This window comes from Typha angustifolia, chromosome 11 (genome assembly GCF_048772165.1).
Source record: "Typha angustifolia cultivar Huaian chromosome 11, ASM4877216v1, whole genome shotgun sequence".
In the NCBI taxonomy this organism is placed as follows: domain Eukaryota; kingdom Viridiplantae; phylum Streptophyta; class Magnoliopsida; order Poales; family Typhaceae; genus Typha; species Typha angustifolia.
In genome coordinates this window covers 6,930,537-7,000,095 of record NC_133249.1, presented here as the reverse complement: position 1 = coordinate 7,000,095, position 69,559 = coordinate 6,930,537, and the positions used below count along the sequence as shown (strand labels likewise).

At 39.9% G+C, this 69,559-nt stretch overlaps 8 protein-coding genes across 8 annotated transcripts; all 8 read right to left on the bottom strand.

Moving 5' to 3' along the window:
- Positions 1 to 5,744: 5,744 nt before the first annotated feature.
- LOC140769884 (agmatine coumaroyltransferase-2-like) lies at positions 5,745 to 7,136 on the bottom strand. The gene has a single exon (XM_073110772.1). The coding sequence runs from the start codon at positions 7,134 to 7,136 to the stop codon at positions 5,745 to 5,747; it is 1,392 nt and encodes a 463-aa protein (XP_072966873.1).
- Positions 7,137 to 20,574: 13,438 nt separating this feature from the next.
- LOC140769882 (agmatine coumaroyltransferase-2-like) lies at positions 20,575 to 21,966 on the bottom strand. Its single transcript, XM_073110771.1, has one exon. It carries the CDS (start codon positions 21,964 to 21,966, stop codon positions 20,575 to 20,577), a length of 1,392 nt encoding a protein of 463 aa, XP_072966872.1.
- Positions 21,967 to 28,971: 7,005 nt separating this feature from the next.
- LOC140769881 (agmatine coumaroyltransferase-2-like) lies at positions 28,972 to 30,363 on the bottom strand. The gene has a single exon (XM_073110770.1). It carries the CDS (start codon positions 30,361 to 30,363, stop codon positions 28,972 to 28,974), a length of 1,392 nt encoding a protein of 463 aa, XP_072966871.1.
- A 5,875-nt stretch (positions 30,364 to 36,238) lies between these two features.
- Positions 36,239 to 37,630, bottom strand: LOC140769880 (agmatine coumaroyltransferase-2-like). The gene has a single exon (XM_073110769.1). It carries the CDS (start codon positions 37,628 to 37,630, stop codon positions 36,239 to 36,241), a length of 1,392 nt encoding a protein of 463 aa, XP_072966870.1.
- Positions 37,631 to 46,114: 8,484 nt separating this feature from the next.
- On the bottom strand, positions 46,115 to 47,506 carry LOC140769879 (agmatine coumaroyltransferase-2-like). Its single transcript, XM_073110768.1, has one exon. It carries the CDS (start codon positions 47,504 to 47,506, stop codon positions 46,115 to 46,117), a length of 1,392 nt encoding a protein of 463 aa, XP_072966869.1.
- Positions 47,507 to 53,228: 5,722 nt separating this feature from the next.
- Positions 53,229 to 54,620, bottom strand: LOC140769878 (agmatine coumaroyltransferase-2-like). The gene has a single exon (XM_073110767.1). It carries the CDS (start codon positions 54,618 to 54,620, stop codon positions 53,229 to 53,231), a length of 1,392 nt encoding a protein of 463 aa, XP_072966868.1.
- Positions 54,621 to 57,251: 2,631 nt separating this feature from the next.
- On the bottom strand, positions 57,252 to 58,643 carry LOC140769877 (agmatine coumaroyltransferase-2-like). Its single transcript, XM_073110766.1, has one exon. The coding sequence runs from the start codon at positions 58,641 to 58,643 to the stop codon at positions 57,252 to 57,254; it is 1,392 nt and encodes a 463-aa protein (XP_072966867.1).
- Positions 58,644 to 65,316: 6,673 nt separating this feature from the next.
- Positions 65,317 to 66,708, bottom strand: LOC140769876 (agmatine coumaroyltransferase-2-like). The gene has a single exon (XM_073110765.1). The coding sequence runs from the start codon at positions 66,706 to 66,708 to the stop codon at positions 65,317 to 65,319; it is 1,392 nt and encodes a 463-aa protein (XP_072966866.1).
- Between the last annotated feature and the right edge of the window lie 2,851 nt (positions 66,709 to 69,559).

Here is a 69,559-nt window from a genome sequence, read left to right as displayed (position 1 = left end):
GCATGGAAATTTGGATGCCTCTTTTGCTTTTGGATTAAAAAAGGAGGCCTAATACTAGTTAGAATGTTATTTCCAAGATATTCCATAGTGCATGCATGCCATAGTGGGAACTACGATGGCATCTTTGGTGGAGGATCCTTTTACCCCACTCTACGACTTCGAACCGCCGCTTCCAACACTACGCTCGATATAAAGTACTAACATCTTTAATCTTTAAGTTGTTGAGTTTGAATTGAAAACAGTAAGTGGGCATCTTCCTTTCCTTTATATATTTCTTTTGAGGAGAAGGTGGCAACTTTGCTGCTATTTCCTGGAACTTTCGGTATTGTAGTTATTAATATAATGATGTAATAATAATGTAATTAATCTCAGTAATCACAGAGAGTGGAGAGTGATTAAGTGAAAGGTAAAAGGAAAGCTTCTTATCCAGATTCTTCCACTAGGTAGGAAAGATTACTATTAATTGTTAGTGTATTTTTTTCTTCTTTTTCCATCCCCCCTAAATGGCCAAATAAATACAGGAAGTGCCTCGAAGTTTGAAGTAGGAAGTATATAGGTAAATGCTCCTCTACCAATGTTGCCAATCTTAGAATATTATATAGGAAAATTATGTTTCAACTCAATCGTATGAAACACAGTTCAATTTAATTAAGCACTTAAGATCCGAATTAGAGTGCAACAGTTAATCTGTTATTGTTAACAGGAAAGTGAAATGATAATTAATTTTGCCTATATATATATATATTAAGTAACGGTTAAAAAGTATTTTTCATTTGACAGAAGAATACTTTTAGTATATAAATATAATTTTTTATAGGAAAAACTGGTCAATAATTGGCACATCAAATATGATGAAAAATATTACAATTGCACTTTCGTCACATAAATATGATCTTTTACAAACAAATTATGCAAGCAAGTAGTTAAGTTAAAAATTAACGATCTTTCGTGCAAATGAGCTAAATCAAATAGTGTAGATTGCCAATTTTTCCTAGAATGTTCTGTTCCTTTCTTCCTCCCACTCGGACAATACTATTTTGGGTGGCTGTGAAATGATTATTTACTGATCTAGTGGTCCATCATAACATTTCCATACCATATTTTGTGCTGATATTTGTGAACCATGTCCACAACGTTTGAATGTTCTACTATGTTATTTGCTTTGCAGACTAAGGAAGTAGCTGAATTACTAAGGAGTGTTTAGTATAGAAAGTAGAAAAAGAAAGTGTTAACTCTCTATGAAAATCTAGTACTATGTAGCATTTCTTACTCTTTCAAAACCATCTAATTTATGCGATTTTGGCTCATTCCACTTCCACCTTTAAAAGAAGAGAGTAGTATTTTCTGACCTTTTGTATATTTCATGTGATATTTAATTGTCATAATTATTAACTTTCACCGAAACACTTTACTCAAAAATTTTATTTCTTAGAACTATTAATCTTTATCCTCGCCTTCTTATTACGGTTGTGTTGAGGACCATTACTATGATGGTAAAGCTTGCCCTTTACTTCTTAAAGATCTAAGTCTTGAAGTCTTAGAAACAACCTTATGATCTCCACTTCACTTTAGAAGAAAAAATAGGGGGAAAAAAGAAATCCATCAGCTGCTACTTACTTGCCTTCCAAAAGGCAAAATTAACGTTGAGGAATCATTAAGAACAAAGAAGAACAGATGAGAACACACCCATCTCAAAGAGAGGAGAAAACTACAAGACTACTGTGGTATATTAATACCACTCATAAGTCATAAGCCGAAACTAAAAGCTATGGGAGGCATCTAGAACAAAACTTGATCCTCATTCTTGTGGTTTACATACGGTGATCAGTTGAGGAGAGAGAGGCTTTGCCATGAACGTAGGCTTCTCATCTCCTGCCATTATGACAACAATCTTGGGCTCCATGTCCAAAGGAACTATGGCAGGCTCTTCAAGCGAGAGAGGAGACATGGAGGATTCATCCGAGGAGGACTTGCGGTGGAAACAAATCATGAGCACTATGAGTGCGAAGGCAATAAGACCCATCATGGCTGCTAAGCCTCCAAAGAGATATGGAATTGGAGATCTCCAGAGTTGGAACTTCGTTGAAGTAGATAGGTTTCCAGGCCTCATGATCGATCTCTGTGGATTGGATGATGCACTGCTATGGCAAAGTCTTAAGATGTATTGGTATTTATGGACGGAAAGAGGAGGATAAAACAACCTCCTGGGGCAACATAGCTTAACGAGTTACTCTAAGAAAAAAAGAAGGGAAAATTTTCAAATAATACCCTATTTTTTGTTGATTAACATTCCATCATATAATTTTTATGTGACATCCTACTGTTACTATAACTAATTTTAAATATGCTTTATTTAACCTGAGAATAATGCTCTTGAATAAATTTAGGTTTTATAATAGTATTCTAGACGTGAGTATTTTAGAAGTAATTAAATAAAAGTTATTTTAGAAGTAATTAAATAAAAGAGAAAATAGAAGACAATGGCATTTTTGGTATTTTTAGAATATAAACTTAATATCTCTAACATATTACTCCTATTTAGATACTATTTTATTATAATTAGTTTAAGTCAACCCAGTGTTTGAAGAAAGGATGGATTGGATTATAAATAGCTCAAACACAAAGAGTTAATCACAAATAAGTAAAGTACAGCGTGCTATTTGAAAATATTCTAACAAAAAAAAAGAAAAAAAAAAGAAAAACAACTGCAACATTTAAAGTGAGTAATATATTAGAGCATTTTGCAACTTTCTAAAAGAGTATCAAAGAAAATCTTGAAGCTGATGGTCCTGAGCATCTTGTTAATGTATATTGTTGCTTTTGTATATATATACATTGATACTACGCTAATTGATGGCATATCTGCCTAAATTAATTAGTATTCTCAGTATATTTTGTACTGTTGTGCACCAAAGATATGATTCCTAATTCTTTTTTGCATATTGACATACAATTTGTCATTGCTATGGTAATTGTTGACGATTTGGCTTATATCAAGAGTTTTAAGCTTCATGTGTCGGGGCATTCGAATACCAAAGCCTAAGAGGATTTGCACTTTGCAGGTATTCAAACAGCCTCATATGCGTTTCAAACACCGTACTGCATTCCAGAATAGCTTTCTGGGTGTTCAAATGGGTCCATGGGAGTTTGAACGGCCCGCAGGTTTTCTTCAGCATAAGTTAGCTCTATAAATACATAAGTCGGGATTTTAAGATTATGTTGCAAAAGATAAAACATAAGAGAGTTAGCCACCATTTTATTGAAGGAGATTAGAGTTGAGAATACTCTTTGTACTTAGATTTGTATAGTGGATTGAAGATTGCTTCGCCTTACAGATGTAATCATATCGCCGACGTAAATCTTGTCTCTCTCCTTTTAGTCTTTTTATACTTTGTGGTTATTTGCAATAGCGGTTTTAACACTTGTTTGGAAGTATATGATTGCTATTCCTATACCATTAGCATCATATTTGAGTTTTTCCCAAATTGGTTACTTTTGTCCATTACTATCCTATTGAAGAGTTTGAGGGTGTTGGGTTTGCTTCTGTTACCTTCCACCCATTTGGTTTTAAGCACAATAGACTAGTATCAGAGCTTCAAAGTTTTAAACCAAGGCTATTGGATTTGAAAATAGTTTTTTAGATTTGGAAAATTATTCTTGGAAAATGTCGGAATCATCCAAATTGAGGAAAATTGTGTCAAATGCAAAATTTGAGGTAGAGAAATTTGATAGCAGAAATAACTTTAGAATGTGGCGATGTGAAGTGATGAACATCTTGTTTAAACAAAAACTAGACATTACCTTAGAAGAGAAGCTTGAATAAGTCATAAACAAAGAATTGGAGAAAATGAACCGACAAGTATATATGTAGCACCATCCAACTTTGTTTAATAAATGATTAACAATACTTTGTGATGAAGGAGAATTCAACAAAGAACTTATGGGAGAAATTGGAGGATAAATTCATAACAAAGAGTATTAAGAATCGACTCTATTTGAAAAAGTTCTTTCGGTTTCAGTACAAGATTAGAACACCTAGAGTGAGTATTTGAACTTTTTCAACAAACTACTTGCTGATTTACAAAACTTAGAGTGGAGATCTCGAATAAAGACAAAGCATTGGTAAATTCATTGCAAGATACCTATGACTACTTTACTACTATTTTGCTATATGGAATGACTCTATACATTATGATGAAGTTGAAGAGGCACTTATTAACAATGAGTATCGAAAATTGAATAAATAAGCTACTCATAAGTTATCATCGAATGATTTGACAATGAGGAGTAGATTAGAGAACAAGAAATTTGTGAAGAGAGGTAAATCCTTTTTGAAGTCAAGAGGTGCGTCTTTAGACAGAAAATTAATTGTAAAAGACCAATGCTCTTATTGTCGAAATAAAAGGTATTGGAAGAAACCTCAAAAGGTAAATATGGCATATTCGGACGCTGAGGATTTAGATAATGCACTAATAAGCTAGACTCTTGCTTGTGACAAGGATGAGTGGATATTAGATTCTAGGTGCAATACTATATGAGTCACAACTAAAATTGGTTTTCTACTTTTAATAAAATCTTAGGTGGAGTTGTATTCATGAGTTACGATAGTCCATGTAGTTAGCACCATTTGCCTAAAGCTTTATGATAGGTCCGTAAAAGAGTTAATAGAAGTCTATTACATACCATAATTGAAAAAGAATCCCATTTCACTTGATATCTTAGAATCAAAGAGTTTCACGATTACATTGAGAGGTAGAGTATTAAAGGTCTCTTTGAAAACTCTGGTTGTAACGAAGGATATAAGAAGAACAAATCTATAGTTCTTGCATAGTTCTAAGGATATTGGTAGTGTATACTTGGCTTCAAGCAATTTAGTTAATACGGCTAATGCTACTAGATTATGACACATAAGGTTAAGGTATCCGGGAAAGAAAGCATTTGGCTTTAAGTACAATATTTATTAATTCACAAATAATTATGATAACTTATTCCTTCTAAAGATTCTTTTGGGTTGTAGTGAGATGAGGAAGACGATAAAGTATACCTCGTTTACCGATCAAATTCAACTAAAAATTCTATGGGTTTCATGTTGTCAGGATGACTTGGAGAACATTGGAAAGTTGCTTGCAAACTGTGGTTTCATAGTTCGGAGCATATTCTCAAGATATTCTCTGAAGTCAATTAAAACTCCAAGCAATAGTGGCGGCTATGATGGCAAATGCTTCCGTTCAAATGGATGGATGATGCGGGAACAACGTAATTTCCTTCTTTCTTTAACCACTGGCTATGGTGTCGAACGACCCCAACCGAATGAAATTATTTTTTTCAATTGCTCGATTAAATAGTAGTAAGTTATGATGAAATTATTTATTACAATTGTTCAACGTAATTTCCTTCGCGTCAGGTGATTGCTTTCAATTGTTCAATTATATTAATTTGTTCATTTATTTTTTCCAATATCTTCCATATCTGGATAAATTGTAGTTATTTATGATGACGATATTTAAACATGTTAATTCAAATAATTTTCATTCATGAATTTATTTAATAGAAAAGATTTCTATTACAGTACTACAGAATACAACAAAACAAATTTTTTTTTTTCATTTTCTCAGACATATATCTCAAGCTAGTAAGGTTTGCCATTAACAGGGATAAAAAAAAAACACAACTATTCTATTCAAAAAAATTAATCATTCTTATTGCATTAGCACTTGACGTCCTCTCACTTGGCTTGTTCATGTTCAACTAGTACTAGTCATCAGGGCAGCAACTGGTTTCTCCAAACTGCAGCTGTTAGCATAAGTCTGGGTCTCGATCTTATCATCCAAGGAGTAACAAATATTCTGGAAAGTAGGAAGATTGCTCTCGAATAATGGCACATAGGCATCAACGCTTCCATCTTCTCCGAAAAAAGAAGGCACGACAAATAGCAGCCCTTCCATGGGAAAGTAGGACGGAATGAAATAGAAAGGCTTGCCACCACCGAAGTCCATGAACCGCATTGGAAACCCTAGCCAGCTGTTTACGTCCACGTCCGGATACAAAGCCTCGGCATCCGGATCCGTCAACGGAACTAGATCCTCCTCCTCCACTACTTTGGAGCTCGCAAAGTCTATGAAGGACCTAAAGTAGCGATCATTCAACCTGGTGACCTGGCTATGGATGACCTCAGCCGCGTAATGCAACGGACTATTGACGAGCTCGCCAACCTTGCTGCTGCAATATGCCCATAAGACCAAGTTACCGAAATACTCTTCAGGAACCTCGGGGTCCATCCTGTGGCGGCCGTTCACGGCTATGCGAAGACGGGTGGTCTCCCCGGCCTCAACGCTGCGAGCCATCGTCACCGTCCTCCACAGGTGAGCCATCAAACTCTCGAATGTGCTGTACTTGGTATTAGCCCTTGAAGAGACCTTGACCTTCAGCTTGGCGATGAATTCTTTTGTGAAGTGCACCCTGTGAACGACAGTCTCCTCCGTCGGCTTGTATCCGGAGAGGAACCTAGTCCCCTTGGGCCTGTACTCCGCCATACGATGCTCAAATTCAATTTGAGGCGGGTCTCGTGGTGCGAAGAAACTGGTGCGGTCATGCATTGGGCCTGAGCCGATGTCCACACCTCGACATGCGCTTGCCCATGAGACTAGGAAGTGGGTGGTTCCGTAGCCATCGCCAAGCTTGTGGTGGAAGGTGAATCCCACGACAAGTGTTCCGCAGGCAAAACGTGTGAGTTGAACCTGGGCCAACTCCTCCACACCCCATGGGCTCGGGTGTAGGCCCAGCAACGCCGGCGATGGCTCGGATGTGATGACATCGTCGTGGATTGCGTCCACCGAGGCCTCCACGAATCTCACTCCCTCGTCGTTGAGGATGATGGCAGGATTGCCATCGGCATCCTCTCCCAGTCTCCCCGCCCACTCCCTGAAGGTGGTGAGGACTTTGGCGAGGCTGTTCTCCCACACGGAATTCGGAGGGTTGGGCGCACGGAAGGCGCAGATGGCAGCGAAGTGGGCGTCGTCGGTTACCTTGTCGAAGAGGCTCAATTTAACAATTTCAGAGGTGGTACCGGAAGAAGGATCATCAATACCTTCGTAGGCAGGCTTCAGGAGTCTTGAGCTCTCAATCTTCACCTCCATCTCCTCAACCTTGAAGAGCTAGCAGTTGTAACAATTTCGTAAACGATAACTAATGTGTTAGTTAGAAGGCTAGCCAAGCTTGTTGTGCTGGTTGTGATATTTGTGGGACGAGTACTGTCTAAAGATTATATAGTGAGGAATTAAGTGCCCATGTCAAAGTTGGCAGAAGTTGAAACAAGTAAAAAAAATGGTGTATTGTATTGACTCTTTCAATGCTCTCTGCAGACTTCTATTTTTGAAATATTATATTTATACATTGGTATTTTCAATGTAGCTTAATTGACTCGAAGCTACCACTAATGGCTCTCGATTAAGGTGGGGTCAATTTTGTGGAGCGTCTGAAACAAGATGATAATAATAGATGTTCTTTGTCGAAATGTTCAAACCCTTCAAATAATTTATAGGTCTTCTTGATCCAAGAAAAAACAAGTCTACACAAATGTGGTGAAGGATATGGACCCAAATCCAGTTCAAATGTGGCAGCACTTGAAAAATGGAGTATTGTATTGTCTTGACCCTTTCACTGCTTCCATGCCGGCCTTCCGGACCCTCAACATTAAAAAAATGGGATATATTTGTTATTGCATGAGCGACTCTTCTTTGCTGCTTGAGTAGAAGTTTAATAATAGCCTCCAATAAGTTGGGGTCAAAATTTTGGTGCTATTCAAATAAGAACATACATGTTGATTTTTTTTCTCTAAAGTTCTGACCATTAAACGCAATGGAAGTCCTCTCATGTTATTTTTTTTCCTAACTCAAACCTGGTCTCACTCTAAGTGGCCATGAGTAGTGTAACGAATAGGATTGTCTTGACTCGACCTAAGATATGGGTCTAATAGACTTGATGCAATCCCACATGATCATCATCTGAAGTTAGATTTTTTTAAAATTTTATTAGATTTATCTTATAAAAAGGGTACAATTTAGATAGTATGGGAGATAAATTGTAAAATTTTTATCTTCCACCGTGTAATGTAATATTAAGTTGTAGTATAGAGAATGAGAGGACCTAAATAAAATTGTTCTTTCGATAAACTAGTACTATTCTATAATATTTATCTAAAATCTAAAAAGCAAAGTTGTAAGTGAAATATTATAATGACAAATTCGTGGAATGTAAAATACTAGTATATATGATGTATAATCTAGAGTTTTAGATCAAATCAAATCACACTATTTATAAAAGTCCGGTACTTGCAAATAGATCAAAGAATGGAGTCAAAATCAAGCTTTATTTTTACTGTAAATAGTGCCATTCATTCATTCAATTTCAGGGTTAAATTTCAAACCAAAAGGTAGATCAGTCTATTCCCTACTGGTACATTCTCGAATTGTTAGACTGACCAAGGTATGGGCCCTAGTATTGTTGGACCTACTTGTGTAACACAATCTACAAGAAGAATGAGAGAAAATCCACCTAGAACATTCATGGACTTTTGGCCCGATAGAGTAGTGAATCTTATCAGAGTTGCCATTGATAGCTTTCATCATTGTAGAAGAATCACTAAATAGCCACGCAACCACGTCCCTTGAAAAAAGGCATCACATTAGGATCTTCCTAGGTAGAAGCCCTATGCAGCCAATCAGTGTGGGTAGTATTAGATGAAGTCTAACAGTCCGATTGAGGTTGGCATGCTGCAAAGGAGATCAAAAGTGCGAGCAACCTCCATCGAGGATGTATTGGTCTTCAGAACTGACTGCATCTCCACAATACACCCGTCTAGTCACGTGACCGGCTTGTCAAGAATTCGTCCCAACCTAATGTGGAACCATGACGCATGAGCATATTCACAGTTGAACAAGACATGTTCAATTGTTTCTTTATCAATTGAGCAGCATGGGCAATAGGAGTCGATCCCCGGCACTCTCTAGTGAAGGGACTTTCTCACCGACAAAGTGTTTAAAGCAATGCCAAAAGAAGGTTTTGATCCTAGGTAAAGCAGACCACCACTTCCATACGAGTTTCCAAAGATTTTTGGAGAGGGAAGAAGAAGAGGAACTATACCGGTAGCTGTTAGAAAGGGCAACATAAGCCGACTTGGTGGAGAAAGTTCCTCTAGGGTTAGGTTTCCAAACTAAACTATCTTGATAATCTTGCACCCTTAACCCTGGTGTAGTCCAAGAATACTCTAGGCTACTTTGCTACTAAAACACCTATGTACCAAGTCTGAGTCCCATTCTTCAACTCTCAAAAGATCTTTAATCAATTTAATGTGAGGAGGGAGAGCGGTTGAGCCTAGGTCTCAAAAGGGCAGCCAAGGGTCCAACAAGATGGAAATGGAGCAACCATCTCCGATAACCCACTGCACATTGTCTCTAAGCTTGTCTTTGATCTTCAGAATGGATCTCCATGTCCAGGATGAGTAGCTTTTTAGTTTGGCCTCCCAAAATGAGCTCTTAGGAAAATGTTTGAACTTGAGCAACTTAGCCCATTCACTGTTAGTGGAGGAGATCAATCTCCAAGCAAATTTAGTTATGAGGCTTTCATTGATCAGTTAGGGAGAGCGGATGCCTAGTCCACCACTCAACATAGGATGACAAAGAAGTTTCCAACTTCACCAATATATGTCTAGCTCCATCCTTATAACCCCACCAGAAGTCCCTCGGGATACATTGAATTTTATCGATGATGATCTCTGAAATAAAAAGTAGCCATAAAGAAGATCGGGATTGTGCTAACAACTAATTTGAAAAAGAGTCAAGCTGTTGGCATGAAAAAGAGTCTTGGCTTGCCACCTTGCCAACCTAGCTTGAAGCTTGCGTATAATAAAGTTATAGCTTTCAACTCTCGTTTCAGGTAAGAGTAGAGGGCTCCCAAGATAATTTTTCCCAAACCCAAAGGAGCTTTACCTGAAGGAGAGAGATGGTCTGAGTTCTTAGTTGGGGGTTTGTATGCTTGCTTAAGTGTATGGTGGATTTGTCCAAGTTGAGGGCCTGAATAAAGATGCTGCCATATTGCTCTAGCATAGCTTTTAAAGTGGAAGCTCCAGTTAAGGAGGCATTACTGAAGAGGAGGAGATTGTCTACAAACATAAGATGATTAATCTCCGGAGCATTCCTTGCCAAGTTGGTGCCTTTAAACCACCTAAACCTGGTTTCAAGATCCAATAGAAAAGAGAGCATGTTTGAAAAAACTACCAAGCTCACTATTGACCATTATAGCAAGAGAGGACGAGGAGAGGCAATCAAGCACACGATCTGCAAAGAGGTCAGGGAAGCCGTAGAATTTGAGACCGTCTCGGACCAAAGAAAAGGATATTCCATTCGATTGAACGCTTTGAAAAGATCGGCCTTCACCATGAAACTACCGGTTTTGCTTCTAGAGGTATTGAGATAATGGAACACTTATTGAGATATTACATGATTGTCCACAATCTGCTTCTCGGGACAAAAGCATTTTGAGCTTTTGATATTATCTCATTAAGGAGAGGTTTCATCCGTTGTACAAGGATTTTAGATATTATCTTGTATATAGTGTAACGAAAACTTATAGGTTGAAAGTCACTAACCTGCTCAGAAATCTCCATTTTGGGGATAAGAACAATGCATATCTTATTTAACTCATCATCCATCCTTCCCAAGCTGAAGAACCATCTGATAGACTGACAGATGCTAGGCTTGAAGGTGGGCTAGAAGCGGTGTATTGTTTAAACCATTAGGCTCGGGGGCCTTGTCGCATGAGAGGCTTTTGAGAGTGGTTTCAATTTCCTCTTCCTTGGGCAAAATGTTCAGGTCAGTAGCAACGCCTCTGATAGCTTGGGCAAGTTCTTGAGTTTCTCCAAACAAGTATCAAACAAGGTTGTAGGGTTAGAGGAGGTGAATAGATTAATGAAGTGGATCTAGATGGCTTCACAAATATCCTCATTGCTAAAGGTTCTATCACCTGAATCTAGAATCAAAGTAGGGATGAGGTTCCTTCTCCTTCACATTGAAGCATATGTGTGGAAGTGTTTGATATTGCGGTTCTCTTCTTTAAGCTAAACCACCATAGAATGTTGCCTCTAGTAGATCTCCCATTTGTGATAGAGATCTTCTAGACGACAATGTAGAGTGTGCTCTTTCATCCAATCCTTCTCAAGATTTTAGCTTGGGCCCTAAGTAAGGCTTCCTCCACTTACTTGATGTCTCTAGAGACGTTTTCCCCATGCCACTTTGCTTGGAACTAGATAGACCTAGAAAGAAATTTCAGGCACATGGAGAGGTTTCTATTAGGAAAAGAACTTAGGCCACTCTTCTTTACAATGGTTAGCATAAGATTGGAGTTTTAGCCACCAATTTTTAACTCAAAATAATCTCAACTTCTTCTTCCCGAAAGGGGTAGTATAAAAGAGAAGCGGATTGTGATATGAGAATACCGCTTGAAGGTGGTAGACTCATGTAAAACAAAATCTGTTATGCCAACTAGTGGTGGCTAGCAAGCGGTCTAACCCCTCTCAAATCAAATAAGAGTCCCTTCTTTACTTTGTCCAAGTGTAAGCTGGACCCTAGAACCCTAGGTCTAGCAGCCTTGCCCTATTGATTCTGTTGTTGAAGATGTGCAGTCTAGGAGTGTAAGCTAGAGAGCCACTAAACTTTTTGTCAGATTCGGATATGCTCATAAAATCCCCCATGTAGTAGAACAATTGATGGTCAGAGGCATAAGTGTTAATAGCCTCTCAAAGCTTTGTGTCCTTGCCTCGACATGGGCTCTCATAGACATCACTAAAGATCCAATCCTCCCCCGTCCCTAGTTCATTGATTACAATGATGATGAAGTTGCTACTAACTTGAACCGCCTCCACTTGAATCATGTCATCCAAGAGCAATCATAAGCCCTAGAGAGGCTAGAAGAGCTCACAATGTTCCTCTCTAACTTATTCTTTTTGCACTTGGTTTCAGAAAAAAAAGCCAGAGAGGACTTGATACTGCAAAGAAGATTGGAGAGATCGTGAATTGTTGAGGCTCCTCCACCTTCTCGGCAGTTCTAGGCAAAAATTCTCATTGATGAGTTCACATCAAGTGATCGCTCACCACGAGTAAGCCGATAGTGATATCCTTTGGGCCATTCTTAGTAGTGGAGTCATGCGGGGTCTCCTAGGGATCACTATGAATGGAGGGATAGGGGATCATTTGGTTATAGAAAACAATGGCTGAGAGGCTTTCCTCTTGTTGGAAGAGGAAGGAGCTTTCTCATAAATGTCCAAAGAGACGGTTGTGGCAGCGTGTTTTACTTTTACATGGTACTATTGATGTGTCAAATCAAGGCCAAGAATAAGCGCCAGTGAAAAGCTATGAGAGGCAGCTTGGGTGGGGTCAGTGATAGTCTCCACAATGGCTTGCACATGTCCTTGATTTTCTTTGGCCGTCTTGTTCGTAGATCCTAGATTGCATGTACTAGATCTGTTTAACCTCCAATGGTCGACAAAGTGCACTGGTATGGAGATGAGTCTATCCTTCTCATTAATGTGCGAAGCGGGAATTAGGGGTGGCAACTCATTGATTGGACATCATCCTTTCCTACCTAGGTCCTGTCCACTACACAACAGATAGGTGGAATGAATTTAGTAGGTGCTATGGCTCCCTTGCAGACCAGTCTAGGAGTGGACGACACATCCTCTAAGCCAGCCAAGCACGTCCATCCGCCTCCTGCTCTGCATGTCTAGGCTTGGGTGGTGGTGGCTTGGTTCTCTCCAACATGTCTGTCGCGTCGGAGCTAGAACCTTCAAGTAAAAGTTTTAGAGGAGGTTTGTTCCTGTCACCCCCTCGGTGCTGAGTTATGGGAGTGGTTGGCACTGCATTAAGATTGTTGAACCTTGGTTTAAGGAGACCATAGAGTTGAGATTGCATATGAGGTGAGAATTTAGTCCTCAGCTTCTCCTCTAGAACACTTCGATGCATGCATTCCATTAACTCATGGCCTATACGATCACAGAAGTAGCAGTGGCAGGGTAATCTTTTGTATTTCACTATTACCTCAATAGTGGATCCGTTGAGTAATGTTGTTAGGTTTTTAATTGTTGGCAATTGTGTACAAAATATTCTAAGTGTTTTTCTACATGTATATGAGCTTTACACAAGTCTAGAAAATCTTTGGTTTGAAGAATTGCAAAATTATTGAAGCAAAGTTGATGAGATCAAGTCATACCAACGAAGTTTGAAAATCTTGGACTTTTATGAGTACGGATAAGACTCGGATTTGGCTCTATCTAGATCATGAGTACGGATAAGACTCGGATTTCGCTCTATCTTGAAGATCATGAGTACGGATAAGACTCAGATTTGGCTCTATCTTGAAGATCATATATAAGGATTATGAAACCCTAATTCTAGGGTAGTTGAAGAAGATTATTCAAGGAGACTTTTTGGAGGCTACATCGGTTCTTCAACAAACAAGGCCCTTCGCATCTACAAATCTTAATCTTTCATCTTAAGGGCTATCTAGACGAAAGATCAATCTCGAGGGCTACTGAGATTGGACTTCAATCACAAGAAGTAGTAAATCGTGGGTTCTAGCGATCAAGACTGAGATGAACAAAGTCGTTTGGATCGACGGGTTGTTTTGTGAGTCAGTCTTGTAACTACTACTATTCTAGTGATTGGTTTTGATCCGAGTTTGGATCCGTGGTTTTTTTTTCCCGCTTGGGTTTTTCCACGTTAAAATCTTGGCGTTCATCTCTACTTTCGTTTTTAATATTTCTTCCGACTTTTACTTAAGCGAACGAGAAATATCATTGCCTAGAGGTTAGATACATACGTGTGTCTAGGGTTTTTTCAATTGGTATCAGAGCAGGTTCTCTCATTCTTTGAGAGAGATCATATAGGCATTGATTTTCATAGAGATGGACCCTCATCTATTAGACCTCCTATTCTACATGGATCAAATTATGGATATTGGAAAGCTAGGATGAGAGCTTATTTGAAGTCTATAGATGAGCGAGTATGGATGGCCATTGTGAACGGTTGGAGTCCACCAATGTACATGGTGAATGATAAGTTTATTGAGAAATCGATTGAGTCATGAGATAAGACAGATTATGAAAAAATTTGGCTGGAATAGTAAAACAATAAATACAATTTTTAGTTGTGTTTCCTTGGAAGAATTTAGAAGAATTTCTACTTGTGAGATAGCAAAAGAAGCTTGGACGATCTTGGAAACAACTCATGAAGGAACTATGGCTGTAAACTTTCGAAACTTCAGAGGTTGACTACTAGTTTTGAAACGCTACGTATGGAGGGGAATGAGACATTTTATGAGTTCTATGCAAAGCTGAGTGATATAGTCAACTCCAGTTTCAACCTAGGAGAGAAAATTTCTGAAAACAGAATTGTCCGTAAGATCCTTAGGTCTCTTCCAGAAAGGTTTCAGGCGAAAGTTACAGCTATTGAAGAAAGTAAGGACATCGACTCTATGAAAGTTGAACAATTGGTAGGAAATCTACAAACATTTGAGTCCAGTCTTTCAAAACCAAGGAAGTCCAAAGGGATGGCCCTATCCACAATTGAACAAAATTTAGAGGAGTCTGATGATGAAGGTGATTTAGATGTTGAGATGTTGACTATGTTTGTCAAAAAGTTCAATAAATTCTTTCGAAAGCCAAACAAGTTGAATGCTGAAAAACTTGAGAAAAGCAAAGCCTTTGTGAAAAAGAAGAATTCTGTGAGTTCGAATACAAGTGTGAGCAACAACAATGTCAAATAGAAAAATAAGAATTCTGAGAATAAATTTCGATGTTTTGAATGTTCTGGTTTTGGACACATTGCACAAGAATGTCCTAATCGTCTAAAGAGGAAGGGTAAAGCTATGAAAGTTACTTGGGATGACTCAGATGAATCTGATGATAATTCTGAAAAGCATGAAGAAAACTTTGTAGCCTTTGCCTCTTCTCTACTTAATACTAACTCTGTTGTTGATACTGATAGTACAGATGATCTTGATATGTTACCAACTGAGGAAGATGAATCTGAAATTCAAAAGGCATATAATGACTTGTACTTGGAGTCGTTTAAACTCAAGAAAAGCAATCTTAGACTACTTCAACGACTCAAGGTAATCGAACCAGAAAGAATTCAATTTGAAGAGAAGTACAAATTGGAGCTTGAACGTGTCAAAGACCTTTCTGAACAACTTGACAATGCGAAAAATAAAATGAAGGCTGATGAAATTGAACTAGAGTGATTGCATAAGGAAGTTACATTTCTAAAAGGGAAGAACAAACTGGACGAGATTCTAAAAGCTCAGATCTCTGGAAAAGACAGGTATGGTGTTGGATATACCGGTAATTCAAATAATAATAAAACTGTTTTTGTTTCTGTAGGTATACAAAAGGAAGAATACCTGAAGCCATAAATCGCATTTTCAAAGCAATCCTGGATGAATCCTTCTAAACTGAAGTTGAATCTACAAACTGGTGAATCTTCGACGGTACCAAAGGTAAACTCTAGTCACACTCCTCGACAAAAGGTGAGTAGAAAGTGGTTTGTTCCGACATGCTATCATTGTGGCATTCTAGGGCATATTCGACCTCATTGCAAATTTTTGCAAAAACCTAGAACTGCTTTCATTTATGGGATGAAAACAAAGGCCATATGGGTCAAGAAAAGTGATTTGAAATGTTATGTTGTGCATACAGCCTTGAAAGCTTTAAATTCTGATTTGTGGTATTTAGACAGTGGCTGTTCAAGACATATGTCGGGTGACAAGTCGTTATTTTCTAATCTTGAAAAACATGAAGGGGGAGTTGTGACATTTGGAGATGGTAACTCATCCAAGGTAATAGGTAAAGGAAAGATAAGTACTCCAGGTGTTTTTATTCTTGAAAATATTCTTTATGTTAAGGGCTTGAAATTAAATCTACTAAGCATCAATCAATTTTGTGATGAAGGTTATGAGGTAAAATTCTATAAAAATGATTGTACTATTCTAGATTTGGATCTAGAACATCTGATAATTGCTATGTTGTTAGAACTTCACATAATCTGAAATGTAACAAGATAAAACAATAGCACTAGAACATGTTGAGACGGAGAAACTGTTGGGTGATTTGTTTACAAAACCTTTAGATTTACAGAGATTTGAGTATCTTCGTACTTCTTTAGAGATTTGTGCTTTGGACTAATTTTATTGGGATTTGTATTCTTTTTAGTTTGCGAGTTTCTTTCGTTTCGTTTTTTTAGGTTTTCTTTTACTCTGAAATTTTCTTTGATTTTAGTTTCAGATTTGTCGAGAGTTTTTGTCATAAAAAAAATTTGATGCACTCCTAGATTCAATAATATACTCTTGACATAAAAATATGAATTTTCTCTTGATTATTAGTTATTATAGTCAATTTTGTTATCTTGTAGTATATTATATCAATTTTGATTTTGTCACTCCCTCGACTTCTATTATAATGAAACTAATTTAATGCACTCATAACGTATGTGTATTCTTGAGTGGGCATGATATCATGAATTATTTTTTTAAATAGCTCACTATTAACCTTGATTTGCACAGTTTGACCTCATGCTTAGTCATCAAAAATTTGTTCATAAAAGATAAATGAAAAGGGCTACAATGAGTTAGTGTGAAAGCCGTCTTGTTTCGAGTCCAGTTTGACTCAGTACATTACATGCAAATTCAAAAAAAAAATGATAGATGTGAATTTCTTCTTGCACTTTATTTGATTTGTACTACAAGAAAAGGGCTACCTACTCATGTGTGAAAGCCATCATTGCACCTATATGTTTCAGTAAAAAAAATAAAGGAAAAATTCCTGTCATGTTATGGAGAATAAGTCGAAAAGTACAAAATTTTCTATACTAAGTCGGTTTGACTACTGTGTTGTATCATTGGTTAAATAGAAAAGTTTGTTTAAGAAGATAGGTTCTTGTTATCTATGCTCAACTTGCATATACTTATTGTTATGATCAATCAAGATTAATTTAATTTTGAGTGATGTATTAGAATTGATTATAATATGCTTTTGATGATTTGATTGATCTGTGTATGACTTATTTCATTTGATTGTCATATTCTATGTCTTGAATTTCTTAGAAGTGCATCTCTAAAAAGATTTATTGTGTTTTTTACTGATTTAAAAAAAATCAAATCTTCAAGATCTTCATCTTTTTCATCAAATTTTTCACTTTTTGCGAGGTATGATCATTCATCAATTTTCTTATTTTTTATTCAATTAAGTCTCTTGATCTTGATTGATTTCGTGCGGTTTCGAGTTTTGATCACATTAAAGTTAATATCTTGATGTTTTTTGTGCGATTGAACGTGATAAGATGGATTTCATTTAGGGTCTTCATGGTTTCTAGAATTTTTTGTATGCTTTGGGCATATGTTGAATCTTGCAACTTTTTTCGTTCTCTAGAATGTCTAAAAAAGCTACAGTTACCAAGAAACCAAGGCCGCCTTCGTCACCTACCTCGACTCCTTATTGACGATTCTTCATCGTCAGTTCCCTCCGAGTTTTTACTCTTTGGCATTTGTATCAAAAAGGGGGAGAATGTGTGTGAGTTTAGACATGAGTTTAAATTTTAGGAGTTTACCGGTGTAGGAGGAGTGTTGGCATAAGGGGAGTTTATTAGAGTTTACTTGTCTATGTTTACTGCATAATAACTTTGCTTAAGTACTTTTGAACTTATGCTTGCTTGATAACTTGTGTTTGGATTGTTATTCATTTCAAGTTATTTTCACTTGATCTTGGATTGGTATATTTTTATTATTTGCAGGGATTGAAGTGCGAAATCTTCTAGACATGTTGAATGCTCATTTTGAATTATTTGTAATATCTTGTAATCTAGTTGTTTTGTCACAAATTGCCAAAGGGGGAGATTGTTAGGTATTTAGTTGTTGGCAATTGTGTACAAAATATTCTAAGTGTTTTTTTTTACATGTATATGAGCTTTACACAAGTCTAGAAAATCTCTGGTTTGAAGAATTGCAAAATTATTGAAGCAAAGTTGATGAGATCAAGTCATACCAACGAAGTTTGAAAATCTTGGACTTTCATGAGTACGGATAAGACTCGGATTTGGCTCTATCTAGATCATGAGTACGAATAAGACTCGAATTTCGCTCTATCTTGAAGATCATGAGTACGGATAAGACTCAGATTTGGCTCTATCTTGAAGATCATATATAAGGATTGTGAAACCCTAATTCTAGGGTAGTTGAAGAAGATTATTCAAGGAGACTTTTTGGAGGCTACATCGGTTCTTCAACAAACAAGGCCCTTCGCATCTACAAATCTTAATCTTTCATCTTAAGGGCTATCTAGACGAAAGATCAATCTCGAGGGCTACTGAGATTGGACTTCAATCACAAGAAGTAGTAAATCGTGGGTTCTAGCGATCAAGACTGAGATGAACAAAGTCGTTTGGATCGATGGGTTGTTTTGTGAGTCAGTCTTGTAACTACTACTATTCTAGTGATTGATTTTGATCCGAGTTTGGATCCGTGGTTTTTTTTTCCCGCTTGGGTTTTTCCACGTTAAAATCTTGGCGTTCATCTCTACTTTCGTTTTTAATATTTCTTCCGACTTTTACTTAAGCGAACGAGAAATATCAAATGTGATTGAGATTAAGGGAACGAGAGGTCTAGTTATGTCGACTAAGATCCTCAGTTAGATGAAGCGATTCCATTTGCCGTAGTTGGTCGAATCTAAGGTGAATGGGGGTCCAACACGCTTAGCAAGACTTGCAGTTGTCTTGGTCCATATATATTCTAGGGGTAGTCTATGGAACTACACCCAAAACTCGTAGCAAGTGCAATTTTAAAGCTTGGCAGGGAGATTTAGCCGGAAGTGCGAGAGAGAAGAGGTCTTTGTTAAATGACCAAGGGGTGCCAAACCAGACCTTCCACCTATCTATCTCCAGCTTAATAGCAAAGAGGTAGATTCCTTTGAGGAATCCATGACCAAAATAGCACCAGGAGATTGGGCTAAGAATATCAAGAAGTGAATGACGTGGGGTAAAAGAGAAGGGAAAGTTACCCTTGCAATAGGGAGGAGAAGAGAAGAGGGGAAGGAGTGGTAGGGAATGCCTGAGGAGAAAACTGGAGAGTTCTCCAGGGGGGTGAGAATTCTTGCTTGATTCAAAATCAAGCTACATATTTTAATTCATAATGATTAAAAAACAAAAGTTTTGTTCAAATTGATTTGAGCCCTACTTGAGCATATCACATAAAACAATATCAAAAAGTCTAAAAATCCCGTCAAACTTAGTGTTTCCTTTGATGAATCTCCTACTATGAATCAAGGATATTTTTATCACACTTGTAAAAAGTATACTAGATGCTAGACAAATTAAGGAACTAAAGAGAGATCATAGATCACTAATTTGAGAATTCTACTTTGGAGAGTTAATTAGTCCACTTAGTTGGAGTTTAACTACCATTTACTGAAGCATTAAAGGAGCTTAAATAACATCGGACATATGTCTACTATCTTTAGTGAGTGATCCATGTTGAGTTGAGAACAACAAGGAGCACTCTACTTTCACTAATTGTCCATTGAGGTGGAAAGGCTCCACAAGAAAGGGACTTTAATTGAGGTCATTCGGAGTACAGTTATAATAATTATAGAAGAATCTTGTACTACGTTGGAAAGTGAAAAAGATTTATCTGAGAGAATGATTAGACTCGTGATTTTTTTCTCTTTAATGATAACTAAAGTAGAATTTTTTTTATATTTGAAAAATTATGTCTAGATTCTTGAGCATGTTTCCCACACTATTTTGGATTTATTTTTCACGATACTTTTTTTTGGTCTTCGAGCTTCAATTCAGATTTGGTTCTCAAACCAAGTAGGATTTGACATTTCTTAATTACTTTAACTTAGATTTAACTTTTCATATCTTCTTTACTTAGAAGGTCCTATATCTCTACCGAGATTTTCACAAGTAATAGTTTTATAGAATCTCAATTCGATTTTAGTATGATATACAAGATTTTCTACCCACTTGAGCGAATTGCTCTGCTTCTTGGATATGAATCTTGACTTCTTTTAGGAAAAATATGGGCATTGCAAAAATTCAACTTGTGATATCGAGTTATGATACTGTGTTAATTTACTAACTACTTTAAAAGCTTAAGCTATAAAGAATTGTTATTTTTAAACTAATATTCTAATAGCTCTGAAGTAATTTCTCTCAATTGTTCAATGAAATTAATTTGTTCATTTATTTGGTTCCAGCATCTTCCATATCTGGATAAATTGTTGTTATTTATGATGATGATATTTAAACATGTTAATTTCCATTCATGAAATTATTCAAGTAATGATTTCTATTATAGAATTACAGAATACAAACAAAACCATTCTTCTTTTCTTGTTATTTGACATCTATGCCTAACTAGAATAGTTTGTCATTAACGATGATAAAAAAAAAAAAGCATATCTATCATATTCAAAAGAATTAATCCTTCTTATTGCATCAGCACTTCTCGTCGTCTCACTTGGCCTGTTCAAGTTCAACTAGTGCCGGCCATCAAGGCAGCAACTGGTTTGTCCAAACTGCAGCTATTACCATATGTCTCCATCTCTATCTTATCTTCTAAGGAGTAGCAAATGTTCTGAAATGTAGGAAGCTTGCTCTCAAATAAGGGCACATAGGCATCAACGCTTCCATCTTCTCCGAAGAAAGAAGGCACGACAAATAGCAGTCCTTCCATGGGGAAGTAGGACGGAATGAAATAGAAAGGCTTGCCCCCACCGAAGTCCATGAAGCGCATCGGAAACCCTAGCCAACTGTTTACGTCCACGTCCGGATACAAGGCCTCGGCATCCGGATCCGTCAACGGTACTAGATCCTCCTCGTCCACTACTTTGGAGCTCGCAAAGTCTATGAAGGACCTAAAGTAGCGATCATTCAACCTGGTGACCTGGCTATGGATGACCTCAGCCGCGTAATGCAACGGACTATTGACGAGCTCGCCAACCTTGCTGCTGCAATATGCCCATAAGACCAAGTTGCCGAAATACTCTTCAGGAACCTCGGGGTCCATCCTGTGGCGGCCGTTCACGGCTATGCGAAGACGGGTGGTCTCCCCGGCCTCAACGCCGCGAGCCATCGTCACCGTCCTCCACAGGTGAGCCATCAAGCTCTCGAATGTGCTGTACCTGGTATTAGCCCTTGAAGAGACCTTGGCCTTCAGCTTGGCGATGAATTCTTTTGTGAAGTGCACCCTGTGAACGACAGTCTCCTCCGTCGGCTTGTATCCGGAGAGGAACCTAGTCCCCTTGGGCCGGTACTCCGCCATACGATGCTCAAATTCAATTTGAGGCGGGTCTCGTGGTGCGAAGAAACTGGTGCGGTCATGCATTGGGCCTGCGCCGATGTCCACACCTCGACATGCGCTTGCCCATGAGACTAGGAAGTGGGTGGTTCCGTAGCCATCGCCAAGCTTGTGGTGGAAGGTGAATCCCACGACAAGTGTTCCGCAGGCAAAACGTGTGAGCTGAACCTGGGCCAACTCCTCCACACCCCATGGGCTCGGGTGTAGGCCGAGCAACGCCGGCGATGGCTCGGATGTGATGACATCGTCGTGGATTGCATCCACCGAGGCCTCCACGAATCTCACTCCCTCGTCGTTGAGGATGATGGCAGGATTGCCATCGGCGTCCTCTCCGAGTCTCCCCGCCCACTCCCTGAAGGTGGTGAGGACTTTGGCGAGGCTGTTCTCCCAGACGGAGTTTGGAGGGTTGGGTGCACGGAAGGCGCAGATAGCAGCGAAGTGAGCGTCATCGGTTACCTTGTCGAAGAGGCTCAATTTAACAATTTCAGAGGCGGTACCGGAAGGAGGATCATCAATACCTTCGTAGGCAGGCTTCAGGAGTCTTGAGCTCTCAATCTTCACTTCCATCTCTCAACCTGGACGAGCTAGTTGTGGTAACAATTCGGTAAATGATAACTTCTGTGTTAGTTACAAGGCTATCTAAGCTTGTTGTGTTGGTTGTGATGTTTGTGGGTCGAGTCACTAAGGACTATATAGTCGGGAATTAAGTGCCCATGTCAAAGTTGGCAGCAGTTGGAACAAGTGAAAAATGGAGGATTGTATTGTAATATATTGACCCATTCAATGCTTTCGGGCAGTCCTTGCAGACTTCTATTTATATAGTGATACCTCTACGTATTAATTGCTCTCGATTAAACTGGGGTCAATTTTACGGGGCGTCCGTCTGAAATAAGATTACAAGAGTAGATGTTTTTCGTTGAAAAGTTCAAACCCATCAAATAATCTCCAAGTCGTCTCGATCCATTTCAATAATAGTCGATCTGCACTAACAAAGAAGAAGATATAATGGTCTGTAATATATTGACCAGTCAATTTTTTTTAAATTTTTTTAACTGGTCAAGTCTTGCTTTTCTTGTGATTGCTCATATGCTTTTTAATAATGCCGTTTTCAATTAATATTAGAAAAGATTACCTCGAACTTGAGCAGAGTAACCTGACACGTCTCCCAAACAATTTAATATTCTTCTCTTCTATTATGGGGCTTGTCGCAAAGACACTTGTAAACTTTAAGTCGATGGCTCTCTAGTGTGTTAACTTGATGGTTAATATATTGTTATTATTGACATAACATATTAACAGTCAACTAACCCATCCCCAACCAGAGTCCGGTGGCCCACATGCAATGACCATAATAACATATTTTTCCAGGGAATAATAACTACTAGTCGTAGATGCAATGCTATTTATTATTGCATGAGCGACTCTTCTAATGCTGCTTGACTGAAGTTTAATAATGGCCTCGAATAAGTTGGGGTTAAAATTTTGGCGCTATTCAAATAAGAACATACATGTTTAATTTAACGTAATGGAAGTCCTCTCATGTTATTTTTTTTCCAACTCAAATGTGGTCCTCACTCTAAAGAGCCATGAATAGCGCTACGAATAAGAACTCGTCTTGACTCGACCCAAGAAATGGGTCTAATAGACTTGATGCAATCCCACTTGATCATCATCCAAAGTTAGATTTTTAAAACTTTTTTAAATTTATCTTATAAAAAGGGTAGATTGTCAAATTTAGATAGTATAAGAGATAAATTGTACACTTTTACGTTGTAGTATAGAGAATGAGAGGACCTAAATAAAATTGTTGTTTTAATAAACTAGTACTATTATATAATATTTATCTAAAATCTGAAAGGCTAAGTTGTAAGTGAAATATTACAATGACAAATTCGTGGAACTTAAAATACTAGTAGATATGATGTATAATCTAGAAATTTAGCTAAAATCAAGTCACACTATTTATAAAAATCATGTATGTGCAAACATATCAAAGAATGGATTCAAAATCAAGCTTTCTTTTGTACCGTAAATATTGCCATTCATTCATTCAACTTGAGAGTTACATTCCAAATCAAAAGGTTGATTAGTCTATTCCCTACTGGTTCTCAAATTGTTAGACTAGCAAAGGTATGGGCCCTAGTATTGTTGGACCTACTTGTGTAGTACACCTTATAAGAAGGATGAGAGAAAATTCATTTAGAACATTCTTGGATTATTAGCCTAATAGACCAGTGAATCTCGTCAGAGTTGCCATTGATAGCTTTCACCACGGTAGAATAATTACTAAATAGCCAGCAAAATAGGTCTAACCAACTAGATAGCATGAGTTTCAGCCCAGCTAGAGTTGCTAGCGCCTCACTGTGGAGTGCACTGGTTCATTGCTCCAAGAATTGTGACTTACTCAAAATTGGCTCGATAGGATAAAGAGCCACAAAAATTACCATAGAAAGACCCACACCATGCTGCATCCACCCACACAACCACGTCCCTTGAAACATGCATCACGTCAGGATCTTCTTGGGTAGAAGCACTATGCAGCCAATCAGCGTGGGTAGTATTAGATGAAGTCTGACAATTCAATTGAGATTGGCACGCTGACAAAAGGAGATTAGAAGTGCGAATAGCCTCCGCCGGGGATGTATTGGTCTTCTTGAAAACTAGTTCTTTGCTCATTTTCCACAGGCCCCACATTAGAGACCAAGCATAGTCTAGAAGCTCCTACAACAGAATTGACTGCATCTTCGCGATCCACCCGTCTAGTCACATGATCGGCTTGTCAAGTTTTAATCCCAACTTACTGTGGAACCATGATGCACGAGCATATTCATAGTTGAATTCGACATATTCAATTGTTCTTTATCAATTGAGTAGCGTGGGAAAGAGAGGTCGATCCCCGGCACTCGTTGGTGAAAAGACTCTCTCACCGGCAAAGCTTTTACTAAGCAACGCCAAAGGAAGGTTTTGATCCTAGGTAAAATAGAGCTATGCTTTTAGACGAGTTTCTAAAGATTGGAGAGGGAAGAAGAAGAAGAACTATACCAATTGTTGCCGGAAAGGGCACGATAGGCCTACTTGGTGGAGAAAGTTCCTCTGGGTTAGATTTTGAACTAAACGATCCTGATGTTCTTGCACCCTTGACAGTGCCCATAGTCTAAGAATACACTGGTTACTTCACTACTAAAACACCTGCGTACCATGTCTGAGTCCCATTCTTCACCGCTCAAAAGATATTTAAACACTTTGATGTGAGGCAGGAGAGAGGTTGAGCTTAGGTCCTAGAAGGACAGCTAAGGGTCCAGTAAGATGGAAATGGAGTAACCATCTCTAACAACCCATTGCACATCGCCTCTAAGCTTATGTTTGCTCTTCAAAATGGATCTCCATGCCCAGGATGAGTAGCTTTCTAGTTTGGCCTCCCAAAACGAGCTCTTAGGAAAATAATTGAACTTGAGTAGCTTAGCCCATTCAATGCTAATGGAGGAGATCAATCTCCAAGCAAGTCTAGTTATGAGGCTTTCATTGACCAGCTAGGGAGAGCGGATGCCAGTCCACTGCTCAACATAGGATGACAAAGAAATTTCCAACATCACCAATATATATGTCTAGCTCCATCCTTGTAACCATACGAGAAGTCCCTCAGGATACATTGAATTTTGTCGATGATGGTCTCAATAATAAAACCATAGCCATGAAAATGATCGAGATAGTGCTAAGAACTGATTTGATAAGAGTCAAATGGCTAGCATCAAAAAGAGTCTTGGCTTGCCACCTTGCCAACCTAGCTTACTTACAATAAAGTTATAGCTTTCAACTCTCCGTTTAGGTAAGAGTAGAGGGATGCCAAGATAATTTTCCCCAGATCAAATGAGCTTGACTTGAAGGAGAGAGATGATCTAAGTTCTTAGTTGGGGGTTTGCATGTTTATTTAAGTGTAAGGTGGATTTGTCCAAGTTGAGGGCCTGAACATAGATGCTACCATATTGCTCCAGCATGGCTTTTAAAGTGAAAGCTCCACTTAAGGAGGCATTTCTGAAGAGGAGGAGATCGTTTGCAAACATAATATGATTAATCTCCAAAGCATTCCTTGCCAACTTGATGCCTTTGAACCTTCCAATCCTGCTTTCATGATCTAATACAGAAGAGAGCATGTTTGAAGAAACTACCCAAGCTCACCATTCACCATTATAGCAAGAGAGGACAAGGAGAGGCAAGCACGCACACGATCCACAAAAAGGTCCAGGAAGCCATAGAGTTTGAGATAGTCTTGGACCGAAGAAAAGGACATTCCATTCAATCGAAGGCTTTAAAAAGATTGGCCTTCACCACGAAACCACCGGTCTTGCTTCTAGAGGTATTGAGATAATAGAACACTTCTTACGTGATTGTCCACAATCTGCCTTCCCGCGACAAAAGTATTTTGAGCTTTTGAGATTAACTCATTAAGGAGAGGTTTCATTCGCTATACAAGAAATTTATAGATTAGCTTGTATATAGTGTTACAAAGACTTATAGATCAAAAGTCACTAACCTATTCAGAAATCTCCTTCTTGTGGGATGAGACAATGCATGTCTTATTCAACTCGTCATCCATCCTTCCCAAGTTGAAGAAGCATTTGATAGACTAATAGATGCTAGGCTTGAAGGTTGAACAGAAGTAGTGGAAGAATCTGGTGTTTAAACCATTAGGCTTAGTAGTGGAGTCTTGCGTGGTATCCCGAGAATCGCTATGAATGAAGGGAGAGGGGTTTCATTTGGCTACAAAAATTAGTTGTTGAGAGGCTTTCCTCTTGTTGGGAGAGGAAGGAGCTTTCTCAAAAGAGTCCAGAGAGACGGCTGTAGCATTGTGTTTTATTTTTGCTTGATGTTGTTGATGTGTGAAATCAAGGCTAGGAATAAGCGACAGTGAAGAGCTGTGAGAGCAATGTGGGTGGGTTCAGTGACAGTCTCCACAATGGCTTGCATGCCGCTGGTTTCCTTTGGTTGCCTTGTTCATAGATCCTAGATTGTGTGTACTAGATCTCCTTAACTTCCAACGGTCGACAAAGTGCACCGATATGGAGACGAGTCTATCCTTCTCATTTATGTATGACATGGGAATTAGGTGTGGGGACCCATTGATTGGGTAGACATACTTTCCTAGCTTGGTCCCATCTAATGCATAGTAGATTGGTGGAATGGATTTAGCCGGTGCTATGACTCCCTTGTAGACCAATCTACGAGCGGATAACACGTCCTCTGAACTAGCCAAGCATGTCCTATTTGCCTCCTGCTCTGCTCATCTAGGCTTGGGTGGCAGTGGCTTGGTTCTTTCCTTGTCCATCGTGCTGGAGCTAGAACCTTCAAGGAAATGTTTGAGAGGAGGTTTGTTCACATCGCCCCTCAGTGCTGAGTTTTGGGGGTGGTTGGCATCACCCCTCAGTCCTCACCTTCTCCACCAGGGCAATATGATGCATGAATTCCACTAACTCATGGCCTATATGATCGCAGAAGTAGCAATGGTAGGACAATCTTACGTATTTCATCGTTACTTCGATAGTGGATCAATTGAGTAATGTGACCGAGATTGAGGGAACAAGAGGTCTAGTTATGTCGACTGAGATCCTCAATTGGATGAAGCGAGTCCATTTGCCATAGTTGGCCGAATCTGAGGTGACCAGGTTTCCAACACACTTAGAAGGAGTTGTAGCTATCTTGGTATACATATATATATACATATTCTATGGGTAGTCTATGGAATTGCATTCAGAACTCACAGTGGGTAAACTTTTAAAGCTCGGCAGAGAGATTCAATTGGAAGGGTCTGAGAGAGAAAAGGCCTCTATTAAATAACCAAGGGGTGCCGAACTAGACCTTCCACATATCTATCTCTAGCTCAAAAGAAGGGAGGTATGTTCCTTTGCTAGCTTCTATAAAATCAAGGTCCCCCTCCAAGTTCCAAGCTGTAGTAAGAGCGGTTCTCAGACCGACAAAGTGGAAGTATCAATCTGTCACAAGCTTTCCAATGAGACAAATGTTTGGCTCTCATTTGAGAACAATATATTCTTTTGCTAGGGGGATTGCCTTATTTATTTTGTTCTCGAATAGACGTTCTGAAAACTTACGAAAGAGTTCCTCATCTGAGGAAGCCATGACCAAAAGAGCACAAGGAGATAAGGCTAAGAATATCAAGAAGTGAATATCGGAGTGTAAAGTAGAAGGGAAAGTTACCCTTGCAATAGGGATGAGAAGAGAAGAAGGGAAGGAGTGGTAGGGAACACCTGAGTAGAAAAACTGGTGAGTTCTCTATGGGGATGACGATTCCTACTAGATTCAAAATCAAGCTATAGATTTTAATTCATAATGATTAAGGAACAAAAGTTTGGTTTGAACTGATTAGAACCCTATTCAAGAAGATCATGTAAAACAATAATGGAAAGTCTAGAAATCTCGTCAAACTTAGTGTTTCCTTTGATGAATCTCCTACTAAGAATCAAGAATACTTTTATCACACTTATAAAAAAGATACTAGATGGTAGTCCACTTGGTTGGAGTATCATCATTTACTGAAGCATTAAAGGAGCTTAAAGAACATTGGACATGTCTAGTATCTTTAGCGAGTGATCCATGTTGAGTTGAGGACAACAAGAAGCAAACTACTTTCACTTATTGTCCATTGAGGTAGAAAATCTTCACAAGAGAGGGACTTTAATCGAGGCCATCCGAAATACAGTTACAATAATTATAGGAGAATCTTGTACTTTGTTGGAAGTGAAATAGATTGATTAGTTGCGTGATTTATTTTTCTCTTTAATGATCACTAAAGGAGAATTTTTTATATTCGAAAAATTATGTCTAGATTCTTGAGCATGTTTCCCACACTATTTTGGATTTATTTTTCATGTTACTTTTTTTCGATTTAGATTTGGTTCTCAAACCAAGTAGGATTTGACATTTCTTAATTACTTTAACTTAGATTTAACTTTTCATATCTTCTTTACTTAGAAGGTCTAAATTTACTATATCTCTATCAATATTATCACAAGTAATAGTTATATAAAATCTGGATTCGATTTTAATATGATCTACAAAATTTTCTACCCACTTGAGCAAATTGCTCTCCTTTTTGGACTTGAATCTTGTCTTCTTTTAAGAAAAAGGTGGGCATTGTATGATACTGTGTTAATTTACTAACTACTTTAAAAGTTTAAACTACAAATAAAAGTAATTTTTATACTAATATTCTCATAGCTCTGAAGTAATTTCTTTCAATTGTTCAATTAAATTAATTTGTTCATTTATTTGTTTACAGCATCTTCCATATCTGGATAAATTGTAGTTATTTATGATGGTGATATTTAAACATGTTAATTTCCATTCATGAAATTATTCGAAAGTAATGATTTCAATTAGAGAATTACAGAATACAAACAAAACCATTCTTCTTTTCTTGTTATTTGACATTTATGCCTAACTAGAATAGTTTGTCATTAACGATGAAAAAAAAAATTAAAACATATCTATCATATTCAAAAGAATTAATCATTCTTATTGCATCAGCACTTCTCGTCCTCTCACTTGGCCTGTTCAAGTTCAACTAGTGCCAGCCATCAAGGCAGCAACTGGTTTGTCCAAACTGTTGCTATTACCATATGTCTCCATCTCTATCTTATCTTCTAAGGAGTAGCAAATGTTCTGAAATGTAGGAAGCTTGCTCTCAAATAAGGGCACATAGGCATCAACGCTTCCATCTTCTCCGAAGAAAGAAGGCACGACAAATAGCAGTCCTTCCATGGGGAAGTAGGACGGAATGAAATAGAAAGGCTTGCCCCCACCGAAGTCCATGAAGCGCATCGGAAACCCTAGCCAACTGTTTACGTCCACGTCCGGATACAAGGCCTCGGCATCCGGATCCGTCAACGGTACTAGATCCTCCTCCTCCACTACTTTGGAGCTCGCAAAGTCTATGAAGGACCTAAAGTAGCGATCATTCAACCTAGTGACCTGGCTATGGATTTCCTCAGCCGCGTAATGCAACGGACTATTGACGAGCTCGCCAACCTTGCTGCTGCAATATGCCCATAAGACCAAGTTGCCGAAATACTCTTCAGGAACCTCGGGGTCCATCCTGTGGCGGCCGTTCACGGCTATGCGAAGACGGGTGGTCTCCCCGGCCTCAACGCCGCGAGCCATCGTCACCGTCCTCCACAGGTGAGCCATCAAGCTCTCGAATGTGCTGTACCTGGTATTAGCCCTTGAAGAGACCTTGGCCTTCAGCTTGGCGATGAATTCTTTTGTGAAGTGCACCCTGTGAACGACAGTCTCCTCCGTCGGCTTGTATCCGGAGAGGAACCTAGTCCCCTTGGGCCGGTACTCCGCCATACGATGCTCAAATTCAATTTGAGGCGGGTCTCGTGGTGCGAAGAAACTGGTGCGGTCATGCATTGGGCCTGCGCCGATGTCCACACCTCGACATGCGCTTGCCCATGAGACTAGGAAGTGGGTGGTTCCGTAGCCATCGCCAAGCTTGTGGTGGAAGGTGAATCCCACGACAAGTGTTCCGCAGGCAAAACGTGTGAGCTGAACCTGGGCCAACTCCTCCACACCCCATGGGCTCGGGTGTAGGCCGAGCAACGCCGGCGATGGCTCGGATGTGATGACATCGTCGTGGATTGCATCCACCGAGGCCTCCACGAATCTCACTCCCTCGTCGTTGAGGATGATGGCAGGATTGCCATCGGCGTCCTCTCCGAGTCTCCCCGCCCACTCCCTGAAGGTGGTGAGGACTTTGGCGAGGCTGTTCTCCCACACGGAGTTGGGAGGGTTGGGTGCACGGAAGGCGCAGATGGCAGCGAAGTGGGCGTCGTCGGTTACCTTGTCGAAGAGGCTCAATTTAACAATTTCAGAGGCGGTACCGGAAGGAGGATCATCAATACCTTCGTAGGCAGGCTTCAGGAGTCTTGAGCTCTCAATCTTCACTTCCATCTCTCAACCTGGTCGAGCAAGTTGTGGTAACAATTCGGTAAATGATAACTTCTGTGTTAGTTAGAAGGCTATCTATGCTTGTGGTGTTGGTTGTGATGTTTGTGGGTCGAGTCACTAAGGACTATATAGTCGGGAATTAAGTGCCCATGTGAAAGTTGGCAGCAGTTGAAACTAGTGAAAAATGGAGGATTGTATTGTAATATATTGACCCATTCAATGCTTTCGGGCGGTCCTTGCAGACTTCTATTTATATAGTGATACCTCTACGTATTAATTGCTCTCGATTAAACTGGGGTCAATTTTACGGGGCGTCCGTCTGAAATAAGATTACAAGAGTAGATGTTTTTCGTTGAAAAGTTCAAACCCATCAAATAATCTGCAAGTCGTCTTGATCCATTTCAATAATAGTCGATCTGCACTAACAAAGAAGAAATAATGGTCTGCAATATATTGACCTGTCAATAAATTTTTTTTAAATTTTTTTAACTGGTCAAATCTTGCTTGTCTTATGATTGCTCGTATGCTTTTTATAATGCCCTTTTCAATTAATATTAGAAAAGATTACCTCGGACTTGAGCAGAGTAACCTGACACGTCTCCTGAACAATTTAATATTCTTCTCTCTATTGTGGGGCTTGCTGCAAAGACACTTGTAAACTTTAAATCGATGGCTCGTTAAGTTCTTAATTTGATGGTTAATAGATCGTTATTTTTAACGAAACAGATTAACAGTCGACTAACCCCATATTGATTAGTTGATTAACTATTAAATTTAACTAACATATATGGGTTAGGAGTTTTGCTATATATGCATCAATTAGCTAGCATGTGATGTTATGAATCAATCAAACGGCGGATAAGCCCATTCCTTACAGCTTGGAAGTGAGTAATTATTTTTCTGCCAAATGGTTCCTTTGTATGAGAAGCTACTCACGAGATGGGAACTATATGTAGGGGTGTAAATGAGCCGAGCCTGAGTGAGACGACTTCGGCTCCAGCTCGGCTTAAAATTAATTTCAAGCCTTAGAATTGGGCTCAGGCTCTGTTTAGCTCAACTCGAGCCGAGCTCGAGCTGAACTCGAGTCTAAAATGAGTCTATCATAAAACCTTATTCAAGCTGAGCCTGATTGTGCCGAGCCAAGCCAAATTGAGCCCAAGCCGAGCCAAAAAAGAAAAAGAAGAAGTAGGACGAGGAGGACGAGGCGCAGCACCACGACTGCTTGCCATTGTCGAAGGAACACAAGGTGGCACCGCTGTGGCTTGTCACTGCTGAAGAAGAAGAAGGAGGAGGAGAACGACGGGCGGGGCACTAGGGGTTCGCAGCTGCTTGCCACTATCGAAGGAGGAGGAGGGGAGGGGCACCGCGGGTCCATGGCTGCTTACCACTACTGGAGAAGGAGGAGGAAGGGCGGGGCACCGTGGCACCTTATCACTGCAAAAGAAGAAGAAGAAGAAGAAGAAGGAGAAGGCAGAGGGGTGGGGCACGAGGGTCCGTGGCTTCTTGCCGCTGCTGAAGGAGGAAGAGGGGCGGCGCATCGCGGCAGCCGAACGAGTAATAGGTGACACCACAGCAGCTTGTCATTGCCGAAAGAGGGAAGAAGAAGAAGAAAGCTGCTGTTGAAGAAGAAGAAGAAGAAGAAGAAGAAGAAGAAGAAGAAGAAGAAGAAGAAGAAGAAGAAGAAGAAGAAGAAGAAGAAAGAGGAGGAGGAGGTGCACCGCGGTGGAGGACGAGGTGGGGATTTATACCGAGCCTATCGAGCCAAGCTTGAGCGAGCCGGCTCCAGCTCAGGCTCGGCTCAATATTAATTTCAAGTTGGTTTTAGCGGCTCGGGCTCGGCTTAGCTCTGATCGAGCTGAGTCAGGCTCGAGCTTCAGCCGAGCTGAGTCCGTGCCAAGCTCAAGCCGCTCTCGAGCTTAACAGCCCTAACTACATGTCCCAAGCTCCCCAACCAGAGCCTCTTCTAAGAAATCCAGATATTCATACTTGTATCTTTTCCAACCCTACGATGCACCACATCAATTAGCTAGCATTTTTTTTCATAAACATCCAATGTAAACTTTCTTTCCCATTTATTGCATAACAAGTGGTATCAAAGCTAAAGGTTCAAACCTAGACCTTTTGGATTTGGGGATAACATTGGATTTGATAAAAATGTTGGAATAATCCAAATCTGGAAATATTGTTTCAAATGAAAATTTTAAAGTAGAGAAGTTTGATAGCACAAATAATTTTAGGATGTGGCAATGTGAAGTAATGGATATTTTATTACAATAGGAAAAATTGGACATTATATTGGAGGAGAAGCCCAAAGAATGGGAGAAAATGAACTGGCAAGCTTGTAGCACTATTTTACTATGTTTAGCAAAGGATTAGAAGTATTTTGTTATGAAGAAAAATTTAGTAAAGAACTTGTGGAAGAAATTGGAAGATAAATTCATGACAAGGAGTATAAAAAAATCCACTCTATTTGAAGAATTCTTTTAATTTTCAATACAAGGTTGGAACGCCTATTACTAAGCATTTGAATTCCTTCAATAAATTTCTTATTGATTTGCAAAATCTCAATATGGAGATCTTAGATGAAGAGAAAGCATTGGTACTATGACCACCTCACTACTACTTTCTTATATAAAAAAGACTATTCATTAAAATGATGTTGTAAATGCATTGATCAATAATGAATATTAAAAATTGGATAAACAAGCTGCTAACGAGTCATCATCATATGCTTTGACGATGAAGGGTTAGATTGGAGAACAAAAAAATTGTAAAGAGAGGCAAATCCCATTCAAAGACAAGGGGTGCATTTTCAGATAGAAAAATAACTACAAAAGACCAATGCTCCTATTATCGCAATAAAGGGTATTGAAAGAAGGATTATCCTATATTGAAGAGCAATGAGAAGAAACCCCCCCAAAAAAATGTTTCATATTCGGATGAAGATTTGAGAGTGCATTGATAAGCTCGGCCCTTGCTTGTGACATGAAATGGATCTTAGATTATGGGTGCACATATCATATGTGTCCTAACTGAAATTTGTTTTCTACTTTTGAGAAAATCTCAACTAGAGTTGTATTCATGAGCAATAACAGTCTATGTAGAATTGAAGGCATTGGCACAATCTACTTAAAGCTTCATGATAGATTAGTAAAAGAGCTAATAGAAGTTTGGCACATACCAAAATTGAAGAAGAACCTTATTTCACTTGGTGTTTTGGAATCAAAAGGTTTCGATATCACTTGAAAAGGTGGAGCACTGAAGGGTTCTCTAGGAAATCTAGTCATAATTGAAGGTATAAGAAGAAGTAATCTATACTTCTTGCATAATTCTTCGGATATTGATAGTGTTACCGCGACTTCTAGAAACTCAATTGTTGCAGCCAACACTACTAGATTATGCCATATGAGGTCGGGGCATTCGAGAGAGAAAGCATTGCAAGGTTTGATAAGGATTGCTAAAGGAAGTGAAGAGTTTCAAGTTAGAATTTTGCAAACACTGTGTTATAGGCAAATAAAAAAGAGCCAAGTTTTCTACTGGAGTGTATCAAACCAAAGACATCTTAGAGTATATTCATAGATGTTTAGAGACCTACTAGAAAGGCTTCTTTGGGCAAAAAATATTGGTTTGTGATCTTCGTGGATGAATTCTAGAAGGTTTTGAGTGTACCACATCATAAGCATGAAGTGCTAAAAATATTTTAGAATTGGAAGAAGATGATTAAAAATTAGACATGAAAGAGGATCAAAAGGTTCAAATCAAATAATGGTAGTGAATACACATTAGATACTTTAAAAAATTATGGAAATAAGAAGGAATAGAGCAGCACTTCACTATTAGAGAAATACCTCAGCAAAATGGTGTAGCGGAGCACCTAAATCTTACCCTACTAGATAAGGTACGGTGCATGTTGTCAACTGCTAGTTTGGGCTGAAGTAGTGACCTATGCATGCTATCTTATCAATCGGTTACCTTCATTCACAAATAATAGAAAAAGCCCATCAAAGGTATGGTCTGGCAAACCTGTTTTGGATTACAATTCTTTACATATTTTTTTGTTGTCCTACATATTACCATGTCAGGGAGAGAAAATTGGATCCTAGAGCTAAGAATGGCATCTTCTTTGGTTTTAGCACAGGTGAGAAAGGATTTCGGGTTTGGAGACTAGAATTAAAAAAGGTGATTGTCAATAGGGACATTACATTTGATGAGCTAGCAATGTTGAAGCAAAGTTAAAAGGAAAGTTGTTCAGATGGTAACAAAAAGGTGGAGTTCGAGACAATTAAAGGTTTGGTGGAGACTATCTCTTCAAATGATGGCATTGGAGATGAAGACCCAAATTTGCAAGTGCTAAGTAGAAGACAAATGTGTAGGACTCCATAGCAATAAGAAGGTCAAGGCTCCATGCCAACCGGACACTTCGATCCATAGTTGGAGCTTTAATCAATGTGAGTTATGGGCTCAATTTCATGATCTTTTGTCAGTGTACTTTCTTTGTTTACTGCCCATAAGCTCACTTCCCATGTGGGTATCCTAGCTATTAGTAGCTCCTTTGAAATCTCCAAATTGCAATGTTCTTCATGTCTAGGTGGACGTTGATATATCGAAACCTCTCACCAAAATGTTAGGTTTCACTCTCTGGAGGTCCTTGTTTAATATGAGATGCTCCCGCATTACTACTCCTTTAGCGGTAGCTTGGGTCACGAGTTTAGTGATTGTGGTTATAAGGGAGCCTTGGAAGATAGGGCCAAAAGGGATTATCATCCTCAGCTCCAACCCAAACTCTTGGAGCTTTTGAAGCCATAGCTTCTTAACTTAGTGGCCTCCGCAGGCTTGTCGAAGGTTGTTGTAAGAAGTGCGCAACGACAACTACCTTCCCAAAGTGGCCCTCCTTTCTTCGTCAGGGCAACCACCAAGTGGCTATAGTTGTCACTCTTGCTGACATGAGTTTTGGCATGCATGGTACCAATGTGTCATCATATGTGGCCTCGGTTGATCTTGCATTAACTGCTAGGGATGGGATTGACCTAATCTAATTTATGCCCATGTATACAGGTCACACGTTAGCTTCGACTGGGTCTTTGCAAGGGTGTTTGTGACCTATATCATTCCTAGGCGATCAATCTCCTCCTCAAAGAAGAGCTCTACTAGCATCAAAGGGCTTGAGTTCGATGGCCCACATGCAGTGACCATAACGACATATTCTTCCATGGAATAATAACTACTAGTCGTAGACACAATGGTATTGAAAATCTATAGATTGATGGTGTCAAGCGGACTCAAGACCCTACCAAGATTAGGATAGCAAGCTACTTCAATAGACGTCGGTCTCCCAAGATATAATGGTGGGGAAGAATTATCTGCAAACAACAGCGAGGAGGCAGTGAGGAGTTCCACAGCAAGTTAACAACGATAGCGGCAATAAACAGTGGTAGGACTTCATTCTAATAATAGCATATAAAGTTTACCTCAATGTCTTCAACTACTGCCTCCATCCAAACTCTCTTTCTTCTATATATTATGGAGTTTTAGGGTTTAATTTAAAAATTTTCCCACCCAAGATATATAGTAGACATGTTTCATGGTTTCAAAAGATTTAAAAGGATCTGAGATTTCAAGAAAGTGGGCTTAAAAAGTCATTCGGCAACAATGACAATGAAATCTGATATACAGGGAAATAATCACCTCATATAACTAAATAGTACCTAGGTCAAAGAAACATACAATATGCTAGTTGGTTTTTTCTTATATAAAAAAACATTATGCTAGCATGAACTTTAAAATTCTCATAGCACAACTACTATATTTTATTTGCCAAATGTTCCTAAAAGAATGTAAAAAGGCTTTTTGTTTTCGCCTGAGTCCAGTCATCTCATGTTCAACTAGAGCTGGCTATCACGGCAGCAACTGGTTTCTCTAAACTGCAGCTATTACCGTATGTCTCCATCTCTATCTTATCTTCTAAGGAGTAGCAAATGTTCTGAAATGTAGGAAGCTTGCTCTCAAATAAGGGCACATAGGCATCAACGCTACCATCTTCTCCGAAGAAAGAAGGCACGACAAATAGCAGCCCTTCCATGGGGAAGTAGGACGGAATAAAATAGAATGGCTTGCCCCCACCGAAGTCCATGAACCGCATCGGAAACCCTAGCCAACTGTTTACGTCCACGTCCGGATACAAGGCCTCGGCATCCGGATCCGTCAACGGTACTAGATCCTCTTCCTCCACTACTTTGGAGCTCGCAAAGTCTATGAAGGACCTAAAGTAGCGATCATTCAACCTGGTGACCTGGCTATGGATGACCTCAGCCGCGTAATGCAACGGACTATTGACGAGCTCGCCAACCTTGCTGCTGCAATATGCCCATAAGACCAAGTTGCCGAAATACTCTTCAGGAACCTCGGGGTCCATCCTGTGGCGGCCGTTCACGGCTATGCGAAGACGGGTGGTCTCCCCGGCCTCAACGCCGCGAGCCATCGTCACCGTCCTCCACAGGTGAGCCATCAAGCTCTCGAATGTGCTGTACCTGGTATTAGCCCTTGAAGAGACCTTGGCCTTCAGCTTGGCGATGAATTCTTTTGTGAAGTGCACCCTGTGAACGACAGTCTCCTCCGTCGGCTTGTATCCGGAGAGGAACCTAGTCCCCTTGGGCCGGTACTCCGCCATACGATGCTCAAATTCAATTTGAGGCGGGTCTCGTGGTGCGAAGAAACTGGTGCGGTCATGCATTGGGCCTGTGCCGATGTCCACACCTCGACATGCGCTTGCCCATGAGACTAGGAAGTGGGTGGTTCCGTAGCCATCGCCAAGCTTGTGGTGGAAGGTGAATCCCACGACAAGTGTTCCGCAGGCAAAACGTGTGAGCTGAACCTGGGCCAACTCCTCCACACCCCATGGGCTCGGGTGTAGGCCGAGCAACGCCGGCGATGGCTCGGATGTGATGACATCGTCGTGGATTGCATCCACCGAGGCCTCCACGAATCTCACTCCCTCGTCGTTGAGGATGATGGCAGGATTGCCATCGGCGTCCTCTCCGAGTCTCCCCGCCCACTCCCTGAAGGTGGTGAGGACTTTGGCGAGGCTGTTCTCCCACACGGAGTTGGGAGGGTTGGGTGCACGGAAGGCGCAGATGGCAGCGAAGTGGGCGTCGTCGGTTACCTTGTCGAAGAGGCTCAATTTAACAATTTCAGAGGCGGTACCGGAAGGAGGATCATCAATACCTTCGTAGGCAGGCTTCAGGAGTCTTGAGCTCTCAATCTTCACTTCCATCTCTCAACCTGGTCGAGCAAGTTGTGGTAACAATTCGGTAAATGATAACTTCTGTGTTAGTTAGAAGGCTATCTATGCTTGTTGTGTTGGTTGTGATGTTTGTGGGTCGAGTCACTAAGGACTATATAGTCGGGAATTAAGTGCCCATTCAAAGTTGGCAGCAGTTGGAACAAGTGAAAAATGGAGGATTGTATTGTAATATATTGACCCATTCAATGCTTTCGGGCGGTCCTTGCAGACTTCTATTTATATAGTGATACCTCTACGTATTAATTGCTCTCGATTAAACTGGGGTCAATATTACGGGGCGTCCGTCTGAAATAAGATTACAAGAGTAGATGTTTTTCGTGGAAAAGTTCAAACCCATCAAATAATCTGCAAGTCGTCTCGATCCATTTCAATAATAGTCGATCTGCACTAACAAAGAAGAAGATATAATGGTCTGTAATATATTGACCAGTCAATATTTTTTTTTAAAATTTTTTAACTGGTCAAGTCTTGCTTGTCTTATGATTGCTCCTATGCTTTTTATAATGCCCTTTTCAATTAATATTAGAAAAGCTTACCTTGTACTTGAGCAGAGTAACCTGGCACGTCTCCCAAACAATTTAATATTCTTCTCTCTATCGTGGGGCTTGTTGCAAAGACACTTGTAAACTTTAAATCAATGGCTCGTTAAAGTCTTAATTTGATGGTTAATATATCGTTACTTTTTACATGACAGATTAACAGTCGACTAACCCCATATTGATCACTTGGTTACTATTAAATTTAACTAACATATATGGGTTAGGAGTTTTGTTATATATACATCAATTAGCTAACATGTGATGTTATCATTCAATCAAACGACCGATAAGTCCACTCCTTACAGGTAGGAAGTGAGTATGACAGTTATTTTCTCTGCCCGAATGGTAAGCGAGGGCTTCCCCAACCAGAGTCCGGTGGGCCACATGCAATGACCATAATAACATATTTTTCGAGGGAATAATAACTACTATTCGTAGATGCAATGCTATTTATTATTGCATGAGCGACTCTTCTAATGCTGCTTGACTTGAAGTTTAATAATGGCCTCGAATAAGTTGGGGTCAAAATTTTGGCCCTATTCAAATAAGAACATATATGTTTAATTTTTTTTTTAAGTTCTAACCATTTAACGTAATGGAAGTCCTCTCATGTTATTTTTTTTCCAACTCAAATGTGGTCCTCATTCTAAAGGGCCATGAATAGTGCTACGAATAAGAACTCGTCTTGACTCGACCCAAGAAATGGGTCTAATAGACTTGATGCAATCCCAGTTGATCATCATCCAAAGTTAGATTTTTAAAACTTTTTTAAATTTATCTTATAAAAAGGGCAGATTGTCAAATTTAGATAGTATAGGAGATAAATTGTACACTTTTACGTTGTAGCATAGAGAATGAGAGGACCTAAATAAAATTATTGTTCTAATAAACTAGTACTATTATATAATATTTATCTAAAATCTGAAAAGCTAAGTAGATATGATGTATAATCTAGAAATTTAGCTAAAATCAAGTCACACTATTTATAAAAGTCATGTACATGCAAACAGATCAAAGAATGGATTCAAAATCAAGCTTTCTTTTGTACCGTAAATATTGCCATTCATTCATTCAATTTGAGAGTTACATTTCAAACCAAAAGGTTGATTAGTCTATTCTCTACTGGTACATTCTCAAATTGTTAGACTAGCAAAGGTATGGGCCCTAGTATTGTTGGACCTACTTGTGTAGTACACCTTATAAGAAGGATGAGAGAAAATTCATTTAGAACATTCTTGGATTATTAGCCTAATAGACCAATGAATCTCGTCAAAGTTGCTATTGATAGCTTTCACCACTGTAGAATAATCACTAAATAGCCAGCAAAAGAAGTCTGACCAACTAGATAGCATGAGTTTTAGCCCAGCTAGAGCAGCTAGCGCCTCACCGTGGAGTGCACTGGTTCATTGCTCCAAGAATAGGGACTTACTCAAAATTGGCTCGATAGGATAAAGAGCCACAAAAATTACCATAGAAAGACCCACACCATGCTGCATCCACCCAGACAACCACGTCCCTTGAAACATGCATCACGTCAGGATCTTCCTGGGTAGAAGCACTATGCAACCAATCAGCGTGGGTAGTATTAGATGAAGTCCGACAATTCAATTAAGATTGGCACGCTGACAAAAGGAGATTAGAAGTGCGAATAGCCTCCGCTGGGGATGTATTGGTCTTCTTGAAAACTAGTTCTTTGCTCATTTTCCACAGGCCCCACATTAGAGACCAAGCATAGTCTAGAAGCTCCTACAACAGAATTGACTACATCTTCACGATCCACCCGTCTAGTCGCATGATCGGCTTGTCAAGTTTTAATCCTAACTTATTGTGGAACCATGATGCATGAGCATATTCACAGTTGAATTGGACATATTCAATTGTTCTTTATCAATTGAGTAGCGTGGGCAAGAGGGGTCGATCCCCGGCACTCGTTGGTGAAAAGATTCTCACCGGCAAAGCTTTTACTAAGCAATGCCAAAGAAAGGTTTTGATCCTAGGTAAAATAGAGCTCTGCTTTTAGACGAGTTTCTAAAGATTGGAGAGGGAAGAAGAAGAAGAACTATACCAATTGTTGCCGGAAAGGGCACGATAGGCCTACTTGGTGGAGAAAGTTCCTCTGGGTTAGGTTCTTGCACCCTTGACCCTGCCCATAGTCCAAGGATACACTGGCTACTTCGCTACTAAAATACCTGTGTACCAAGTTTGAGTCCCATTCTTCACCGCTCAAAAGATATTTAAACACTTTGATGTGAGGCAGGAGAGAGGTTGAGCTTAGGTCCTAGAAGGACAGCTAAGGGTCCAGTAAGATGGAAATGGATTAACCATCTCTAACAACCTATTGTACATAGCCTCTAAGCTTATGTTTGCTCTTCAAAATGGATCTCTATGCCCAGGATGAGTAGCTTTCTAGTTTGGCCTCCCAAAACGAGCTCTTAGGGAAATAATTGAACTTGAGTAGCTTAGCCCATTCAATGCTAAGGGAGGAGATCAATCTCCAAGCAAGTCTAGTTATGAGGCTTTCATTGACCAGCTAGGGAGAGCAGATGCCAGGCCACTGCTCAACAAAGGATGACAAAGAAGTTTCCAACATCACCAATATATATGTCTAGCTCCATCCTTGTAACCGTACGAGAAGTCCCTCGGGATACATTGAATTTTGTCAATAATGGTCTCAATAATAAAACCGTGGCCATGAAAATGATCGAGATAGTGCTAAGAACTGATTTGAAAAAGAGTCAAGCAGTTGGCATGAAAAAGTGTCTTGGCTTGCCACCTTGCTAACCTAGCTTGAAGCTTGCTTGTAATAAAATTATAGCTTTCAACTCTCGTTTCAGGTAAGAGTAGAGGGCCGCCAAGATAATTTTTCCCAGACCCAAAGGAGCTTTACCTGAAGGAGAGAGATGGTCTGAGTTCTTAGTTAGGGGTTTGTATGCTTGCTTAAGTGTATGGTGGATTTGTCCAAGTTGAGGGCCCGAATAAAGATGCTGCCATATTGCTCTAGCATGGCTTTTAAAGTGGAAGCTCCACTTAAGGAGGCATTACTGAAGAAGAGGAGATTGTCTGCAAACATAAGATGATTAATCTCTGGAGCATTCCTTACCAAATTGGTGCCTTTAAACCACCTAATCCTGGTTTCAAGATCCAATAGAAAAGAGAGCATGTTTGAAGAAACTACCAAGCTCACTATTGACCATTATAGCAAGAGAGGACGAGGAGAGGCAATCAAGCACACGATCTGCAAAGAGGTCAGGGAAGCTGTAGAATTTGAGACCATCTCGGACTAAAGAAAAGGATATTCCATTCGATCGAATGCTTTGAAAAGATCGGCCTTCACCATGAAACTACCGGTTTTGCTTCTAGAGGTATTGAGATAATGAAACACTTCTTGAGATATTACATGATTGTCCACAATCTGCTTCTCGGGACAAAAGCATTTTGAGCTTTTGATATTATCTCATTAAGGAGAGGTTTCATATATTGTACAAGGATTTTAGATATTATCTTGTATATAGTGTAATGAAAACTTATAGGTTGAAAGTCACTAACCTGCTCAGAAATCTCCATTTTGGGGATAAGAACAATGCATGTCTTATTTAACTCATCATCCATCCTTCCCAAGCTGAAGAACCATCTGATAGACTGACAGATGCTAGGCTTGAAGGTGGGCTAGAAGCGGTGTATTGTTTAAACCATTAGGCTCGGGGGCCTTGTCGCATGAGAGGCTTTTGAGAGTGGTTTCAACTTCCTCTTCCTTGGGCAAAATGTTCAGGTCAGTAGCAATGCCTCTGATAGCTTGGGCAAGTTCTTGAGTTTCTCCAAACAAGTATCAAACAAGGTTGTAGGGTTAGAGGAGGTGAATAGATTAATGAAGTGGATCTAGATGGCTTCACAAATATCCTCATTGCTAAAGGTTCTATCACTTGAATCCAGAATCAAAGAAAGGATGAGTTTCCTTCTCCTTCACATTGAAGTATATGTGTGGAAGTATTTGATATTGCAGTTCTCTTCTTTGAGCTAAACCACCATAGAACATTGCCTCTAGTAGATCTCCCATTTCTGATAGAGATCCTCTAGACGACAATGTAGAGTGTGCTCTTTCATCCAATCCTTCTCAAGATTTTAGCTTGGGCCCTAAGTAAGGCTTCCTCCACTTACTTGATGTCTCTAGAGAGGTTTCCCCATGCCACTTTGCCCGGAACTAGATAGACCTAGAAAGAAATTTCAGGCACATGGAGAGGTTTCTATTAGGACTAGAACTTAGGCCACTCTTCTTTACAATGGTTAGCATAAAACTGGAGTCTTAGCCACCAATTTTTAACTCAAAATAATCTCAGCTTCTTCTTCCCGAAAGGGGCAGTATAAAAGAGAAGCGAATTGTGATATGAGAATACCGCTTGAAGGTGGTAGACTCATGTAAAACAAAATCTGTTATGCCAACTGGTGGTGGCTAGCCAGCGGTCTAACCCCTCTCAAATCAAATAAGAGTCCCTTCTTTACTTTGTCCAAGTGTAAGCTGGACCCTAGAACCCTAGGACTAGTAGCCTCGCCCTATAGATTCTGTTGTTGAAGATGTGCAGTCTAGGAGTGTAAGCTAGAGAGCCACCAAACTTTTTGTCAGATTCGGATATGCTGATAAAATCCCCCATGTAGTAGAACAATTGATGGTCAGAGGCATAAGTGTTAATAGCCTCTCAAAGCTTTGTGTCCTTGCCTCGACATGGGCTCTCATAGACATCACTAAAGATCCAATCCTCCCCCGTCCCTAGTTCATTGATTACAATGATGATGAAGTTGCTACTAACTTGAACCGCCTCCACTCGAATCATGTCATCCAAGAGCAATCATAAGCCCTAGAGAGGCTAGAAGAGCTCACAATGTTTCTCTCTAACTTATTCTTTTTGCACTTGGTTTCAGAAAAAAAAAAGCCAGAGAGGACTTGGTACTGCAAAGAAGATTGGAGAGATTGTAAATTGTTGAGGCTCCTCCACCTTCTCGGCAGTTCCAGGCAAAAATTCTCATTGATGAGCTCACATCAAGTGACCGCTCACCACGAGTAAGCCGATAGTGATATCCTTTGGGCCATTCTTAGTAGTGGAGTCATGCGGGGTCTCCTGGGGATCACTATGAATGGAGGGATAGGGGATCATTTGGTTATAGAAAACAATGGCTGAGAGGCTTTCCTCTTGTTGGAAGAGGAAGGAGCTTTCCCATAAATGTCCAAAGAGACGGTTGTGGCAGCGTGTTTTACTTTTACATGGTACTACTGATGTGTCAAATCAAGGCCAAGAATAAGCGCCAGTGAAGAGCTATGAGAGGCAGCTTGGGTGGGTTCAGTGATAGTCTCCATAATGGCTTGCACATGTCCTTGATTTTCTTTGGCCGTCTTATTCGTAGATCCTAGATTGCATGTACTAGATCTGTTTAACCTCCAATGGTCGACAAAGTGCACTGGTATGGAGATGAGTCTATCCTTCTCATTAATGTGCGAAGCGGGAATTAGGGGTGGCAACTCATTGATTGGGCATCATCCTTTCATACCTAGGTCCTGTCCACTACACAACAGATAGGTGAAATGAATTTAGCAAGTGCTATGGCTCTCTTGCAGACCAGTCTAGGAGTGGATGACACATCCTCTAAGTCAGCCAAGCACGTCCCATCCGCCTCCTGCTCTGCATGTCTAGGCTTGGGTGGTGGTGGCTTGGTTCTCTCCAACATGTCTGTCGCACCGGAGCTAGAACCTTCAAGTAAAAGTTTTAGAGGAGGTTTGTTCCTGTCACCCCCTCGGTGCTGAGTTATGGGAGTGGTTGGCACCACATTAAGATTGTTGAACCTTGGTTTGAGGAGACCATAGAGTTGAGATTGCATATGAGGTGGGAATTTAGTCCTCAGCTTCTCCTCTAGAACACTTCGATGCATGTATTCCATTAACTCATGGCCTATACGATCACAGAAGTAGCAGTGGCAGGGTAATCTTTTGTATTTCACTATTACCTCGATAGTGGATCCGTTGAGTAATGTGATTGAGATTAAGGGAACGAGAGGTCTAGTTATGTCGACTAAGATCCTCAGTTAGATGAAGCGATTCCATTTGCCGTAGTTGGCCAAATATAAGGTGAATGGGGGTCCAACACGCTCAGCAAGACTTGCAGTTGTCTTGGTCTATAGATATTCTAGGGATAGTCTATGGAACTACACCCAAAACTCGTAGCAAGTGCAATTTTAAAGCTTGGCAGGGAGGTTTAGCCGGAAGTGCGGGAGAGAAGAGGTCTTTGTTAAATGACCAAGGGGTGCCAAACCAGACCTTCCACCTGTCTATCTCCAGCTTAATAGCAAAGAGGTAGATTCCTTTGAGGAATCCATGACCAAAATAGCACCAGGAGATAGGGCTAAGAATATCAAGAAGTGAATGCTATGGGGTAAAGGAGAAGGAAAGTTACCCTTGCGATAGGGAGGAGAAGAGAAGAGGGGAAGGAGTGGTAGGGAATGCCTGAGGAGAAAACTGGAGAGTTCTCCAGGGGGGTGAGAATTCTTGCTTGATTCAAAATCAAGCTACAGATTTTAATTCATAATGATTAAAAAACAAAAGTTTATTTCGAATTGATTTGAGCCCTACTTGAGCATATCACATAAAACAATATCAAAAAGTCCAAAAATCCCGTCAAACTTAGTGTTTCCTTTGATGAATCTCCTACTATGAATCAAGGATATTTTTATCACACTTGTAAAAAGTATACTTGATGCTAGACAAATTAAGGAACTAAAGAGAGATCATAGATCACTAATTTGAGAATTCTACTTTGGAGAGTTAATTAGTCCACTTAGTTGGAGTTTAACTACCATTTACTGAAGCATTAAAGGAGCTTAAATAACATCGAACATATGTCTACTATCTTTAGCGAGTGATCCATGTTGAGTTGAGGACAACAAGGAGCAATCTACTTTCACTAATTGTCCATTGAGGTGGAAAGTCTCCATAAGAAAGGGACTTTAATTGAGGTCATTCGGAGTACAGTTATAATAATTATAGAAGAATCTTGTACTACGTTGGAAAGTGAAAAAGATTTATCTGAGAGAATGATTAGACTCGTGATTTTTTTCTCTTTAATGATAACTAAAGTAGAATTTTTTTATATTTGAAAAATTATGTCTAGATTCTTGAGCATGTTTCCCACACTATTTTGGATTTATTTTTCACGTTACTTTTTTTTGGTCTTCTAGCTTCAATTCAGATTTGGTTCTCAAACCAAGTAGGATTTGACATTTCTTAATTACTTTAACTTAGATTTAACTTTTCATATCTTCTTTACTTAGAAGGTCCTATATCTCTACCAAGATTTTCACAAGTAATAGTTATATAGAATCTCAATTCGATTTTAGTATGATATACAAGATTTTCTACCCACTTGAGCGAATTGCTCTGCTTCTTGGACATGAATCTTGACTTCTTTTAGGAAAAATATGGGCATTGCATAAATTCAACTTGTGATATCGAGTTATGATACTTTGTTAATTTACTAGCTACCTTAAAAGTTTAAGCTATAAATAGAAGTAATTTTTATACTAATATTCTAATAGCTATGAAGTAATTTCTTTCAATTGTTCAATTAAATTAATTCCTTCATTTATTTGTTTCCAGCATCTTCCATATCTGGATAAATTGTAGTTATTTATAATGATGATATTTAAACATGTTAATTTCCATTCATGAAATTATTCGAGAGTAATGATTTCTATTATAGAATTACAGAATACAAACAAAATCATTCTTCTTTTCTTGTTATTTGACATCTATGCCTAACTAGAATAGTTTGTCATTAACGATGACAAAAAAAAAGAGCATATCTATCATATTCAAAAGAATTAATCCTTCTTATTTCATCAGCACTTCTCGTCCTCTCACTTGGCCTGTTCAAGTTCAACTAGTGCCGGCCATCAAGGCAGCAACTGGTTTGTCCAAACTGCAGCTATAACCATATGTCTCCATCTCTATCTTATCTTCTAAGGAGTAGCAAATGTTCTGAAATGTAGGAAGCTTGCTCTCAAATAAGGGCACATAGGCATCAACGCTTCCATCTTCTCCGAAGAAAGAAGGCACGACAAATAGCAGTCCTTCCATGGGGAAGTAGGACGGAATGAAATAGAAAGGCTTGCCCCCACCGAAGTCCATGAAGCGCATCGGAAACCCTAGCCAACTGTTTACGTCCACGTCCGGATACAAGGCCTCGGCATCCGGATCCGTCAACGGTACTAGATACTCCTCCTCCACTACTTTGGAGCTCGCAAAGTCTATGAAGGACCTAAAGTAGCGATCATTCAACCTGGTGACCTGGCTATGGATGACCTCAGCCGCGTAATGCAACGGACTATTGACGAGCTCGCCAACCTTGCTGCTGCAATATGCCCATAAGACCAAGTTACCGAAATACTCTTCAGGAACCTCGGGGTCCATCCTGTGGCGGCCATTCACGGCTATGCGAAGACGGGTGGTCTCCCCGGCCTCAACGCCGCGAGCCATCGTCACCGTCCTCCACAGGTGAGCCATCAAGCTCTCGAATGTGCTGTACTTGGTATTAGCCCTTGAAGAGACCTTGGCCTTCAGCTTGGCGATGAATTCTTTTGTGAAGTGCACCCTGTGAACGACAGTCTCCTCCGTCGGCTTGTATCCGGAGAGGAACCTAGTCCCCTTGGGCCGGTACTCCGCCATACGATGCTCAAATTCAATTTGTGGCGGGTCTCGTGGTGCGAAGAAACTGGTGCGGTCATGCATTGGGCCTGCGCCGATGTCCACACCTCGACATGCGCTTGCCCATGAGACTAGGAAGTGGGTGGTTCCGTATCCATCGCCAAGCTTGTGGTGGAAGGTGAATCCCACGACAAGTGTTCCGCAGGCAAAACGTGTGAGCTGAACCTGGGCCAACTCCTCCACACCCCATGGACTCGGGTGTAGGCCGAGCAACGCCGGCGATGGCTCGGATGTGATGACATCGTCGTGGATTGCATCCACCGAGGCCTCCACGAATCTCACTCCCTCGTCGTTGAGGATGATGGCAGGATTGCCATCGGCGTCCTCTCCGAGTCTCCCCGCCCACTCCCTGAAGGTGGTGAGGACTTTGGCGAGGCTGTTCTCCCAGACGGAGTTTGGAGGGTTGGGTGCACGGAATGCGCAGATGGCAGCGAAGTGGGCGTCGTCGGTTACCTTGTCGAAGAGGCTCAATTTAACAATTTCAGAGGCGGTACCGGAAGGAGGATCATCAATACCTTCGTAGGCAGGCTTCAGGAGTCTTGAGCTCTCAATCTTCACTTCCATCTCTCAACCTGGTCGAGCTAGTTGTGGTAACAATTCGGTAAATGATAACTTCTGTGTTAGTTAGAAGGCTATCTAAGCTTGTTGTGTTGGTTGTGATGTTTGTGGGTCGAGTCACTAAGGACTATATAGTCGGGAATTAAGTGCCCATGTCAAAGTTGGCAGCAGTTGGACCAAGTGAAAAATGGAGGATTGTATTGTAATATATTGACCCATTCAATGCTTTCGGGCGGTCCTTGCAGACTTCTATTTATATAGTGACACCTCTACGTATTAATTGCTCTCGATTAAACTGGGGTCAATTAGATGTTTTTCGTTGAAAAGTTCAAACCCATGAAATAATCTGCAAGTCGTCTCGATCGATTTCAGTAATAGTCGATCTGCACTAACAAAGAAGAAATAATGGTCTGCAATATATTGACCAGTCAATATTTTTTTTAAAATTTTTTAACTGGTCAAGTCTTGCTTGTCTTATGATTGCTCCTATGCTTTTTATAATGCCCTTTTCAATTAATATTAGAAAAGATTACCTCGTACTTGAGCAGAGTAACCTGGCTTGTTGCAAAGATACTTGTAAACTTTAAATCAATGGCTCGTTAAAGTCTTAATTTGATGGTTAATATATCGTTATTTTTTACATAACAGATTAACAGTCGACTAACCCCATATCAATCACTTGGTTAACTATTAAATTTAACTAACATATATGGGTTAGGAGTTTTGCTATATATGCATCAATTAGCTAGCATATGATGTTATGAATCAATCAAACGGCGGATAAGCCCATTCCTTACAGCTTGGAAGTGAGTAATTACTTTTCTGCTCAAATGGTTCCTTTGTATGAGAAGCTACTCACAAGATGGGAACTACACGTAGAGGTGTAAATGAGCCGAGCCTGAGCAAGACGACTTCGGCTTCAGCTCGGCTTAAAATTAATTTCAAGCCTTAGAATTGGGCTCAGGCTCAGTTTAGCTCAACTCGAGCCGAGCCTGAGCTGAACTCGAGTCTAAAATGAGCCTATCATCAAACCTTATTCAAGCTGAGCCGGATTGTGCCGAGCCAAGCCAAATTGAGCCCAAGCCGAGCCAAAAAAGAAAAAGTAGTACGAGGAGGACGAGGCGCAGCACCATGACGGCTTGCCACTGTCGAAGGAACACAAGGTGACACCGTTATGGCTTGTCACTACTGAAGAAGAAGAAGGAGGAGGAGAAGGATGGGCGGGGCACTAGGGGTTCGCAGCTGCTTGCCACTATCGAAGGAGGAGGAGGGGAGGGGCACCATGGGTCCTTGGCTGCTTACCACTACTGGAGAAGGAGGAGGAAGGGCGGGGCACTGTGGCACCTTACCACTGCAAAAGAAGAAGAAGGAGAAGGAGAAGGAGGGGTGGGGCACGAGGGTCTGTGGCTTCTTGCCGCTGCTGAAGGAGGAAGCTGCTTGTCGCTGCCGAAAGAGGGAAGAAGAAGAAGAAAGCCGCTGTTGAAGAAGAAGAAGAAGAAGAAGAAGAAGAAGAAGAAGAAGAAGAAGAAGAAGAAGAAGAAAAAGAAGAAAGAGGAGGAGGAGCACCGCGGTGGAGGACGAGGTGGGGATTTATACCGAGCCTATCGAGCCAAGCTTGAGCGAGCCGGCTCCAGCTCAGGCTCGGCTCAATATTAATTTCAAGTTGGTTTTTGCGGCTCGGGCTCGGCTTAGCTCTAATCGAGTTGAGTCAGGCTCGAGCTTCAGCCGAGCCGAGTCCGTGCCAAGCTCAAGCCGCTCTCGAGCTTAGCAGCCCTAACTACATGTCCCAAGCTCCCCAACCGGAGCCTCTTCTTAGAAATCCAGATATTCATACTTGTATCTTTTCCAACCCTACGACGCACCACATCAATTAGCTAGCATTTTTTTTCATAAACATCCAATGTAAACTTTCTTTCCCATTTATTGCATAACAAGTGGTATCAAAGCTAAAGGTTCAAACCTAGGCCTTTTCGATTTGGGGATAACATTGGATTTGATATATTGATTTGCAAAGAATGTTGGAATAATCCAAATCTGGAAATATTGTTTCAAATGAAAATTTTAAAGTAGAGAAGTTTGATAGCACAAATAATTTTGGGATGTGGCAATGTGAAGTAATGGATATTTTATTACAATAGGAAAAATTGGACATTATATTGGAGGAGAAGCCCAAAGAATGGGAGAAAATGAACTGGCAAGCTTGTAGCACTATTTTACTATGTTTAGCAAAGGATTAGAAGTATTTTGTTATGAAGAAAAATTTAGTAAAGAACTTGTGGAAGAAATTGGAAGATAAATTCATGACAAGGAGTATAGAAAATCCACTCTATTTGAAGAATTCTTTTAATTTTCAATACAAGGTTGGAACGCCTATGACTGAGCATTTGAATTCCTTCAATAAATTTCTTATTAATTTGCAAAATCTCAATATGGAGATCTTAGATGAATACAAAGCATTGGTACTATGACCACCTCACTACTACTTTCCTATATAAAAAAGACTATTCATTAAGATGATGTTGTAAATGCATTGATCAATAATGAATATCAAAAATTGGATAAACAAGCTGCTAATGAGCCATCATCATATGCTTTGACAATGAAGGATTAGATTGGAGAACAAAAACATTGTAAAGAGAAGCAAATCCCATTCAAAGACAAGGGGTGCATTTTCAGATAGAAAAATAACTGCAAAAGACCAATGCTCTTATTATCGTAATAAAGGGCATTGAAAGAAGGATTATCCTATATTGAAGAGCAATGAGAAGAAACCCAAAAAAAATGTTGCATATTCGGATGAAGATTTGGAAGTGCATTGATAAGCTCAGCCCTTGCTTGTGACATGAAATGGATCTTAGATTATGGGTGCACATATCATATGTGTCCTAACTGGAATTTGTTTTCTACCTTTGAGAAAATCTCAGCTAGAGTTGTATTCATGAGCAATAACAGCCTATGTAGAATAGAAGGCATTGGCACAATCTACTTAAAGCTTCATGATAGATTAGTAAAAGAGCTAATAGAAGTTTGGCACATACTAAAATTGAAGAAGAACCTTATTTCACTTGGTGTTTTGGAATCAAAAGGTTTCGATATCATTTTAAAAGGTGGAGCACTGAAGGGTTCTCTAGGAAATCTAGTTATAATTGAAGGTATAAGAAGTAATCTATACTTCTTGCATAGTTCTTTGGATATTGATAGTGTTGCCGTGACTTCTAGCAACTCAATCGTTGCAGCCAACACTACTAGATTATGCCATATGAGGTCGACGCATTCAAGAGAGAAAGCATTGCAAGGTTTGATAAGGATTGCTAAAGGAAGTGAAGAGTTTCAAGTTAGAATTTTGCAAACACTATGTTATAGGCAAATAAAAAAGGGCCAAGTTTTCTACTGGAGTGCATCAAACCAAAGACATCTTAGAGTATATTCATAGATGTTTGGAGACCTACTAGAAAGGCTTCTTTGGGCAAAAAATATTGGTTTGTGATCTTCGTGGATGAATTCTAGAAGGTTTTGAGTGTACCACATCATAAGCATGAAGTGCTAAAAATATTTTAGAATTGGAAGAAGATAATTAAAAATCAGACATGAAAGAGGATCAAAAGGTTCAAATCAAATAATGGTAGTGAATACACATTAGATACTTTTAAAAAATTATGGAAATAAGAAGGAATAGAGAGCATCACTTCACTATTAGAGAAATACCTTACAAAATGGTGTAGCTGAGCACATAAATCTTACCCTACTAGATAAGGTACGGTGCATGTTGTCAACTGCTAGTTTGGGCTGAAGTAGTGATCTATGCATACCATCTTATCAATCGGTTACCTTCATTCACAAATAATAGAAAAAGCCTATTAAAGGTATGGTCTGGCAAACCTGTTTTGGATTACAATTCTTTACATATTTTTTTTGTTGTCCTACATATTACCATGTCAGGGAGAGCAAATTGGATCCTAGAGCTAAGAATGGCATCTTCTTTGGTTTTAGCACAGGTGTGAAAGGATTTCAGGTTTGGAGACTAGAATTAAAAAAGGTGATAGTAAATAGGGACATTACATTTGATGAGCTAGCAATGTTGAAGCAAAGTCAAAAGGAAAGTTGTTCAGATGGTAACAAAAAGGTGAAGTTCCAGACAATTAAAGGTTTGGTGGAGACTATCTCTTCAAATGATGGCATTGGAGATGAAGACTCAAATTTGCAAGTGCTAAGTAGAAGACAAATGTGTAGGACTCCATAGCAATAAGAAGGTCAAGGCTCCATGCCAACCGGACACTTCGATCCATAGTTGGAGCTTTAATCAATGTGAGTTATGGGCTCAATTTCATGATCTTTTGTCAGTGTACTTTCTTTGTTTACTGCCCATAAGCTCACTTCCCATGTAGGTATCTTAGCTACTAGTAGCTCCTTTGAAATCTCCAAATTGCAATGTTCTTCATGTCTAGGTGGACGTTGATATATCGAAACCTCTCTCCAAAATGTTAGGTTTCACTCTCTGGAGGTCCTTGTTTAATATGAGATGCTCCCGCATTACTACTCCTTTAGCGGTAGCTTGGGTCACGAGTTTAGTGATTGTGGTTATAAGGGAGCCTTGGAAGATAGGGCCAAAAGGGATTATCATCCTCAGCTCCAACCCAAACTCTTGGAGCTTTTGAAGCCATAACTTCTTAACTTAGTGGCCTCCGTAGGCTTGTCGAAGGTTGTTGTAACAAGTGCACAACGACAACTACCTTCCCAAAGTGGCCCTCCTTTCTTCGTCAGGGCAACCACCAAGTGGCTATAGTTGTCACTCTGGCTGACATGAGTTTTGGCATGCATGGTACCAATGTGTCATCATATGTGGCCTCGGTTGATCTTGCATTAACTGCTAGGGATGGGATTGACCTAATCTAATTTATGCCCATGTATACAGGTCACACGTTGGCTTCGACTGGGTCTTTGCAAGGGTGTTTGTGACCTACATCATTCCCAGGCGATCAATCTCCTCCTCAAAGAAGAGCTCTACTAGCAGCAAAGGGCTTGAGTTCGATGGCTCACATGTAGTGACCATAACAACATATTCTTCCATGGAATAATAACTACTAGTCGTAGACACAATGGTATTGAAAATCTATAGATTGATGGTGTCAGGCGGACTCAAGACCCTACCAAGATTAGGATAGCAAGCTACTTCAATAGACGTCGGTCTCCCAAGATATAATGGTGGGAAAGAATTATCTACAAACAACAGCGAGGAGGCAGTGAGGAGTTCCATAGCAAGTTAACAACGACAAGAGCAATAAACAGTGGCAGGACTTCATTCTAATAATAACATATACCTCAATGTCTTCAACTACTGCCTCCATCCAAACTCTCTTTCTTCTATATATTTTGGAGTTCTAGGGTTTAATTTAAAAATTTTCCCACCCAATATATATAGTAGACATGTTTCATGGTTTCAAAAGATTTAAAAGGATCTGAGATTTCAAGAAAGTGGGCTTAAAAAGTCATTCAGCAACAATGACAATGAAATCTGATATACAGGGAAATAATCACCTCATATAACTAAATAGTACCTAGGTCAAAGAAACATACAATATGCTAGTTGGTGTTTTCTTATATAAAAAAACATTATGCTAGCATGTACTTTAAAATTCTCATAGCACAACTACTATATTTTATTTGCCAAATGTTCCTAAAAGAATGTAAAAAGGCTTTTTGTTTTCGCCTGAGTACAGTCGTCTCATGTTCAACTAGAGCTGGCTATCACGGCAGCAACTGGTTTCTCTAAACTGCACCTATTACCGTATATCTCCATCTCTATCTTATCTTCTAAGGAGTAGAAAATGTTCTGAAATGTAGGAAGCTTGCTCTCAAATAAGGGCACATAGGCATCAACGCTACCATCTTCTCCGAAGAAAGAAGGCACGACAAATAGAAGCCCTTCCATGGGGAAGTAGGACGGAATAAAATAGAATGGCTTGCCCCCACCGAAGTCCATGAACCGCATCGGAAACCCTAGCCAACTGTTTACGTCCACGTCCGGATACAAGGCCTCGGCATCCGGATCCGTCAACGGTACTAGATCCTCTTCCTCCACTACTTTGGAGCTCGCAAAGTCTATGAAGGACCTAAAGTAGAGATCATTCAACCTGGTGACCTGGCTATGGATGACCTCAGCCGCGTAATGCAACGGACTATTGACGAGCTCGCCAACCTTGCTGCTGCAATATGCCCATAAGACCAAGTTGCCGAAATACTCTTCAGGAACCTCGGGGTCCATCCTGTGGCGGCCGTTCACGGCTATGCGAAGACGGGTGGTCTCCCCGGCCTCAACGCCGCGAGCCATCGTCACCGTCCTCCACAGGTGAGCCATCAAGCTCTCGAATGTGCTGTACTTGGTGTTAGCCCTTGAAGAGACCTTGGCCTTCAGCTTGGCGATGAATTCTTTTGTGAAGTGCACCCTGTGAACGACAGTCTCTTCCGTCGGCTTGTATCCGGAGAGGAACCTAGTCCCCTTGGGCCTGTACTCCGCCATACGATGCTCAAACTCAATTTGAGGCGGGTCTCGTGGTGCGAAGAAACTGGTGCGGTCATGCATTGGGCCTGTGCCGATGTCCACACCTCGACATGCGCTTGCCCATGAGACTAGGAAGTGGGTGGTTCCGTAGCCATCGCCAAGCTTGTGGTGGAAGGTGAATCCCACGACAAGTGTTCCGCAGGCAAAACGTGTGAGCTGAACCTGGGCCAACTCCTCCACACCCCATGGGCTCGGGTGTAGGCCGAGCAACGCCGGGGATGGCTCGGATGTCATGACATCATCGTGTATTGCATCCACCGAGGCCTCCACGAATCTCACTCCCTCGTCGTTGAGGATGATGGCAGGATTGCCATCGGCGTCCTCTCCGAGTCTCCCCGCCCACTCTCTGAAGGTGGTGAGGACTTTGGCGAGGCTGCTCTCCCACACGGAGTTGGGATGGTTGGGTGCACGGAAGGCGCAGATGGCAGCGAAGTGGGCGTCGTCGGTTACCTTGTCGAAGAGACTCAACTTAACAATTTCGGAGGTGGTACCGGAAGGAGGATCATTAATACCTTCGTAGGCAGGCTTCAGGAGTCTTGAGCTCTCAATCTTCACTTCCATCTCTCAACCTGGAAGAGCTAGTTGTGGTAACAATTCGGTAAATGATAACTTCTGTGTTAGTTAGAAGGCTATCTAAGGTTGTTGTGTTGGTTGTGATGTTTGTGGGTCGAGTGACTAAGGACTATATAGTGAGGAATTAAGTGCCGATGTCAAAGTTGGCAGCAGTTGAAACAAGTAAAAAAAATGGAGTATTGTATTGACTCTTTCAATTTTCTCTGCAAACTTCTATTTTTGAAATATTATATTTATACATTGACATTTTCAATGTAGCTTAATTGACTCGAAGCTACCACTAGTGGCTCTCGATTAAGGTGGGGTCAATTTTGTGGAGCGTCTGAAACAAGACGATAATAATAGATGTTCTTTGTCGAAATGTTCAAACCCTTCAAATAGTCAATAGGTCTTCTTGATCCAAGAAAAAACAAAGTCTACACAAATGTGGTGAAGGATATGGACCCAAATCCAGTTCAAATGTGGCAGCACTTGAAAAATGGAGTATTGTATTGTCTTGACCCTTTCACTGCTTCCATGCCGGCCTTCCTGACCCTCAAACTTCAAAAAAATGGAATGTATTTGTTATTGCATGAGCGACTCTTCTTTGCTGCTTGAGTTGAAGTTTAATAATAGCCTCCAATAAGTTGGGGTCAAAATTTTGGTGCTATTCAAATAAGAACATACATGTTAATATTTTTTTTCTAAAGTTCTGACCATTAAACTTAATGGAAGTCCTCTCATTTTATTTTTTTCCTAACTCAAACCTGGTCTCACTCTAAATGGCCATGAATAGTGGAACGAGTAAGAACTTGTCTTGACTCGACCTAAGATATGGGTCTAATAGACTTGATGCAATCCCACGTGATCATCGAAGTTCGATTTTTTCAAAATTTTATTAGATTTATCTTATAAAAAGGGTACAATTTAGATAGTATGGGAGATAAATTGTACACTTTTATTCTTCTGCCGCTGTGTAATATAATATTACGTTGTAGTATAGAGAATGAGAGGACCTAAATAAAATTGTTGTTTCGATAAACTAGTACTATTATATAATATTTATCTAAAATCTAAAAAGCTAAGTTATAAGTGAAATATTATAATGACAAATTTGTGGACCCGAAAATACTAGTACATATAATGTACAATCTAGAGTTTTAGATAAAATCAAATCACACTATCTGTAAAAGTCTGGAACTTGCAAATAGATCAAAGAATGGAGTCAAAATCAAGTTTTATTTTTACTGTAAATAGTGCCATTCATTCATTCAACTTCAGAGTTAAATTCAAACCAAAAAGTGGATCAGTCTATTCTCTACTGGTACATTCTCGAATTGTTAGACTAACCAAGGTATGGACCCTAGTATTGTTGGACCTATTTGTGTAGCACACCTTACAAGAAAAATGAGAGAAAATCCACTTAGAACATTCTTGGATTTTTGGCCTGATAGAATAATGAATCTTACCAAAGTTGCCATTGATAGCTTTCATCATTGTAGAAGAATCACTAAATAGCCACACAACCACATCCTTTGAAACAGGCATCCCATTGGGATCTTCCTAGGTAGAAGCCCAATGCAGCCAATCAGTGTGGGTAGTATTAGATGAAGTCTAGCAGTTCGATTGAGGTTAGCATGCCGACCAAAGGAGATCAAAAGTGCAAGCAGTCTCCATCGAGGATGTATTGGTCTTCCTGAAAACTAATTCATTTCTCATTTTCCACAATCCCCATATTAGATTCCAAGCATACTTTAGAAACTCATGTGGCAAAACTGACTACATCTCCGCGATACACCCGTCCAGTCGCATGACCAGCTTGTCAAGTTTAGTCCCAGCTTAATGTGGATCCATGACGCATGAGCATATTCATAGTTGAAAAGGACATGTTCAACTGTTTCTTTGTCAATTGAGCAGCATGGGCAATTGGAGTCGATCCCCGGCACTCTCTAGTGAATGGACTCTCTCACTGACAAAGTGTTTAAAGCAATGCCAAAAGAAGTTTTGATCCTAGGTCTTCTTTATGTAGAAGGTCTAAATTTCCTATATCTCTACCATGATTTTCCCAAGTAATAGTTATATAGAATTTGGATTCGATTTTAGTATGATCTACAAGATTTTCTACCCACTTGAGCGAATTGCTCTCCTTCTTTGGACTTGAATCTTGACTTCTTTTAGAAAAAAGATGGGCATTGCATAAATTCAACCTGTGATATCGAGTTATGATACTGTGTTAATTTATTAACTATTTTAAAAGCTTAAGCTATAAAGAATAATAATTTTTATACTAATATTCTAATAGCTCTGAAGTAATTTCTTTCAATTGTTCAATTAAATTAATTTCTTCATTTATTTGTTTCCAGCATCTTCCATATCAGGATAAATTGTAGTTAGTTATGATGATGATATTTAAACATGTTAATTTCCATTCATGAAATTATTCGAAAGTAATGATTTCTATTAGAGAATTACAGAACACAAACAAAACCATTCTTCTTTTCTTGTTATTTGACATCTATCGCTAACTAGAATAGTTTGTCATTAACGCTGATAAAAGAAAAACATATCTATCATATTCAAAAGAATTAATAATTCTTATTACATCAGCACTTCTCGTCCTCTCACTTGGCCTGTTCAAGTTCAACTAGTGCCAGCCATCAAGGCAGCAACTGTTTTCTCCAAGCTGCAGCTATTACCATATGTCTCCATCTCTATCTTATCTTCTAAGGAGTAACAAATGTTCTGAAATATAGGAAGCTTGCTCTCAAATAAGGGCACATAGGCATCAACGCTTCCATCTTCTCCGAAGAAAGAAGGCACGACAAATAGCAGCCCTTCCATGGGGAAGTAGGACGGAATGAAATAGAAAGGCTTGCCCCCACCGAAGTCCATGAAGCGCATGGGAAACCCTAGCCAACTGTTTACGTCCACGTCCGGATACAAGGCCTCGGCATCCGGATCCGTCAACGGTACTAGATCCTCCTCGTCCACTACTTTGGAGCTCGCAAAGTCTATGAAGGACCTAAAGTAGCGATCATTCAACCTGGTAACCTGGCTATGGATGACCTCAGCCGCGTAATGCAACGGACTATTGACGAGCTCGCCAACCTTGCTGCTGCAATATGCCCATAAGACCAAGTTGCCGAAATACTCTTCAGGAACCTCGGGGTCCATCCTGTGGCGGCCGTTCACGGCTATGCGAAGACGGGTGGTCTCCCCGGCCTCAACGCCGCGAGCCATCGTCACCGTCCTCCACAGGTGAGCCATCAAACTCTCGAATGTGCTATATTTGGTATTAGCCCTTGAAGAGACCTTGGCCTTCAGCTTGCCGATGAATTCTTTTGTGAAGTGAACCCTGTGAACGACTGTCTCTTCCGTCGGCTTGTATCCGGAGAGAAACCTAGTTCCCTTGGGCCTGTACTCCGCCATACGATGCTCAAACTCAATTTGAGGCGGGTCTCGTGGTGCGAAGAAACTGGTGCGGTCATGCATTGGGCCTGAGCCGATGTCCACACCTCGACATGCGCTTGCCCATGAGACTAGGAAGTGGGTGGTTCCGTAGCCATCGCCAAGCTTGTGGTGGAAGGTGAATCCCACGACAAGTGTTCCGCAGGCAAAACGTGTGAGTTGAACCTGGGCCAACTCCTCCACACCCCATGGGCTCGGGTGTAGGCTGAGCAACGCCGGCGATGGCTCGGATGTGATGACATCGTCGTGGATTGCATCCACCGAGGCCTCCACGAATCTCACTCCCTCGTCGTTGAGGATGATGGCAGGATTGCCATCGGCGTCCTCTCCGAGTCTCCCCGCCCACTCCCTGAAGGTGGTGAGGACTTTGGCGAGGCTGTTCTCCCACACGGAGTTGGGAGGGTTGGGTGCACGGAAGGCGCAGATGGCAGCAAAGTGGGCGTCGTCGGTTACCTTGTCGAAGAGGCTCAATTTAACAATTTCGGAGGCGGTACCGGAAGGAGGATCATCAATATCTTCGTAGGCAGGCTTCAGGAGTCTTGAGCTCTCAATCTTCACTTCCATCTCTCAACCTGGACGAGCTAGTTGTGGTAACAATTCGGTAAATGATAACTTCTGTGTAAGTTAGAAGGCTATCTAAGCTTGTTGTGTTGGTTGTGATGTTTGTGGGTCGAGTCACTGAGGACTATATAGTCGGGAATTAAGTGCCCATGTCAAAGTTGGCAGCAGTTGGAAAAAGTGAAAAATGGAGGATTGAGTTGTAATATATTGACCCATTCAATGCTTTCAGGCGGTCCCTGCAGACTTCTATTTTTATAGTGAAACCTCTACGTATTAATTGCTCTCGATTAAACTGGGGTCAATTTTACGGGGTGTCCGTCTGAAACAAGATTACAAGAGTAGATGTTTTTCGTTGAAAAGTTCAAACCCATCAAATAATCTGCAAGTCGTCTCGATCCATTTCAATAATAGTCGATCTGCACTAACAAAGAAGAAGATATAATGGTCTGTAATATATTGACCAGTCAATATTTTTTTTTTAATTTTTTAACTGGTCAAGTCTTGCTTGTCTTATGATTGCTCGTATGCTTTTTATAATGCCCTTTTCAATTAATATTAGAAAAGATTACCTCGTACTTGAGCAGAGTAACTTGGCACGTCTCCCAAACAATTTAATATTCTTCTCTCTATTGTGGGGCTTGTTGCAAAGACACTTGTAAACTTTAAATCAATGGCACGTTAAAGTCTTAATTTGATGGTTAATATATCATTATTTTTTACATAACCGATTAACAGTCGACTAACCCCATATTGGTCACTTGGTTAACTATTAAATTTAACTAACATAAATGGGTTAGGAGTTTTGCTATATATACATCAATTAGCTAGCATGTGATGTTATCAATCAATCAAACGACCGATAAGTCCACTCACAGGTAGGAAGTAAGTATAGCAGTTATTTTCCTTACAGGTAGGAAGTAAGTATTGCAGTTATTTTCTCTGCCCGAATGGTAAGCGAAGGGCTTCCCCAACCAGAGTCCGGTGGCCCACATGCAATGACGATAATAACTATTAGTCGTAAATGCAATGCTATTTATTATTGCATGAGCGACTCTTCTGATGCTGCTTGAGTTAAAGTTTAATAATGGCCTCGAATAAGTTGGGATCAAAATTTTGCCGCTATTCAAATAAGAGCATACATGTTTATTTTTTTTTTTTTAAGTTCTAACTATTTAACGTAATGGAAGTCCTCTCGTGTTATTTTTTTTCCAACTCAAATGTGGTCCTCACTCTAAAGGGCCATGAATAGCGCTCGTCTTGACTCGACCCAAGAAATGGGTCTAATAGACTTGATGCAATCCCACTTGATCATCATCCAAAGTTAGATTTTTAAATTTTTTTAAAATATCTTATAAAAGGGCAGATTATCAAATTTAGATAGTATAGGAGATAAATTGTACACTTTTACATTGTAGTATAGAGAATGAGAGGACCTAAATAAAATTGTTGTTTTAATAAACTAGTACTATTATATAATATTTATCTAAAATCTAAAAAGCTAAGTTGTAAGTGAAATATTACAATGACAAATTCGTGGAACTTAAAATACTAGTACATATGATGTACAATCTAGAACTTTAGCCAAAATCAAGTCACACTATTTATAAAAGTTATGTACATGCAAATAGATCAAAGAATGGATTCAAAATCAAGCTTTCTTTTTTATACTGTAAATATTGCCATTCATTCATTCAACTTGAGAGTTACATCAATTTATGCCTTAATATGGTTAATCTCCATTTGCAAACATAATATGGTTAATCTCTAAAGCATTCCTTGCCAACTTGATTCCTCAGAACCTTCCAATCCTGGTTTCATGATCCAATAGAAAAAAGAGCATGTATGAAGAAATTACCAAGCTCACCATTCACCATTATAGCAAGAGAGGACGAGGAGAGGCAAGCACGCACACGATCCACAAAAAGGTCCAGGAAGCCATAGAGTTTGAGATAGTCTTGGACCGAAGAAAAGGACATTCCATTCAATCGAAAGCTTTAAAAAGATTGGCCTTCACCATGAAACCACCGGTCTTGCTTCTAGAGGTCTTGAGATAATAGAACACTTCTCACGTGATTGTCCACAATCTACCTTCCCGCGACAAAATCGTTTTGAGCTTTTGAGACTAACTCATTAAGGAGAGGTTTCATCCGCTATGCAAGAAATTTAGAGATTAGCTTGTATATAGTGTTACAAAGACTTATAGGTCAAAAGTCACTAACCTGTTCAGAAATCTCCTTCTTGTGGGATGAGACAATGCATGTCTTACTCAATTCATCATCCATTCTTCCCAAGCTGAAGAAGCATTTGATAGACAAATAGATGCTAGGCTTGAAGGTTGGACAGAAGTAGTGGAAGAATCTAGCGTTTAAACCATTAGGCTTAGTAGTGGAGTCCTACGGGGTATCCCGAGGATCGCTATGAATGAAGGGAGAGGGGTTTCATTTGGCTATAGAAAATAGTGGTTGAGAGGCTTTCCTCTTGTTGGGAGAGGAATGAGCTTTCTTAGAAGAGTCCAAAGAGACGGTTGTAGCACTGTGTTTTATTTTTGCATGATGTTGTTGATGTGTGAAATCAAGGCTACGAATAAGCAACAGTGAAGAGCTGTGAGAGCAATGTGGATGGGTTCAATGACAGTCTCCACAATGGCTTGCATGCCGCTGGTTTCTTTTGGTCGTCTTGTTCGTAGATCCTAGATTATGTGTAATAGATCTCCTTAACTTCCAACGGTCGACAAAGTGCACTGATATGAAGACGAGTCTATCCTTCTCATTAATGTGTGAAGTGGGAATTGGGTGTGGGGACCCTTTGATTGGGTAGACATACTTTCCTAGCTTGGTCCCATCTAATGCATAGTAGATTGGTGGAATGGATTTAGCCAGTGCTATGACTCCCTTGTAGACCAATCTAGGAGCGGACAACACATCCTCTGAACTAGCCAAGCACGTCCCATTTGCCTCCTGCTCTGCAAATCTAGGCTTGGGTGGCAGTAGCTTGGTTCTTTCCTCGTCTATCGTGCTGGAGCTAGAACCTTCAAGGAAATGTTTGAGAGGAGATTGACCTTCAAGGTTTGTTCCCATCGCCGCTTAGTATTGAGTTTTGGGGGTGGTTGGCATCGCCCCTCAGTCCTCACCTTCTCCACCAGGGCAATATGATGCACGAATTCCACTAACTCATGGCCTATATGACCGCAGAAGTAGCAACGGTAGGATAATCTTACGTATTTCATCGTTACTTTGATAGTGGATCAGTTGAGTAATATGACCGAGATTGAGGGAACAAGAGGTCTAGTTATGTCGACTGAGATCCTTAGTTGGATGAAACGAGTCCATTTGCCATAGTTGGCCGAAGCTGAGGCCACCAGAGTTCCAACACACTTAGAAAGAGTTGCAGCTATCTTGGTATATATATACATACATATCCATATTCTAGGGGTAGTCCATTGAATTGCATTCAGAACTCATAGTGGGTAAAATTTTAAAGCTCGGCATGGAGATTCAACTGGAAGGGTCTAAGAGAGAAAAGGCCTCTATTAAATGACCAAGGGGTGCCAAACTAGACCTTCCACATGTCTATCTCCAGCTCAAAAGAAGGGAGGTAGATTCCTTTGCTAGCTTCTATAAAATTAAGGTCCCTTTCCCAGTTCCAAGCTGTAGTACGAGCGGTTCTCAGATCGACAAAGTGGAAGTTTCTATCTATCACAAGCTTTTTAGTGAGACAAAGGTTTGGCTCTTGTTTGGGAACAATATATTCTTCTGCTAGGGGGATTGCCTTATCCATTTTGTTCTCGGAAAGATGTTCTGAAAACTTACGAAAGAGTTCCTCATCTGAGGAAGCCATCACCAAAAGAGCACTAGGAGATAGGGCTAAGAATATCAAGAAGTGAATATCGAAGTGTAAAGTACAAGGGAAAGTTACCCTTGCAATAGGGATGAGAAGAGAAGAGGGGAAGGAGTGGTAGGGAACACCTGAGCGAGTGGTAGGGAACACCTGAGCAAAAAAACTGGAGAGTTCTCTATGGCAATGATGATTCCTACTAGATTCAAAATCAAGCTACAGATTTTAATTCATAATGATTAAGGAACAAAAGTTTGGTTTGAACTGATTAGAACCCTATTCGAGCGGATCATGTAAAACAATAATGGAAAGTCCAGAAATCTCATCAAACTTTGTGTTTCCTTTGATGAATCTCCTACTAAGAATCAAGAATATTTTTATCACACTTATAAAAAAGATACTAGATGGTAGTCCACTTGGTAGGAGTATGAAAAAATAAATCCCTAGACACACGTATGTATCTAACCTCTAAGCAATGATATTTCTCGTTCGCTTAAGTAAAAGTCGGAAGAAATATTAAAAACGAAAGTAGAGATGAACGCCAAGATTTTAACGTGGAAAAACCCAAAACGGGAAAAAACCACGGATCCAAACTCGGATCAAAACCAATCACTATAATAGTAGCAGTTACAAGACTAACTCACAAAACACCCCGTCGATCTAAACGACTTTGTTTCTCTCAGTCTTGATCGCTAGAACCCACGATTCACTGCTTCTTGTGATTGAAGTTCAATCTCAGTAGCCCTCAAGATTGATCTTTCGTCTAGATCACCCTTAAGACGAAAGATTAAATTCTTGTAGATGAGTGGAACATTGTTAGTTGAAGAATCGATGTAGCCTCAAGAAGTCTCCTTCAATAATATTTCTTCAACTCACCTTGAGATAGGGTTTCACAATCCTTATATATGATCTTCAAGATAGAGACAAATCCGAGTCTTATCCGTACTCATGAACTTCAAGATAAAACCAACTCCGAGTCTTATCCGTACTCATGATCTTCAAGATAGAGTCAAATCTGAGTCTTATCCGTACTCATGATCTTCAAGATAGAGTCAAATCTGAATCTTATCCGTACTCATGAAAGTCTAATATTTTTAAACTTTGTTGGTGCGTTTGAACGGGCTCGAGTGCGTTCGAACGCGACAGCTTGAATTCTTCAGGTTGCGTTCGAACGCGTTTGTGAACGCGGCTCTCTGTCTGTGTGAACGCAGATTTCGCGTTCGAACTCGTTTGTGAACGCACCGCGTTCGAACGCGTTTGTGAACGCGGTGTGAACTCAACAGCTTTTCTCCAATAACCTTGCAATTCTTCAGACCAGAGATATTCTAGACTTGTGTAAAGCTCATATACATGTAAAAAATACACTTAGAATATTTTGTACACAATTGCCAACAAATAAAAACCTAACAAAGTATCATCATTTACTGAAGCATTAAAGGAGCTTAAAGAACATTGGACATGTCTAGTATCTTTAGCGAGTGATCCATGTTGAGTTGAGGACAAGGAGCAATCTACTTTCACTTATTGCCCATTGAGGTGGAAAATCTCCACAAGAGAGGGACTTTAATCGAGGCCATCCGAAATATAGTTACAATAATTATAGGAGAATCTTGTACTTTGTTGGAAGTGAAATAGATTTATCTCAAGAGATTGATTAGATGCGTGATTTATTTTTCTCTTTAATGATCACTAAAGGAGAATTTTTTATATTTGAAAAATTATGTCTAGATTCTTGAGCATGTTTCCCACACTATTTTGGATTTATTTTTCATGTTACTTTTTTTCGATTTAGATTTGGTTCTCAAACCAAGTAGGATTTGACATTTCTTAATTACTTTAACTTAGATTTAACTTTTCATATCTTCTTTACTTAGAAGGTCTAAATTTACTATATCTCTACCAATATTTTCACAAGTAATAGTTATATCGAATCTGGATTCTATTTTAGTATGATCTACAAAATTTTCTACCCACTTGAGCAAATTGCTCTCCTTCTTGGACCTGAATCTTGACTTCTTTTAGAAAAAAGATGGGCATTGCATAAATTCGACCCGTGATATCGAGTTATGATACTGTGTTAATTTACTAACTACTTTAAAAGCTTAACCTATAAATAAATGTAATTTTTATACTAATATTCTAATAGCTCTGAAGTAATTTCTTTCAATTATTCAATTAAATTAATTTGTTCATTTATCTGTTTCCAGCATCTTCCATATCTGGATAAATTGTAGTTATTTATGATGATGATATTTAAACATGTTTATTTCCATTCATGAAATTATTCGAGAGTAATGATTTCTATTATAGAATTACAGAATACAAACAAAATCATTCTTCTTTTTGTTAGTAATTTTGTTTTTGACATGAATTTTTATTAACTTTGAGCTAAGTTTTAAGTGGGGCCCATATATTATTAATGATGGTTTAATGGTGGAATTAATTTAGCTCAAAGTGTACTTTATTATCGAATATTCACTTAGTTAAATCCATGAAGAGAAGTGAATGAAAATTGGCTCTAAAGTGGGTATCATGGCAATGGAAAATAAAGAAAATAAAGTTTAGTACCATATTGGATATTTGAGAAATGTTAGTATGGTATATAAGTAACAAACTTCTTATGGGCTTTGGGCCCCAAAAGGGGTACCTATTTTATGGGTAAATGTTACTATGCAATTCAAATTACAGAACACAAACAAAACCATTCTTATTTGACATCTATCGCTAACTAGAATAGTTTGTCATTAACGCTAATAAAAGAAAAACATATCTATCATATTGAAAAGAATTAATCATTCTTATTGCATCAGCACTTCTCGTCCTCTCACTTGCCTGTTCAAGTTCAACTAGTGCCAGCCATCAAGGCAGCAACTGGTTTGTCCAAACTGCAGCTATTACCATATGTCTCCATCTCTATCTTATCTTCTAAGGAGTAGCAAATATTCTGAAATGTAGGAAGCTTGCTCTCAAATAAGGGCACATAGGCATCAACGCTTCCATCTTCTCCGAAGAAAGAAGGCACGACAAATAGCAGTCCTTCCATGGGGAAGTAGGACGGAATGAAATAGAAAGGCTTGCCCCCACCGAAGTCCATGAAGCGCATCGGAAACCCTAGCCAACTGTTTACGTCCACGTCCGGATACAAGGCCTCGGCATCCGGATCCGTCAACGGTACTAGATCTTCCTCGTCCACTACTTTGGAGCTCGCAAAGTCTATGAAGGACCTAAAGTAGCGATCATTCAACCTGGTGACCTGGCTATGGATGACCTCAGCCGCGTAATGCAACGGACTATTGACGAGCTCGCCAACCTTGCTGCTGCAATATGCCCATAAGACCAAGTTGCCGAAATACTCTTCAGGAACCTCGGGGTCCATCCTGTGGCGACCGTTCACGGCTATGCGGAGACGGGTGGTCTCCCCGGCCTCAACGCCGCGAGCCATCGTCACCGTCCTCCACAGGTGAGCCATCAAGCTCTCGAATGTGCTATACTTGGTATTAGCCCTTGAAGAGACCTTGGCCTTCAGCTTGGCGATGAATTCTTTTGTGAAGTGCACCCTGTGAACGACAGTCTCCTCCGTCGGTTTGTATCCGGAGAGGAACCTAGTCCCCTTGGGCCTGTACTCCGCCATACGATGCTCAAATTCAATTTGAGGCGGGTCTCGTGGTGCGAAGAAACTGGTGCGGTCATGCATTGGGCCTGCGCCGATGTCCACACCTCGACATGCGCTTGCCCATGAGACTAGGAAGTGGGTGGTTCCGTAGCCATCGCCAAGCTTGTGGTGGAAGGTGAATCCCACGACAAGTGTTCCGCAGGCAAAACGTGTGAGCTGAACCTGGGCCAACTCCTCCACACCCCATGGGCTCGGGTGTAGGCCGAGCAACGCCGGCGATGGCTCGGATGTGATGACATCGTCGTGGATTGCATCCACCGAGGCCTCCACGAATCTCACTCCCTCGTCGTTGAGGATGATGGCAGGATTGCCATCGGCGTCCTCTCCGAGTCTCCCCGCCCACTCCCTGAAGGTGGTGAGGACTTTGGCGAGGCTGTTCTCCCACACGGAGTTGGGAGGGTTGGGTGCACGGAAGGCGCAGATGGCAGCGAAGTGGGCGTCGTCGGTTACCTTGTCGAAGAGGCTCAATTTAACAATTTCGGAGGCGGTACCGGAAGGAGGATCATCAATACCTTCGTAGGCAGGCTTCAGGAGTCTTGAGCTCTCAATCTTCACTTCCATCTCTCAACCTGGTCGAGCTAGTTGTGGTAACAATTCGGTAAATGATAACTTCTGTGTTAGTTAGAAGGCTATCTAAGCTTGTTGTGTTGGTTGTGATGTTTGTGGGTCGAGTCACTAAGGACTATATAGTCGGGAATTAAGTGCCCATGTCAAAGTTGGCAGCAGTTGGAAAAAGTGAAAAATGGAGGATTGAGTTGTAATATATTGACCCATTCAATGCTTTCAGGCGGTCCCTGCAGACTTCTATTTATATAGTGATACCTCTACGTATTAATTGCTCTCGATTAAACTGGGGTCAATTTTACGGGGCGTCCGTCTGAAATAAGATTACAAGAGTAGATGTTTTTCGTTGAAAAGTTCAAACCCATCAAATAATCTCCAAGTCGTCTCGATCCATTTCAATAATAGTCGATCTGCACTAACAAAGAAGAAGATATAATGGTCTGTAATATATTGACCGGTCAATATTTTTTTTTTAAATTTTTTTAACTGGTCAAGTCTTGCTTTTCTTGTGATTGCTCATATGCTTTTTAATAATGCCGTTTTCAATTCATATTAGAAAAGATTACCTCGAACTTGAGCAGAGCAACCTGACACATCTCCCAAACAATTTAATATTCTTCTCTTCTATTATGGGGCTTGTCGCGAAGACACTTGTAAACTTTAAGTGGATGGCTCTCTAGAGTGTTAACTTGATGGTTAATATATTGTTATTATTGACATAACATATTAACAGTCAACTAACCCCATATTGATTACTTGAACTTTAAATCAATGACTCGCTAAAGTCTTAATTTGATGGTTAATATATTGTTATTATTGATATAACAGATTAACAGTCAACTAACCCCATATTGATTACTTGGTTAACTATTAAATTTAACCTATATGTGTTGTGCTTAAATGCCAAATAGGTGGGCGCTAGCAGAAGCGATTTTTAATTCCCCAAATAATACCAATATGATAGCAAGAGATTTGGGTAAATCAAATATTAGCAAAACTAGTACCAATACCAAAGAGAAATATTTAACTAATGTGCTAAATATAGAGAACTTCTAAACACCAAAAATAAGTATAAATAAGATTGCGAGAATTCTAAAATTTTTTCAAATGGTCTTTACCATTGCAAAGTGCGTGCACTACTCCAAAACCCTAAAGGCAATCTACTATAGTGAGATCAAAGATGCCAAAGAAACTATCTCCACCAATGCGAAATGGGCGAGTGCACCATGCCATTTCCAAATATTCAAATATGCAAATAATTGGTCAAGTTCAAGCAACGTTGGACCTTGACCCAGTCACAATTGTATTGTCATCATGAATAACAAAAGTGCATATGTCATTTTGTCAGTACACCATGCAAAGTCCTAGGTCTTCCTTCTCGGTCTACTAAATATAATTGATTTTTCTTTCTATAAATTTTTTTGCGCTAGAGTCTCCTGTTATGTAAACTTGAGTCTTCTAAATTTAGATTCCTTGCTTTGGTAGAGTTTGGTAGAGCGCTAGAGATTTCAATCTCCACCTGTTGTGAAAAGTCTTTGCTTATGTCATTTTGCAAATGCGCTTGGTTCAAATTAGAAAACTTCCTAAAACCTACAACTCTTTTAGATTCTTCAAATCTAGGCTTCGTGATTTCTGACCATGTCTGCCTATCATAGTATTGCCCTGCAAAAAATACAAATTCATTTTCCGAAAGCCTTTTATCACAGCTCGAGTACCCAATGCAATTTTCAACATTCCATCTTTCATTGTGATTGTGAAGCCTTTGGATTTCAATGCACTCAATGAGATGAGATTCCTTTTCAAATCAAGGACATATCGAACTCATGTGAACTCTCTCAATGATCCATCATGCAACTACAAATGAATAGTGTCAATTCCTTTAATTTTACAAGTATTTTCATTACCTATAAAAACAATGTTATTGTTCAATTCTTCAAAAGTGCAAAACCAATCTTGATAAGGACATATATGATAAGTACAACCTAAATTTGAAATTTACTCATATGTATAACATAGTACAAATGAACTGGTAAGTGCAAAATCTAAATCCAAATTATTAAACTCATCTTCAAGATCGACCACATTTGACTTTCCCTTTCTGCTAATCCCTGCCATTCAAAGATGGACAATCATTTTTCTAATGTCAAAAGTGCAAAACCAATCTTGATAAGGACACATATGATAAGTACAATCCGAATTCGAAATTCACTCATATGTATGACATGGTACAAATGAACTGGTAAGTGCAAAATCCAAATCCAAATTATCAAACTCATCTTCAAGATCGACCACATTTGCCTTTTCCTTCTACTAATCCCTGCCATTCAAAGATGGACAATCATTTTTCCAATGTCAATCATATAGTCATACCCTGTCAATCGTTAAAGGTATCATCATCATCCAGACCTAGGTACTTTATTAGTAGATAAAAATCACATGAGGGTAATTCATTATATATGCCCTCGCAAACGGCATGTGTCTGAATATTTGCTGCGCACATAAACTACTGACTTCAAATATAAGGCTACATGATTGTGAATATATCAAGCAATTAATCAACTTTAGGCACGTTCTAACCCTCGCGCCCACTCGGGTATCCTCACGTTTTCTAACGACAATCCTATCAATCATATGTTAAGTTTTCATTCTAAAATGCAAATTATATGTATTTTAATCAGTATTATAACAAGTCATGCATATCAGAAATTTAGGTGATAAAGAAGTCAAAAGAAATATAATGCGATGTAATCTCCAATCATACATGCATACTCATACTAGTCTATCATATGCATACTCATGCTAGAGATAATCTCAATATTTAGACATGACAATATAGTTATATCCAATT

Bases quoted from the DNA above. Each gene is read 5' to 3' on its own strand.
- LOC140769884 (XM_073110772.1), bottom strand. From the start codon at position 7,136: ATGGAGGTGAAGATTGAGAGCTCAAGACTCCTGAAGCCTGCCTACGAA.
- LOC140769882 (XM_073110771.1), bottom strand. From the start codon at position 21,966: ATGGAAGTGAAGATTGAGAGCTCAAGACTCCTGAAGCCTGCCTACGAA.
- LOC140769881 (XM_073110770.1), bottom strand. From the start codon at position 30,363: ATGGAAGTGAAGATTGAGAGCTCAAGACTCCTGAAGCCTGCCTACGAA.
- LOC140769880 (XM_073110769.1), bottom strand. From the start codon at position 37,630: ATGGAAGTGAAGATTGAGAGCTCAAGACTCCTGAAGCCTGCCTACGAA.
- LOC140769879 (XM_073110768.1), bottom strand. From the start codon at position 47,506: ATGGAAGTGAAGATTGAGAGCTCAAGACTCCTGAAGCCTGCCTACGAA.
- LOC140769878 (XM_073110767.1), bottom strand. From the start codon at position 54,620: ATGGAAGTGAAGATTGAGAGCTCAAGACTCCTGAAGCCTGCCTACGAA.
- LOC140769877 (XM_073110766.1), bottom strand. From the start codon at position 58,643: ATGGAAGTGAAGATTGAGAGCTCAAGACTCCTGAAGCCTGCCTACGAA.
- LOC140769876 (XM_073110765.1), bottom strand. From the start codon at position 66,708: ATGGAAGTGAAGATTGAGAGCTCAAGACTCCTGAAGCCTGCCTACGAA.